The 67,884-nt window shown below is 38.3% G+C and overlaps 11 protein-coding genes and 1 long non-coding RNA gene across 21 annotated transcripts in view; 7 read left to right on the forward strand and 5 right to left on the reverse strand.

Annotated features, from left to right (window-relative positions):
• The first annotated feature begins 251 nt into the window (after positions 1-251).
• Positions 252-2,041, forward strand: LOC112181844 (bidirectional sugar transporter SWEET3). Its single transcript, XM_024320241.2, has 6 exons — positions 252-514; positions 643-679; positions 771-993; positions 1,118-1,279; positions 1,398-1,517; positions 1,609-2,041. The coding sequence occupies exons 1-6, from the start codon at positions 478-480 to the stop codon at positions 1,783-1,785; spliced, it is 756 nt and encodes a 251-aa protein (XP_024176009.1). The 5' UTR covers positions 252-477; the 3' UTR covers positions 1,786-2,041.
• Positions 2,042-2,480: 439 nt separating this feature from the next.
• Positions 2,481-4,785, reverse strand: LOC112172497 (pentatricopeptide repeat-containing protein At2g13600). The gene is made up of 2 exons (XM_040513186.1): positions 2,852-4,785; positions 2,481-2,773 (listed from the first exon to the last, which is right to left on the reverse strand). The coding sequence occupies exons 1-2, from the start codon at positions 4,193-4,195 to the stop codon at positions 2,516-2,518; spliced, it is 1,602 nt and encodes a 533-aa protein (XP_040369120.1). The 5' UTR covers positions 4,196-4,785; the 3' UTR covers positions 2,481-2,515.
• A 1,812-nt stretch (positions 4,786-6,597) lies between these two features.
• On the forward strand, positions 6,598-8,520 carry LOC112172507. The gene is made up of 3 exons (XM_024309879.2): positions 6,598-6,991; positions 7,613-7,864; positions 8,124-8,520. The coding sequence occupies exons 1-3, from the start codon at positions 6,635-6,637 to the stop codon at positions 8,424-8,426; spliced, it is 912 nt and encodes a 303-aa protein (XP_024165647.1). The 5' UTR covers positions 6,598-6,634; the 3' UTR covers positions 8,427-8,520.
• Positions 8,521-9,730: 1,210 nt separating this feature from the next.
• On the forward strand, positions 9,731-11,894 carry LOC112182719 (phosphoribosylamine--glycine ligase). Its single transcript, XM_024321254.2, has 2 exons — positions 9,731-9,865; positions 10,127-11,894. Exon 2 carries the CDS (start codon positions 10,183-10,185, stop codon positions 11,728-11,730), a length of 1,548 nt encoding a protein of 515 aa, XP_024177022.1. The 5' UTR covers positions 9,731-9,865; positions 10,127-10,182; the 3' UTR covers positions 11,731-11,894.
• LOC112182726 (polypyrimidine tract-binding protein homolog 2) lies at positions 9,731-16,197 on the forward strand. 2 transcript variants are annotated; one of them, XM_024321263.2, is made up of 11 exons: positions 9,731-9,865; positions 12,278-12,482; positions 12,578-12,787; positions 13,545-13,607; positions 13,695-13,768; positions 14,074-14,169; positions 14,402-14,459; positions 14,870-14,974; positions 15,069-15,150; positions 15,278-15,390; positions 15,558-16,197. In XM_024321263.2, exons 2-11 carry the CDS (start codon positions 12,297-12,299, stop codon positions 15,894-15,896), a joined length of 1,326 nt encoding a protein of 441 aa, XP_024177031.1. In that variant the 5' UTR covers positions 9,731-9,865; positions 12,278-12,296; the 3' UTR covers positions 15,897-16,197. The 2 variants fall into 2 exon arrangements, with proteins under 2 accessions (XP_024177031.1, XP_024177045.1); XM_024321277.2 differs by lacking the exons at positions 9,731-9,865; positions 12,278-12,482 and adding an exon at positions 12,929-12,989 and having other exon boundaries at positions 12,633-12,787.
• A 95-nt stretch (positions 16,198-16,292) lies between these two features.
• LOC112182758 (abscisic acid receptor PYL8) lies at positions 16,293-18,644 on the reverse strand. Of its 5 annotated transcripts, none has more exons than XM_024321301.2 (5): positions 18,538-18,644; positions 18,416-18,453; positions 18,137-18,298; positions 17,216-17,431; positions 16,293-16,882 (listed from the first exon to the last, which is right to left on the reverse strand). In XM_024321301.2, the coding sequence occupies exons 3-5, from the start codon at positions 18,269-18,271 to the stop codon at positions 16,664-16,666; spliced, it is 570 nt and encodes a 189-aa protein (XP_024177069.1). In that variant the 5' UTR covers positions 18,272-18,298; positions 18,416-18,453; positions 18,538-18,644; the 3' UTR covers positions 16,293-16,663. The 5 variants fall into 5 exon arrangements, with proteins under 5 accessions (XP_024177069.1, XP_040368418.1, XP_040368419.1 ...); XM_040512484.1 differs by having other exon boundaries at positions 18,385-18,453; positions 18,538-18,589; XM_040512485.1 differs by having other exon boundaries at positions 18,137-18,336; positions 18,416-18,581.
• A 10,877-nt stretch (positions 18,645-29,521) lies between these two features.
• On the reverse strand, positions 29,522-35,691 carry LOC112184228 (probable trehalose-phosphate phosphatase D). Of its 3 annotated transcripts, none has more exons than XM_040513012.1 (9): positions 32,255-32,473; positions 31,609-31,834; positions 31,217-31,357; positions 31,060-31,131; positions 30,809-30,943; positions 30,643-30,696; positions 30,384-30,485; positions 30,209-30,286; positions 29,522-30,124 (listed from the first exon to the last, which is right to left on the reverse strand). In XM_040513012.1, the coding sequence occupies exons 2-9, from the start codon at positions 31,822-31,824 to the stop codon at positions 29,783-29,785; spliced, it is 1,140 nt and encodes a 379-aa protein (XP_040368946.1). In that variant the 5' UTR covers positions 31,825-31,834; positions 32,255-32,473; the 3' UTR covers positions 29,522-29,782. The 3 variants fall into 3 exon arrangements, with proteins under 3 accessions (XP_040368946.1, XP_024178265.1, XP_024178262.1); XM_024322497.2 differs by lacking the exon at positions 32,255-32,473 and adding an exon at positions 31,946-32,239; XM_024322494.2 differs by lacking the exon at positions 32,255-32,473 and adding an exon at positions 35,540-35,691 and having other exon boundaries at positions 29,523-30,124.
• A 2,138-nt stretch (positions 35,692-37,829) lies between these two features.
• LOC112181921 lies at positions 37,830-41,387 on the reverse strand. Its single transcript, XM_024320334.2, has 2 exons — positions 41,267-41,387; positions 37,830-40,504 (listed from the first exon to the last, which is right to left on the reverse strand). The coding sequence occupies exon 2, from the start codon at positions 40,436-40,438 to the stop codon at positions 38,123-38,125; it is 2,316 nt and encodes a 771-aa protein (XP_024176102.1). The 5' UTR covers positions 40,439-40,504; positions 41,267-41,387; the 3' UTR covers positions 37,830-38,122.
• A 7,413-nt stretch (positions 41,388-48,800) lies between these two features.
• On the forward strand, positions 48,801-52,832 carry LOC112179519. Its single transcript, XM_024317969.2, has 8 exons — positions 48,801-49,038; positions 49,769-49,873; positions 49,977-50,082; positions 50,160-50,342; positions 51,037-51,142; positions 51,585-51,883; positions 52,224-52,313; positions 52,577-52,832. Exons 1-8 carry the CDS (start codon positions 49,036-49,038, stop codon positions 52,642-52,644), a joined length of 960 nt encoding a protein of 319 aa, XP_024173737.1. The 5' UTR covers positions 48,801-49,035; the 3' UTR covers positions 52,645-52,832.
• A 4,946-nt stretch (positions 52,833-57,778) lies between these two features.
• Positions 57,779-59,851, forward strand: LOC121050934. Of its 3 annotated transcripts, none has more exons than XR_005804419.1 (4): positions 57,779-58,244; positions 58,319-58,562; positions 59,230-59,344; positions 59,492-59,851. It is a non-coding gene; the product is annotated as an uncharacterized LOC121050934 (long non-coding RNA). The 3 variants fall into 3 exon arrangements; XR_005804421.1 differs by having other exon boundaries at positions 58,319-58,441; XR_005804420.1 differs by having other exon boundaries at positions 58,319-58,423.
• A 681-nt stretch (positions 59,852-60,532) lies between these two features.
• LOC112182846 (probable protein phosphatase 2C 76) lies at positions 60,533-64,869 on the reverse strand. The gene is made up of 9 exons (XM_024321402.2): positions 64,578-64,869; positions 63,811-64,099; positions 63,555-63,682; positions 63,113-63,211; positions 62,703-62,861; positions 62,156-62,242; positions 61,854-61,945; positions 61,142-61,216; positions 60,533-60,898 (listed from the first exon to the last, which is right to left on the reverse strand). The coding sequence occupies exons 2-9, from the start codon at positions 64,059-64,061 to the stop codon at positions 60,740-60,742; spliced, it is 1,050 nt and encodes a 349-aa protein (XP_024177170.1). The 5' UTR covers positions 64,062-64,099; positions 64,578-64,869; the 3' UTR covers positions 60,533-60,739.
• A 2,881-nt stretch (positions 64,870-67,750) lies between these two features.
• LOC121048775 (cyclic nucleotide-gated ion channel 1-like) overlaps positions 67,751-67,884 on the forward strand; it is a 4,513-nt gene continuing 4,379 nt past the window's right edge. Inside the window, exon 1 of the mRNA XM_024321367.2 lies at positions 67,751-67,884. This exon is cut by the window's right edge and continues 78 nt beyond it. The gene's annotated coding sequence lies outside the window, so the exon portion shown is untranslated.

Consider the following 67,884-nt stretch of genomic DNA (forward strand, 5'->3'; position numbering starts at 1 on the left):
GCACATCTATTGAAAAAATAGGTGCATGTTTTAGAACGAAAAAAAGCAGAAGCCACTTAACTTAGCTTTTACTTTATATTGCATATGACATGAATTACCAAATCACTCCAAAAAAGTTGATGAAATCTGATAACATATTCTGCCAGTCACTAGAGAAACCACAAGAAATTAGCAATCCAGCTCATGTGTTGTTCTCCAATTAATCTCAATGTCAAAAACTAGGACACAAGTCTACAAGGATCAACGTCTGCTTTAAATAATTATATTGAAGAAACAAAAAAAGCTCTAAACTTGATAGTGCCAGTTATTTTCATCCACAAGTTCATATAGACACATGCAGCATTTCTAGGACGTACTACTAGTCCTTGCAATTTTCTATATTCTCTTCTTATCTGCCTATATATACATATCTCTCAGTCTTAATTGTTTGTCTTCTATTTTTGTGTTAATATTAACCATTTTCGCAGGACAGAAAACATGGGAGAGAGGCTGCGATTGGCAACTGGGGTGATGGGTACTCATTAGTCATTCCTATGTTTAATTATTTCATTACAGATAGATTTATAAATGACTAGATGTAGCGCGCAATAGGCTACCAGTTAATATACCATGTTAATTTGCCTGTTGTTCCCTTTCATGCAGGAAATGCTGCTTCTTTGTTGCTTTACTCGACTCCCATGTAATTTTGTCTACACACTGCTAATTTGATTTGATTTAATCCAGAGAAAATTTCATGATTAGTATTAATTACTTTATGATGTGCTTTGCAGATTGACTATGTCAAGGATCACAAGAAAGAAAAGTACAGAGGAGTTTTCATGTGTACCTTACATCACTGCATTGCTCAACTGTCTCCTTTATACTTGGTATGGATTGCCTGTTGTAAGCTGTGGCTGGGAAAACTTTCCAGTGGTCACCATCAATGGTCTGGGAATTCTTCTTGAGTTCTCATTCATTCTCATATACTTCTGGTTTGCTTCACCTACAAGAAAGGCAAGTTTTATGTTTCAGTGTATGGAACTTTCTGGTCAAGTATGTACGGTGCATGAAATCACTAATCAAATATGTACACATATGTAATGTTATATGATCAGATCGTAGAATTCATTGATTGCAGATGAAGGTAATTGCAATTCTGATACCTGTTATGGTCATGTTCTGCATCACCGTTAGCATCTCAACCTTTGTTTTCCATGACCACCGTCATCGAAAGGAATTTGTTGGAAGTCTAGGGCTGGTGGCCTCTGTAACAATGTATGCCTCTCCACTGGTAGCTGTGGTAAGCTATTCTTGAACTCAATCACAGATAGATTTAACAAATTATGAGTAATCGGTTTGTTTTGAAATTCAATTTTGTCAAAATCCTGCCTCAATCTTGTTACTTTAAAAAATTGCAGAAGCAAGTGATTGTAACAAAGAGTGTAGAATTCATGCCATTCTACTTGTCTTTCTTCTCATTCCTCTCTAGTTCACTTTGGATGGCATACGGACTACTGGGCCATGATCTCTTTCTTGCGGTTTGTATAATATTAATCTAAACCAGCTTTCTTTATAGTAACAAATCGAAGTATGAAAAGGAACTAACACAATATGGTATCAACTTGGCAGTCGCCTAATCTGGTTGGAAGCCCATTAGGAATATTTCAACTACTGCTCTACTGCAAGTACAGGAAAAGGGAAATGAAAACTGTGGAATCACCAAACAACTGGGATGTTGAAGAGAATGATGAAAAATCTAAACAGCTGCAGATTGTGATTAGTGAAAGTGCAAATGGCAAAAGTTGAAGAAAGTGTACTAAGGTTCAAATAGATTAATCCTCCATCTCTTTTTGTGCGTGTTTTGTCCAACAATTTAGGTCTGTAAGAATAATAGTTATATCTGAACCATTAACTACATAATAGCGGAGGGTTAAAATACTAGTCTGTCACCTCACCGGTATCAATAACTATCAGAGGAAACAGTGAAAGCAGCTAAAATGTAACTAAAGAGCTCTTTGTTGTAAAATAAATTTCTTATATATAGTGTGCCAATTGTGTAGTATCTTCAAAATTTAGTGAGAGAATTTTATTTTCTTGTCTATCCCCAAAACAATCAAAATTACCTTTTTAAAAAAGAGTTGACGTTACCTCGAAAATTGATGAATGCCAAAGCAAAACCAGAAGAGCAGTCTCTATAGCAGCATCAGCATAAAGAGTTATAGAAGTCAAGAAGAATACCTCAAATCATTTCTCCTGTGCGTAAAGAGTTAACTTCGCTGAATATGTCCTGTGAACCTATTCAGCATTTACATATTCATTAGCAGGTTAGGTTCAGGTATATCACCAACTCTTCATGAATATGTCCTATGCAGGTTAGCTCATGTACACTAGCCAAGTAATGAGAACCATGGAACTTAAACAATCAAACGAATTCTATGCTCAGGTAGAAACTAAACAATGAGTAAAGAAACTTATGAATCAAAAACCATGTATATCACAAAGGAATGTATAGAATAAACAGCTGTTGTGAATGTGGTTATAGAATATATGTTGCATAGATAGAACTAGAGTTTACTGTTGGCATATAAACAGAACCAAATTCAACAATAGAGTTCATATTTGCTGTCAGATGCTCCAAAGTTTTGTAAATCATGGTACAATGAGGATGGTTAGTATCTTGTACAGAGAATTGATGAACTTGGAAATTCAGCCGAATCCAACTGCATCCAGGATCCTTTTTTGCTTTCAATTTTCTCAATCTGTTTCTAGCGTTGATCTTCTCCTCAAACTTCCCCTGTACAGCATATATGTTGGATAAAATTACATAAGCAGATACTGGCTTGGGATCCAAACTACACATTTTCTCAGCTACCTGCTCAGCGAGTTCTGTGTCCATCCACAACCAACACGCATTGAGCATTGCTCCCCAGATAACTCCATCTGGTTCAACGGTCATTTCTTCAATAAAATCCATAGCTTCTTGTAGACGGCCAGACCGACCAAGAAGATCTACTATGCATGCACAGTGTTCCAAACTTGGGTTTATCCCATAACTTTTTTCTATTAAGTCATATATTCTCCTGCCTTCATTGACTAGGCCAGAATGATTGCAGGCAGACAGAACCCCAAAAACAGTAGCAGCATTAGGGATGAATCCTTGCTTTAACATTCTCTCAAACAACAAAACTGCCTCAGAGCCAAGCCCATGTTGTGCACACCCATTAATGAGAGCTGTCCAAGCTGCCACATTGGGTGAAGTAATGCTGTTAAAGGATGTTTCTGCATCAGTGATGCACCCGCATTTCGAATACATATCAATTAGAGAAGTTCCAACATATACATTCGATTCAAATGGTGTCTTGATCAACTGGGCATGGAGCACTTGTCCCAACTCAAGAGAACCAAGGCATGAACAGGCATGAAATAGAGCAGCGAATGTTGATCTTGTACGGTCTATTGATAATCTGCACATTGTAACATATAGTTCCAGAGCCTCCTCATGTTGCTGATTATGAATATAACCCGACATCATGGCACTCCATGTCACATGGTCTCTTTCCCCTTTCGTTTCTTCAAAAAGCTGTAAAGCCTTATCAATCTCACCATTCCTGGAGTACACAGAAATCATTGTATTGGAAGAAACTATAGTTCTGTGCTTCATACACTCAAATAACCTCTTTGCCTCATTGACTTGATCCCTCATCGCATAACCTTTAATCATCAAATTGTATGAAACTGAATCCTTCTCTTTCACTCCATCAAAAACTCTCTCTGCATCTTCAATCCTACCCATCGATACAAGCCTCCCTATATATGCATTGGAAGCATTTAAACTCGGGTTCTCCATTCCTTCATAAACTCTCTTGGCAAAGTCCACAGCTTGGCAATCACTATAGAACTCTATCAACGCAACACTAACAAATACATCAAAATCAACACCACATTTCACTGAAAGGCCATGAATAACCATCCCTACCCACAGCACTCCCAGTTTCCCACAAGCCCTTACAACAGAGTCGAAAGTAAACTCATTCGGCACCACCTCACCACTCTCCCTCATCAACCCAAACAACTCCAACGCCCTCTCACACCCATCTTCCCTCTTCACATACCCCGAAATCAAACTACTCCACGCCGCAACATCCTTCTTCGGCATCCTCTCAAAAAACTCCACAGCACTCTCCATCAAGTTACATTGCACATAACCAACCAGCATCACCCCCACAACAACTCATTCCCCCCACGCAACTCCTCAAAAACCCGCTCAGCTTCCCCAATTTTCAAACAGCTAGCGTAAAAACACAACAACGAACTCCCCAGAATCTCGAACCTCTCCAACCCGGACTTCACCACCAAACAATGCACCTCCATTCCCTCCCTCAAACACCCGGAACGCGCGCACGCTCCAAGCGCTGATGTTACGGTGGAATCATTTGGTCCTACATTACCACCACCACCACGATGCATAGCCGAAACCAAAAACAGAGCGTCCCCGAATCTGCCCCACTTCGAGTACCCGGAAATCATGGCGTTCCATGAGACGACGGTTCGGTGGGGCATTTCGTCGAATAGTTTGCGAGCAATGTCGAGTTGGCCGGTTTTGCAGTGGCTAGTTATGGAAATGTTGGTGGAAACTATTGCGGGGAGGTCAGTTTTTGGTGGTTTGTAAAGGGTCGAGAAGCGTTTGAGGTTTTGTTTCCATTGGGTTTGCTTCAGTGTTTTGAGTACCAGCATTTTCAGAGAGGCGGGAACGATGGCTCGCGCTCGGTGATGGGGTTCCTACATGTTTGCCGCTTAAACGCAGCGTTTCATTCCTCCCTTTTGTTTTTGTAATTTGTATGTAAAATTAGAAGCAAAACCTTTTTTAAATTTTTTTTTTTATCAAAAGCAAAATTACGAGGCCCTCGGGTTAGCCGAAATGCCCAAGTAATAAAGAGTTGATAAAAAAATGGTCTTTCTAAATGTATCCAGCAAATTTCTATGTAGACCCAGCCAGCAAATTAATTTTTCATGAAAAAACAGTTATATCCTCGTACGAAATGACAGTAACAGTCATGGTGAGCTTGAGAGGCCCCGTCGATGTTGAGTTTCATCCTTCCTGAAGGTGGGCAACGCCACTTAGCACCAACTCGTTTTGTCTTCTTTGAATGAGTTGGTATCACTTTCTTATAATCCTCCAGAAATTTATAAGCTCCTTGAATCATGAACAAAGGGTTAAATAACCCTTGCCTCCATATTATATTGTTTCTGTCAGACCAAATAACCCAAAACATGACCAAGAATAATTCCAAAGACTGACCATGCAGCTTCTTGAACATCAACCTAACCCAATCACCAAGGGATAAATGCAAATTATCAGCCAGAATGAGTTCTTTAATTGATACCAAGTTAGCAACACACCTTAATTGCAGAGCACCCATGAACAAATGTTTCCCATCTTCGACCAAGTCAGAACAAAATACGCAAGCCAAATCTGGGAGCTGCACTCTTTTAGAAAGCGCCGCTCTTGTGGGTAATATTTCCTTCACTAGACGCCAAGCATGCATATGGATTTTTGGGGGAACTTTAACTTTCCAGAGTCTCTTCCAAAACACATCAGTTACACATCCTAACAGAGGGTTTCCAGTTTCTACTCCAAATGGAGATGTGGGTTTTGTTGGGTGCAATTAGTAAGGGTATTATTGGAAAAGATGTTGGGTGCAATTATAAATTCTATCATTTTGCTGGATGTAAAAAACTTGCTGGGTCTACATAGATATTTGCTGGGTACATTTAGAAAGACAAAAAAAAAACAATAAAAGTTATATATTTTTGTACCTCAACACATTTTCTATTTCGGTTTGGTTTATCAATTTCTTAACCAGTTTCTTTTCATTTCGATAGTGTATTGCCAAAAATTTTTAAATTGTTCTAATATAACTCATGAGAGATTCTCACAAAAAAATTATGAGAATAAATTTTTGGTCCAAAGAAAAAAGTACAGTCTAAGTGCATTCATATGGCACGAGAAGGAAATCAAATTTTGGTAAGATGGGATATGAATCGTAGTGTGGACAATCATAAGATAGGGGCTAAACTCTTTAAGTTTGGCTGTTTGAGCTTATAATGACTAATTTGCTAGTATTTATTATTTGAAACTGCAGAATAAAGTGGAAGTATTTACGATGATTTTAAAAATATTAAATTAATTTAAACGGTGAGAAAATATTGAGAATTGAGTTATAATTAAGTTCATTCTCACAATTTTATATGTAACTCGGCTCGACCGATTAGAACCAACGTCCCTTATAGGATCGGACCGAGCCGACCCATCCCATTGATTGAACCCTATCTTATATTTTAACAAAAAATGAAAAAATCCATTATAATTTGAATGTGACCAAAAATTGAGGACCAAAATGCATTAGAAAAATAAACTTGGAAACTCAGCCCCGAACCCCCGATACGCGTCCAGCGGTCTATTATTAAAACCCCTTATACAAGCGGCCTCCATGCACGAAGCCACGTACCCTTTCAGATTTGCACAGTTTTGTTCTTGACTGGTTCTAGTCAGAAAATCAAACAAGAAACAACAAGAAATTGGTACACACTTTCTTTACATTTCTGTACAAACTGAGGTCCAAGTTTCTCAGTCACTGAAAATCACGCAGCTAAAATGGTGAAGCTGGCATCGGCGCGAGAGGCCCGAATGTACGGGCCGCGGCTGAGCCGGAACCGCGCCGAGTACATAAACGCCGGGCTCTATGTCTTCGCCACCGCGGTGCTGCTCGGCGGATTTGTGGCTGAGCTGTCGAAGGAGCCAACTTCGGGTCTTGTTCTTTTGCTCATAGGGTTTGCGCTGGTTTTTATAGTGAATTTGCACGATCTGTTGGCCCATCTGGCCGGGTTCGATTACCGGGTGAGGTTGATGGAGCTGGACTTGCAGCTTGCGGTCGTTGAGTTTGCGGTTCCAGTGGTGCAGGCTTTGGGGTCGCTTCTGTGGTTCTTGGCCATTCTTTTCCTCTTCATTCAGGTACGAACATGTTCATATCTAGCTAATAATAAATATGTTGTGTGTGTTACATACAAGTAATTAAGTTCCATTACGGCATGTCGGCATTGAGCTAGTTTTGTATTCCCCTAAACTGATGGATCACTATGAAATGCTAATTACACAAGAATCTTAAAGAAATTGTAATGAAATACACATATATAAAGGATTTGAGAAACTTTGATTGAGTTCAATGTGTTCGAATAAAAAAAAAAGTGCAGACTTTTAGTAGGAGATATGAAGCTTCTAAGTGCATTTACTTTGCAACAAGATAAAGCTCAAATCTCTGCTCTGCTCCTCTTTGTTCATCCTTGTAACTAAAACAAAGAACATTGTGAGTTTTCTTCAATATTGATCATATTCTTAATGTTTGTACTTCGCGTACGTGGTCATATATATATATGTTTTAGAAAGTTTGACCTCTCTCGATCAGTTATCTTTGTTTTTCTGATCAAGTACCCAATAATGTCCGATCTTGTTTGTGGTCGGTTAAACTAGAAGATGACAGTTTGATGCTAATTGGACTACCGTATACTGCAATAATATTAGTTGTACTCGATCATCAGTGATGACTTTTGATATAGTGTGCACAATTAACTGCAGGCTGAGAAAGGATATGGCTACTACAAGCTTGAGAAACATGCCATGAATATGCTTGTTGCTGGCCCTGTTTTATGGTTGCTTGGTTCAATCCACAACTCGTGTCAAATTTATGAGAGATCAGATGGACACGTCCAGATCTTGCAACAGAGTGTACAGATTCCATTTCTCATTGCTAGTGTATTGTTCATAATAGGCGCGGTTTTGAATATCCTTGATCAAGGAGGAGTAGTATATCATGGCCTGGAGCTATTGGTAAGTTAATTGCCACAAGTAATAAGTTCTTATTACTTATTAGGGTCCGTTTGGTCATGTGTGCTTCTGGGGGCGTTAAAGCACTTTTGGTAGCATTTGATGGAATTAGCTAAAAGTGTTTTATGGGTTATAGAAGCACATTTTAGTACTTTCAATGTGCATTTCCACTATCACTTGGTTCTCTGCACCAAAACATACTCCCTGGCTACATGAGCACTGTTGAATGGACCCTTAGCTACTCTGGTTTTATGATTTGCAGGGTGGGACTTGGATATGGATGGGCATATTCGGTAGCGTATTGCTCCTTGTCGGAGGTTTGGCAAATGTGGTGAAGGTGTTCAAGATGCAACAAATGGATGACAGCGCCATCCTAAGGCTCGAGAAGTTGAGGGGAGGGGCACAGGAGCGACTCGGTCACGAAAGGGAAGGGCAGGTTCCTCTTATTCTAGAAGATCAAAGGAGGAGAAAAAGACAACTAGCCCAGCAGCAGCAAGAACCAAGTATCCATATTGCAGCACCACAGCCCACTCCTTATAAAGATGTTCTTGTTGGTCAAAGTTAATTTGATTAGTAGTTAATGGTACGTTATTCTTTTGATCCAAAAGAACTCAGTTTCAAACATGTCATTCAGTACATGCTGGTATTGATTAGCAACTGTTTCAGTCTTCAAGAAGATTTTGCAATACAGTACTCCTTATAGAACGAAACCCTTTGTTTTGAGGACCAGCGTGCCGATCAAACGTCGATCTTAAATCCAAATTTTTAGACTCTGAATGAAAGATTATTCGGTGTAATCCAAGTTAATGTGGTGTATATATTACTTCACTTGAATTTTGCCGGCCATGAAGTCTGCTATGAGGATAGAGGCATAGAGCTAAGAAAAGCTGCAATGAAGAATCTTCGATATTTGTGAAACTGTAGTCAAGTAACACTCGCATTATAAAATTCAAAGCCACTTATACCAACTATTTGATCATGATCATAACAAATTATTGGATGAAATTTCAAACGTATGATGTAATGCAAGAGAAGAGGGTTATAGATCTTGAAAATTCTATCCCACTTTTAAGATTCTGGAGATGTAATCACGTTAAGTACTGATTGTTTTTTGTGGTGTGTGCTCGATATATTGAACCGATTTAATGGCTCAATCTCCATAATTTTTAATATTTTGATGCACTTGCGCGCTGGCTGACCCAGCTATTTTGGTCCAATTGAAGTTTTGAGTACTTTTTGACATGGAAATTATTTACATGTCAGCGATGAAGTTTTCATATTAATAAGAGAATCGATCATATCAAATAAAAAGCCGATTGACGACTTTCTCATAAAATCCACCATTTGTAATATGTTCTATCCACTCAATCTAAAGGTCTGTTTTCATTTCTTCGAGCCATATTCAATTCAACTAACATGAACAAGGAAAATGATGTATGTGTGCAATTTCATTTGTATATAAGCAGAACACTCATTACATGCTGATGAAAGCTCGAGAAGTATTCTTTATTTCTGTCTCTTTATTTGATTTGATTTGGGTCTAAGTTGATTGAAATTTACATCATGTTCAAAGCTTAATTTAAGCTTTCTTTAAATCCAGAATCTAGATTTTACAAAGGAACTGAAGATTAATGAGATAAGATGAATTGACACTAGAACCTTCATTTTTTATTCTTCTCTCTCTTTTTGTCTGTGCTAACGGTATTAACTGTTGTTAATAGTCTGTTGTTAATAGTCTCTGATACGTGTCAAATTTTTATTCGTGCGACAGGGTCGGGACATAGAATTCGGGTTAAACCCGTTTTGTCTGACCCGACCCGCAAAAACACCCATCCCTACTAGTATCCCAGTCACACCTCCACTCTCTTCGTCCTTTTTCTCTCTAAGCTTTACCCTAATCCCTGTGCTGCTCGGTCTCAGCCTCTACGGCCCCGAACGGCGACGACTTTGGTTCGAAGAAGGAATCGCAAACACTCCAGAGCTCATCTCCTTCGGATTTCTCAGGTACCTAATTCTTCCCTAACCTTCAATCGCTTCCGATTCCGCAGTCAGTTTTCTCCGAATATCACTTTTAATCTTCAACATGCATGCTTCTGTTGCCTATTGGATCTTGATATGAAATAGCTTTTGGTATTTAGCTTAGGAAATACTTAGGGTTTAGGTTTCGGATGAGTATTTTGCCCTTAGTTTTATTTGAATACAGCAATATATGTGTGTGTAGAAGCATATAGAAGAGTATGAATGATTGAATGGTTAAAACGCCAGGGAGGGATTTTCCAGAAGAAAAAGAAGAGAGAAGGGGAAAATTCGGTGTCGTAGAAATGGGTTGTGCAACATTGAACCTGGTTGGAGGTGCTTCTGTGCTGAAACTCAATGGAAAAACTCGAGGAATTAGCTCCCCGAAGCCGTTCCTATCCTTTGTGCAACCCATCCGTCCTGGCCGTATCAACGGGGTAGGCACTTCCCCTCTCACCTGTGGTGCGTACAAACCGCGGCCGTGCATTTCCCTTTGTGCCCGAACTATTGCTGGTGCATGTGAAGAGGAGAGGGTGACGGTTTTGGTCATTGGTGGAGGGGGAAGGGAACATGCTCTTTGCTATGCGTTGAAGCGTTCCCCTACTTGTGATGCGGTTTTTTGTGCTCCTGGCAATGTTGGAATTTCTAACTCCGGGGTTGCTACTTGTATTTCGGACCTTGATATCTTTGATAGCTCGGCTGTAATTTCCTTCTGCCACAAATGGGGTGTGGGGCTTGTTGTTGTTGGACCCGAGGCCCCTCTTGTTGCAGGTCTTGTGAATGATCTACTTAAGGCTGGAATTTATGCTTTTGGCCCGTCATCTGAGGCTGCTGCTTTGGAAGGATCCAAGAACTTTATGAAAACTTTGTGTGACAAGTATGGAATACCTACTGCTAAGTATCAAACATTTACAGACCCATCTGCTGCAAAGGAATACATAAAAGAGCAAGGGGTACCTATTGTTGTTAAAGCAGATGGATTGGCTGCTGGAAAAGGAGTTATTGTTGCAATGACTTTGGATGAGGCTCTTGAAGCTGTTGATTCAATGCTTGTAAACGATGCTTTTGGTTCTGCAGGTTGTCGTGTAGTTATTGAGGAATATTTGGAGGGGGAAGAAGTGTCTTTCTTTGCGCTAGTCGATGGAGAGAATGCTATACCTCTGGAATCAGCTCAGGACCATAAACGGGTTGGGGATGGTGATACAGGACCTAATACTGGTGGAATGGGTGCATACTCACCTGCCCCCATCCTAACAAAAGAACTTCAAGATTTAGTCATGAAATCCATCATTTTCCCCACAGTGAAAGGAATGTCTGCAGAGGGCTGCAAGTTTGTTGGGGTTTTGTATGCTGGGCTCATGATTGAGAAGAAGTCTGGCCTACCTAAGCTAATTGAGTACAACGTGCGCTTTGGTGATCCAGAGTGTCAGGTTCTGATGGTTCGGTTGGAGTCTGATCTGGCACGAATTCTACTTGCTGCTTGTAAAGGGCAGCTAAGTGAAGTGTCTTTGAAGTGGTCGGCTGGGTCAGCGATGGTGGTTGTAATGGCGAGTAAAGGGTATCCGGGGCCATACGAGAAGGGAAGCGTGATTGCAAACCTTGATGAAGCAGAGAATGTTGCTCCATCTGTTGTTGTATTTCATGCTGGAACTGCATTGGATTCAGATGGAAATTTGATTGCTGTTGGGGGGCGTGTTCTTGGGGTGACTGCAAAGGGAAAAGATCTTAAAGAGGCACAGGAAAGGGCTTATCAAGGTGTTGAACAGATTAATTGGCCGGGAGGGTTTTACCGCCGTGATATTGGCTGGAGAGCCCTTGCTCTTCTGAAAAACAATTTTGTAACTAGTGGCTAGACTAAGTGAAAGTTTGTACTAGTGCCCATCATTAGAAGAGAAAATGAGAATTTCCATGTTCCTTATCAAATTTCGGATGTTTGACATTTAGCTTTTCTTCATAAGTAGTAACTAGTAACTAGTAACCTTGCTGTTTTAACTGTTGTCTCATCACTTAAAATACCTACCCAATTCTAGTTGTGTGGTGACAATACAATAATTACGCATTTCAAAAAGGAAAAAAAAATATTAAAAATTATGTAAGCATCAAATATTACCTATGCATATGTGGTTGAACAGATGTATACCATATATGTCAATATGTGTATATATGTTTGTATTGTTTGTGGAGGAGGAGATGAAAACTGGTAATCTGTATGTGGACCTTGTGTGTAGTATTGTGCAGTGTAAGCCTTACAGGGGTGTATGTCACTTATGCTTATGTTGTTTGGCTGGTGTATCTAATTAAGATGAAGCTGTATTCATTTTATGCTCCACGACAGAATCTAGTTTTGAAACGAATGTGATGGTCTGGGGAACTGAGTATTTATCAGGTGTTGTTTTGTAGGTGAAGGTTGGCTTCCATAATGGCTTCCGTGTCCAGTCAGCCACAGTTCCGCTACACTCAACCACCATCCAAGGTGCTCCATTTGAGGAACTTGCCGTGGGAGTGTACAGAGGAGGAATTGATTGAGCTGGGAAAGCCATTTGGTCAAGTTGTGAACACAAAGTGCAACGTCGGAGCAAACCGCAATCAGGCTTTTATTGAATTTGTGAGTGTAATAACTGTTTTTTGTAAATTTTGCCTTCTTATCATATGCAATTTTTTTGGTTCTCATTTTCCTTAATATATCTTCAATGTTCGTAGGCAGAGTTAAATCAAGCTATTACGATGATATCGTATTATGCCTCATCGTCAGAACCTGCTCAAGTAAGGGGGAAAACTGTCTACCTACAGTACTCCAATAGGCAAGAAATAGTGAACAACAAAACTGCTGCAGATGTTGCCGGAAATGTACTCTTGGTAACAATTGAAGGTGCAGATGCACGGCTTGTCAGTATAGATGTTTTACACCTGGTAAGCAATTTGTTGGATTTTGTGTTTAGTTAAGGAGGTAAACTTATCAGTATATTAATGTTGGGATTAAGCTACTGCGTTAGGGTTGTAATTTGTGTGGTTCTGGGATGCTTTTGTTTGACATGAATGTGAATGGATCAGCAGGCCGATTTCAAGGAAAAATGTTCAATGGCAGCTTAGTGCATCGGGAGAAAGAGCGCATGTGTGTTTGTCTTCTTTCTCCTTCTCTTACCACTGCCTCTTTCCTCCCTACTCTTCCTCCTCATAATCCTAATCCTACGAGTCTTAATACTTTAGAATGTTTTCATTTCTTCTCTTGTGCACCTTCCTCATCCCGTTTTTATTTCTGCTTAGCTATTTGCTAGCATTTTTCCTGTCACTTTGTTACAACAGGCATAATTGTCTCATACTTTTGGGTTATACTGTAATGTATCTCAAGTCTTCTTTACTCCCAAGTGTAAATATGACCAACATGGATAATTGGACTTTTTATGAAAAACTAGAATATATGCTTTAATAATATCAAATAAAAGATTAATGACATTTTTTTTATTTCTCGACTCAACTGTAATAGCTGCTTTTAAAGATAATACAACCTGTTTCTGCTATATGTTTTCACTGTACCTGGAAAATTAATATTTAGGTCTATAATTAGTTTCCATGTGATTTGTATAGGAATTACGTCTAAAGTTTGTTTGCAAGTTTGTGAGATATACAGTTTCTGGTTATCCTTCTGAAAGTTGGTCCAGTGATGCAGGTATTTTCAGCTTTTGGATTTGTGCACAAGATAACTACTTTTGAGAAGACAGCAGGATTCCAGGTCCCTATTCGTTGTTTACTTCTAAAAGTTCTTAACTAACTTCCATGTGCCTTTGAAGACAATCTCATTTTGGATTTCACTTTTCAGGCACTGATCCAATTTTCAGATGCACAAATTGCCACTGATGCAAAAAATTCACTGGATGGAAGAAACATCCCTAGGTGAGTTATATTCATATTTTCATCGTGATATTAATCTATGATTGTAATAGTCATTCATAGCATTGTGTAAATAAAGGCTAGACACCTGTAGGCTGTTAGATAACCTATAGGTCACAAATGTTTTGTCAGAATTTACCCTGTAGGCTATAAATACAGCGACAGTGTTGGCTATATTGATTAGGTAGTACTGCAGTAGTCTTAAGTTTGGCCATCAGGTGGTCACACATTTTCTGGAGTTGTATCTTTCTTAATTGGGGCAGATGTGCCTTGTAATGGTTTACTGACTTATGTTGCATTTGGTGTAGCTATCTGCTCCCTGATCATCTGGGACCTTGTAGTCTCAGGATAACATATTCTGGACACACAGATTTGAGTGTGAAATTTCAGAGTCACCGAAGCAGGTATTTACATGTTTGTATCACTTTGAAGTTTCTTGGGGAATAATACCTAATTTTAGTTTGCATCCTGCTGAACTTTTTTATGCTTATGCTACCTCTGTCTCTTTTATTTTATAATAACTTTACCACAAATTTAGAAAGCTGTTTTTGTTTTTTATTTTTATTTCTATTTCTTATGCCTTCATCTCTGGTGAGCACTGTTCTCACATGAGTCGAGACCTTTTTGTTGTTTCAGGGACTACACTAATCCTTACCTTCCTGTTGCTCCATCAGCCATAGATGGAAATGGTCAGGTAATGTAGTAAGAAAAACCAATTATTAGATCATACACTTCTGTACCATATGTGTAAGGCTGATGTATCACAGTTCAACTATTCTCTTTGTATTATAGTGTGCTGTCAAAGAAAAATATATATATATATATATATATATATATTCTCCTATGTATGCCATTTTTTTTTTCTTAGTTCGCCTGTAAAATTTCATTTAATATAAGTTTTCTTCACATAAACAACTTAGATTAGCCACTTCCGGTCACTGGCATGATAGGTATTTCTATTAGTTGTTTGGGTACTTATCGAGGAGGAAAAAAGAATCTGGTGCTTTTTCTAGGAAATACTCAAGACTAATGCACACTAGAACATTTTCTAGGAATTCCTTGAGCAGATCATTCTGTCTTCTAATTTGTAATTTATAATTGCAGATAAGTGTGGGCTTGGATGGTAAAAAGCAAGAACCTGAGAGTAACGTTCTTCTTGCATCCATCGAGAACATGCAGTATGCCGTCACCTTGGACGTTCTGCACATGGTATAGCTAATCATATTTAACAATGGGCTCTTTTCTTAATTGACTAGATTTACTTGTTGGGAACTCATCTTTGATTGTCTATTCCTGCTGCTAGGTCTTCTCTGCTTTTGGGCCTGTCCAAAAGATCGCCATGTTTGATAAGAACGGGGGAGTTCAGGCTTTGATTCAGTATCCCGGTACCTTCCTATTTGACTTTTTTTATGGTTTTAAAAAATCAGAGGCCTAGTTCATCACCGGCTATGAATATACAACTGGATGTAAATATAGTGATAGGTTAGGTACTAATTCTGTTATTGCCTGCAGATGTTCAGACAGCTGTTGTTGCGAAGGAAGCCTTGGAGGGGCATTGTATTTATGATGGAGGGTTTTGCAAGCTCCACATCTCATATTCACGTCATACTGATCTCAGCATAAAGGTTAACAAATTTTTAGTTTGAAGATCTCTGTTTTCTGGGAACTCCATTAGTCACTCGCACTTGCATTGAAGAAGATTAGATGCCACTTCTCTTTATTTTTGCTCATCACTTTTCCCATAATGTAGGTCTCCCTGTCTAATGTTCCTTGGTTAATATGCTAATTTCAGGTCAATAATGATAGGAGCAGAGACTATACAATTCCTAACATTCCAATGGTGAACTCACAACCCTCGATTCTGGGGCAACAGCCAGTTAACATGATGAGTCCGGCTGCTCCTCAATACGGTGGTGCTCAGTTTGCTCCTACAGGTCAGGGGATGATGCCTCAACCTTCAGCAGGGTGGGGACCTACAGTTCCCGCGGTTCCTCAGTCCATGCCAATGCAGATGCCTAATCAACCTTACATGCCATCTGGAACAGTACCCTCCCAAATGGGTCCTGGCATGATGCCGGGTGGTGCGCAGCAGCCGAATTTTCCCCCATATCACAATGGTCATGTGCAATAGCGTATCCTGTCATGAATTTCACTGTCAAAGTTATCAGGTTGGTGAGCAATGGAACAAGCCTCTGCATATATACAAGGAAGCATCTGAAGGGGAGGAAGTGTCCATCTGCAGAAGCAACCTACTTGGGGAATATGTCATAATCCCCATTTTCTCTTGAAATTTTGATAGTGAGATTAGTGACTCAAGTACTTAGTAGCCCCCTTCCTGTGTTGCTTAACCGTGGATATTCAATGCACTTTCAAATATTATCATTTGGTACATTTGATTATGCAGCCACAGAATTCGTTGTTGATAAATTGAATGCAGAGATCAATGCCGATGTCGATGGAAATGGGAAAGAATTGTCACAGAATCAATCTTACCATAAGAAAACCCAGCTTCCTTTTCATAAAAATGTAATATGCAATTAGAACTAAATATAAACACTCTCAGCAATCAGGTATACACAACCAAAAATCAGTTGGAACAAAACCCAGGAATACAAGAGAATAGAACCACGGACCTTTTTTCACTCTATTTTTTCATGCACGAAGAGTTACAGAAACCTTTATGACAGCTATGGTCCTTAAACTTCAACGGGAGTTTTGAAATATCATCTTGAACAGAAAACAAAGCAAACAAAAATGAGACATGAATGTGGTGCTGCATGTGTGTGAAATGGAAGCATACTACTGCCAGTCTGTCTCCAAAACCGCCGAGATACGAAAGCTCGGAAGCTTCATCCATGGCAGCTCCCTGCCTCCATCATATGTTCTCAGCTTCAATTTTCAGAGCCGATCTATTGGCTCAGTGTGGTCCTGCACCGCAAGTCTCTCTGAGACATCACAAAGTGATTTGAGATTGCACTGAATCAAAGCTTCTACAAAGTAGCAGGTTTCATCCTTGGTGTTCCCCTCGGGCACATCAACCACAAATGACTCGATCACCACAGTCCCTGGTCTTCCATCAATGATCTCTGGATGGAGGGAAATGATTGAAGAGTAGTTCTGGGGAAAAAAGAATAATAATAATGAGAACTTGAAAGCTGAGTTATGTAGATTAACAAAGCAATTTAACAGCTAGAAGCAAGCTCAAACTGTAACTCTTCTAACTAAGCGCAGCACTTAGTGCACATAGCGTGAGGTGGCATAGTTAGCCCGGAAGAGCCGGGGGGGTGTTTCCTGAGCAGCCTTAAAGAACTTACATTAAAACGAGGATACTCCAGTGAACAATGAAACTTCACTTTAAAATTTTGAGGAGATGATCTATTAAATTTAATCATATAAAATGAAGGAAAAGGGAAGAAATGGCTAGATCATAACAAGGAAGAGTGTCCATACCCTAAGTCTGTGATCTCCTCCGATTATTTTAATGCTAAGAAGATGCTCGTCATCATCAAGAAGCTCCAACCTCTCAGTACTAGTGGTGGCAGGAAGCCCAGACTTAACATCAACTTCTCTGAGACTTCCAATCTCAAGATTTCCCTGCACAACACACCTGCTCACGAATGGCTTGTACTTTTGGGGTTGATCAAACCGTCTTACCAATGACCAAACCTGAAAGAAACAGAACGTTCACATTAGCGAAAGACATAAGCAAACCACACCAAAAAAACAATAGTAGTACCAGTAATTTTACATGCCAAATCTTGACAAATGTAGCATTTGCATCCAATATTTATCAGTAAGACTTGTGTCAAATATTAGAATGAGGTGAGGATCTCTCTCTCAAAGCACCCTAATCCACCATTTTGCTCGGAAACAAAATTTTCAGAAAGCTAGTAACACCTTAATCTCTCTCTCCTAATAAACCAAAACTCAAGTTAATGAATCTTCCAATTAACTTAAAGCAGCAATCTTTTCCTCAAGTGGGATCACATAAAACAATCAAACTTCCCTTCTCGTCGTTTTTTCAACTAAACTCTCTCAGCAACCACCGATTGCCATGCTCTCCATTTCACACACCGACTCCCTAACCCCAAACTCCAACCCTGAATCTCTCTTTACCGATAAAAACCAATACATAAACACAAGCACACACATACCGACCAAACAATATGTTACATAATTCAATATTGCCGAAACACCAATCTCAGATCAGAACAAACACAATTAGACACACACCACCTAGCTTCTCGATTCCAAACAAATCACCTATAAATATTCAAATGCATATCCATACAATAACGAGATGTGAAATCGCCAGTAAATATTCAAATGCATATGCATAGAAAAAAAACCAGAGTCAGTCAAAGTAAGTACAAGGTGAACAGGGGCCTTGATGTGCCTGACGAGCGTAGAGCTACACTGATGATCCTTCAGCTCGTGCCTATGGTGCCTCCTAATGTACTCATTAGCACCTCCTCCTCCTCCTCCATTCTTATTACTCCCATTCATCTTCCTTCTTCTTTCTTCACTTCCTCTCTACACAACAACAACAACCAGAAATGAATGAGACCAATCTGCCAACCAGAAATAAATGAGACCAATCTCCAAACTAAAGCAGAGACCTTTAGCCAATCTCCAAACTAAAGCTTGTACCTTTAGCTTCAGCTCTGTTTCTGCGCTCTGGGATCACACTGCAACAAACAAGGAAAGTGGGTCAACTCAGTTCCAGTTGGTCAGAACTTGTGAGAGAGATAGAGAGAGAGAGAGAGAGAGACCGCCATAGAAGAAGCACCTCAGGCCTCCCTATCATCCTCAGGACCTCATCACCTATCTCACCTTTAATACATTAATAATCAAAACATGACAACTCTTTATTAATCTGCAACTTGCAATATTTTTTGTCTCTAATCTCAAATAAAATAAATCGATTCTGATTTTCATGCTTAAATGCCCCTTTTATTCTGCCGTAACTACGACCATGCCATTGCTTGTCTTTTTCTTACTAGTTTATCTTTTTGTCTCTGTTTTATGTACGCAATCTAATGGATTTATCGATCTTTTAGGGTTATTCGAGCGGAGTTTATGTCACACGATTAGTTTAGGTGTGAAGTACTGGCGATGATCATCATGACAATGATCTTACAACTTTTAATTGGTAATTCTACTAAAGTTTTCAGATTTCGTAATTATCTATGAGCAATAAGCATAAAAAGAAATTACCACAAAAATAAAACTACACAGAACTTAAAGCACTCGCTTTTACTTCTATCTTGTTATAGAGTAGTGGTAGGAAGCTTCACCGTGAAGACAGGAGATCTGGAATAGAGCCAATTAGATCCACAACTGAGATAGAGTCATTCCGAGAACCAAAAGCTTGAAGGATGTGTTATGTTTTTGAGATTTTTTTTTTTTTTTAAAAGGGTTTGGAACCCAGCCTAGCTGGGAGGCTCAGCCCCACACCCGGTTCCGTTTATTATATTAATAGTAGAATTTTGCAATGGGGGGGGACATAAAACGTGAACCCCATGCTACAGAAGAACAATTACAATAATCCTCGTAGAGTACATCCTGAATAATAGCAGGAGTCTCATCTAACCAAATATCATCTAAGCCAGAAATACTAGCAAGATGTGCAAGCCTATGTGCAACACCATTTGCTTCACGAAAAATATGTCGGATTCTAACTTATTGAAAAGCAGAAGTTTTTGAGATTTTATGTGAATTAATTTGCTGCGAAAATGCAGTTTTTGTTAATTTATTAAACGAAATACATTTCGTGCAATTGGTCAGGGGCTAATCTGTCTGTTGACATTGGAAGTCTTAATAATCAATGACCCCTCCTTTCCCCATTCAATTAATCTTTGATTGCTTAACTGTTCGGCTGGACGAGTGACATTAAGACTTTCCCTTTAGTTTTTTTCAGTGGCCTATGGTGCCTAAAGAGTTGAGGTCACATGGGGGCTTCAATGAATAATGGATAACACCCACGGTAGGTACATAAATATTATAGAATGCTTACCATTTTAGTGAAGCCTTTTATAATAAAAGTAAAACAAATATTTGTGGTTTCATTTTGTTCATGTTTGTGTTTGTCTGTCCTTATTTAAACAGAACAAAAACAAAATCTTTGACAAAAGCATGACATTAAAACAAGGAAAAATTAGTATGGATCATAAAAAAGTTCATTAGAGATTTTGGTATTTTGTTAATTAAAACATATTTTAAATCTCATGTGTGGCCAATAATGAGATTAAGAAACATGATAAATTGAATATAAATTGGGCCTTGCATGGTTTGGCATGTTTGAAGGTAACATAGAAGCACATGTAGAATGTAATGGGATAAATTGGAAAATCATTTAAAAAATTGAGTCTTAATTTTTGAGTTCAGTCGGTTTCAGAATTGTTTAAAGATTATTATTGGAGGGTGAGAAATTAAGAACATGCGGTTTTGGAAAAAAAATCGAGTGTGTTATAGCCAGGGACGGAACCAGGAATTTAAGTTGAGGGGGGCTAAATTTCTCTTATCTTGCAAGTTCTTCTCCAAGTTCATTCTTTTTTTTTGTTTTGCTGCACAAGTATAAGAAACAGAAGCCCAATTGCATTTATCTTCATGTAGAATGTGCAGCAATTATTAACAAAACTTGTTTGAGATTGTAATGGAGAAAATACTAATAGACTTGGATAATAAATTATGATGATGACTTGGGTAATTATTCATTATCTATTAGATTTTTTTTTCAAATAAAAATTAAGGGGTGCTGCAGCACATCCCAGCACCCCCTTAGTTCCGTGCCTGGTTATAGCCCCATAGTTTTGAGTAGAATTTATAGTTTGAGAGTTTTTTTTTTCTCATTTTTTTTATGAGAAAGTTACGATTACAGTTTTTACATAATCGAGACATGAACTATTATAGTTTATGATTTTTAATTTTGTTTGTTTCACATTGAGAATAAATAAACAATATTGTATCTAATATTATAAATTACTAATTAGAGCCTAAGCAACATGAAAAAAAATCGGAGTCCTAGGATGATACCAATGACTAAAATCATGTAACATGAAATATTAATACGTACATCTAGTGCCTTGTAGAATTTTTCTTTTGTCACTACCGAAAATTAATGTGCACATACATTAACGTATCATCATAAATAAAATGAAATCGATAATTAATTATTGTTACCTCCTCTTGCATAGATTTTGAATTTTTACATCAAATTATCACCTCAATGTACATAAATGGCCGAACTGTCAAATCGGAAGAGGGTAAAGTGCATAAAGGAGCATATGTTATTAAACAAAGGAGTAAAAACCACACACCACAAAGAAGAATGTGGCGAAATTTCTTCTAATGTTTTTTTTTTAATATAAGTTGATTGTTATTCAATAACCAACAGCCAAACGGCCATAGCTTACAAAACTTACATAAGAATTCTGGCAAGAAAATCCGGTAAAACCTTGTGAGGGCAAGTTTGTGCTTTGGATTTCTAGCAGCGATAGCCCTCTTGATAGAGCGAAGACCAGGCCCAAAATCGATCGAAGGCGTGACCCAGGAACAATTTTGTTGTGACTAGCTGGATGGTAACAGTAGCTATTTGGCTTGACGATAACGGCAGCTATTTAGCTTGATGATAACAGCAGCGATTTGGCTAGCAGCTACTTGGCCTGACGATAACAGCAGCTACTTGGCCTGATGATAACAGCAGCTACTTGGCAACGAATTAGACTTGAGTTCATAAGAGCAGGGCTTATATGCAGGAAAGGTGTGGGAGCTAGATGCATGAGAGTTTAGCAGAGAGAGAGAGTTCCGGCAACAACATGGTTCTGGGTTTTGGGTTAAGGTTGGTTGGGAAGAACATGGGTTTAGAGACAAAGCTTGGTCTCTTGCTTGTTGCTTCTGGGCTGTTGTGGCCTTTTTTTTCCTACGGCAATGAACTCGCCCTTTATAGACGGGGAGGATTTGTGCCAAGAACCAGAGGCTTTGAAAAGGCATCCTTAGTTTTGATGGGATCAATCTAAAACCTTCAGCTTTTGTTTTCCCCATGAAATCAAAAGAATGAAGGCTTGCTTTGGCCAGGTGGGTAAAGACTGGTGGCGCGGGTATGGGACGACGATGGGGATCCAGATTTCGTGCTGCTGTGATCTTTAGGAGATTCTAATCCCCCAATTTCTGGTATTGAAACTTGTGATTACAGACTTTTAGGGTTATTGAATGTTGAGATGATGAGATTGCTAAGGATATGGGTTAGGAGGCTTTTCCCTGAATTCTGGACTCTTGCCGAGAAAGGTGGAATACCAATTCCAGCAGCAATTCTGACAGACGGTTTATCTCGTTTGGATGAGAAGATGACTTTAATGGGCTTTGGGCAAGAGGTCATATGGACTTTGAATAATAGAATGGCTTTAATGGGCTTTAGGCTTTGCTGGGCTTGCTTTTCATCCCTCTCACACTAGCCCATATTAAGATTGTAGTCCGTCGAGCATGAATTTTGGTTCCCAAGTCCAAAATTATTGACGAACTTTATCTTAATGATAGGCCTCACAGGATCCGTTACCTTCCACACCACATCCCTCCATATAAGCCCCAAGTGTATAAACGTAGCTTGGGTCTACGTGTATTGCATGGTAATTTGGCATGGCAAATTCTTGAAGATGCATGTTAATTGCTTGAGCATTTGGGCTTGCACTATTTCTAGTTAACTAGACCTTCTTTTGGGCTACAATGGGCTTGTGGGCTTGCTTGAAGGCCCAACAAGATTGTCGGTTTAATGAGTCGTCTCTTCACGTGTCGCTCATAAAATTGACTTGTGGAATTTTGGGTGTCAACAAACCTATCTAAGCTATAGCAAACTAATTAAACATCATTGGGTAGCTCACATTTAAGCAAGCCTATCCAAGAATGATAGAGTTTCGCCTCCTACAGAAGAAATCATTCAACTAGCCCTCATTTGTCAATCACGCAATTGTGGTACAAGCAATAAACTAGAAACGTCATAGAAGGCTCATAGAAACTGAATCATACTCACACAGGCTTAATCCTTAATCATAACCATTAAACAATAACCAGGTCCTTCCCTGATGAGTTGGAGCTCTTATCCACACCTGCATGAATACCTTCATCTCTTATCTGAATACGTTTGCGTGGACGACCCTTATTCTTTGGAGCTTGCCCCATAGAAATCGGAACCTCAACCAACTCACCCAGCTGAAACTCCCGAGGTATAATCGCCAAACTAGGTTTGAATTGCCTCTCTCTCACACCCAAAATCTTAGAGTGTTTGTCACCAGAAAAAGGCCCAAGAGATCCCTCCGTATGTGTCCCATCATCATTAAAGCCCGGCCCAAACCTCTTCAACCTGCCCCAGTAACAGAGTCCTCCTTTGTCCCATCAGCATTGAGGCCCGGCACAGGCACCTGCAGCCCTGGCCCAGTCAACCCAGCGGTCAACCCTAATTCAAAGTTGGGGTTTCCCGCCAGATTTTCCTGAAGAATTAAAGCTGTACTCGCAGCAGCCACCGATCCCTCCGCCGTATGGTCTATATCCACCATCACTACATCCTTCGGCATCGACAACCCTGCCGACGTCGTATGGGTCATTCCCATCCCACTGACCGCCGCCACAGAAGCCGGTGAATTAGGCGCCGAAACCAACCCACGATCCACCTCCAGACTGTCTCGGCCCGACACAATTAGTGACCGTGCCTTCGTTGCCAGTCTCCGATCACAAATACCACCTCCATGCCCAAAGAAACCACATGCCATGCAAAGCCCATGGCACTTCTCGTATTGAAGTTCTACCAACACGGAGATCACCGGCGAAAAGTCGAACTGCCGCTGCGCCCAGATCCGCCGGCGAACATCATGGATGACACGGATCCTTTGAATCATGTCCTTTCGCTGCACCGCTCCCTGATCAACCCGAACAATAGTCCCCAGCGCACTGCCAATCAAGGACAGCGCCTCCTCATTGCGCATAGCTATGCGCAGCCCCTTCACCGCCACCCAAACTTCAAGAAGATGTAGCGGTGCCTCCTCAAGAGCTGAAACGCCGTCATAATCTGCCAGCAGCAACATAGAGTTGTTGTAAAACCATGGACCTCCTGAAAGAACCCGATTCTTCACCTCCCTATCCTTGAATTGAAAAACGAAGATATCATCCTCCTCCTGCAAGATCAGAACTCTCTCTCTCAATCCCCAAATGTTGGAGATCACCGTCGAGAACGACAGGATCACCATCATCTTCTTGGACAAGAGTCAGCCACTTAAGTAGAAAAACGAGTCGTGGATCGCATCCTCTCCTCCAACAGGGCTCACAATGGCCTCCCCAGAAAGTGCAGGAGGAGATCGTCTCCTCCTCCATCCTCTCGCAAACTCGATCAAATTGGACGACTATGGCAGAGAAACCCTAGCAGAGCAAAAAGCCGACTTTATTTTGATTTCTTGTCTTGATCTTGGTAATTCTTCTAATGCTTTGTTATTTATACATCTAAAGCGAAAAATGAGTCAGATGATCCTCACTTGTGAATTGTTATATTTAATTAACAAGTACTATAATCGCTTAACGGTTGGATTCAGATGAAGGAACATCAATACTCTAGAGTACACTAAAACATCCCGCACTTGGTAGAAATTAAGAAAAGCTAATGAACTTTTATTCCTATAATGTTTGGCCTGCTTGGGTTGGCTGCTAATAAACTTGGTTTTATATACTTCGATGTCGGTAGAAACTAGAATCTAAAGCGACTTCTTTTGACTTCCTGCAACTGATTGCGTCGTTAATCTTAATCAATCACTATTTTACATGAAAATGATACAAACCATAAAGTATCATTGTTCACCTGTGTTATATCCAGGGAAAAAAAAAAAAAAGAGGTTTAATAGTCTTAATTAGTTCATATTGTTCACAGTTCAGATCGATCGTCTTGTTTCATAATCGCATATATACAATTATTGAGAGAACATGCATGAAATGTTAGATTCTTTAATTTTGAATTTTCTTCTAGCTCCATAGCAGCTGCGCGCTACACTACATTTAATATAAAGTAGATAACTAATTATACGATTCTAGGAGAAATTAGCTGCAGCAGTTTAGGCCAATCCATGCATGCAGTGTGCAGGTGGGCTTCGTGAGTATCTGACACTTGTCATGATTCAAATTCCATGGAGTACTAGCTAGCTAGAACTTGTACTGGCAGAGAATCCATTTTTGCAAAAGTAGCTAATTGATGGAGACCATTTCATTTTTGCATTATCGAGTAATACAAGCGAGGAATAATCTGTTATTGTTAATAGTGGAGATTTTTTTTCTTTTCCTTACATCAAAAGATGGAAAATTCCATTGTAAGCAAAGTCAGTTAGCTTTGGTGTCAAGTGATTCACTATAATATATTCACTAAATTTGGTCTACTTAAGAGGATGGAATTTTAATGGAAGAAAGCATGACTGGTAAAAAGTGTCATCGAATTATCATTATATCAAATATTATAAATGGGTAATAATATAGGGCCTCAATGAGGCCTAAGATATATGGCCTCAAATCCTAGGTGTCATACCATGTAAGCAAATACTAATTTTATTTTCAATTTCACATAATATATCTTGCCACATTATACTATTGCAACACCAACTTTACCCTTTTATATTTCTTTTTAGATGTTAGGGGTGAATGAATTACATTAATGAATTTAATTAGGTGACAAAAAAAATCAGCTATTAATTATGCATTAATTTAAGAGATATGTCTACAAATTCTTTAACCAATATTTTTCTTCATTTATTTAAATTCTTTCCTATAATTTTTCTCTCCAAATAGCATAAATATATCGAATTAGGTGTCAAGAAATAGGTAATAACTTTATTGATTAATTTCATCCAAAAAATTAGCATGAATAAATTGAATTTGGAAAATACATATGTCTAAATTAAGAGGTAAGAAAAAAATATTCATGTCAGTAGCATTCATTAATTATCATCTACAATCTAAATATAAGGAAAATAAACAAACAGAAAATAATAAACTAAAATATAACGTTTAAACCCTAACTACATAAAGAGAAAAGAATGAACATAAGAACATATATAATGATATAACTATGTATTTTTCACATTATATTTTCAAAATTTACAGAAACTCAACAAAGGTTGAACTCATATACATGTATTATGCAAATCTATTGATCAAATGTATGTGCAAATCTACGGATTGAATTACATGAAATTTTTTCTATTCTTGACATTGTTATTTAAATCTAAGCATGAATGTAATGAAAAGAAGAAGAAAAAAGACAAAGTAATTTTTTCTTTTAGAAAAAAAAAATCAAAATAACTTGGAGTCATTAGATTTTGGAAGGCTAATTAAAATTGTATTTTTCTCAATAATTACATGGCATGATTTGACAAATAGGTGATGTGTGTAGGTGACATGACATGACACCTAATATTGAGACCATAAATCTTAGGCCTCATTGAGGCCACAAATCATTTTCCTATTATAAATTTACATATTAGTTATTACAAGTCGTGATGAAATTTCTGGTAACCTCAAAATATAAATATCAAAATTATATCTATAATATATATAAAAAGCTGGAATCACGGAAGTGAGAGATGATCGAAATGTATATCTATATCGTCATTTTATGCTCAATTTTAAAAACCATAAAACTTTAGTGACAATGCATGTGGAATAAAACTCTGTTAGATACATCCAGCAATATATATCTTTACTTAATTCAGAGCACACGATTGTACCTGCAGCTAATGAAGATGGAGATTTACGCATATTCATGTTCTTGTTTTCTTCGATCATTTATTTAAAATTACTGTTCAGTACGTGTTTAAACCAAAAATTGAAGAAAAAAAATCTGAAAAGGCTACACACAAAGCAGACGACGTAGTCTGCAGTCCTGGATTCTAGGAATTATACATAAACTAAACTAAAACACCAGTGGCTGAATGTGATCCGTACTTTCACAAAATTTTAGAGTGTCAATTCTATAATTTATTCTAATTATTATTAACGAGGAATTATTGGTATGAATCTGAATTATTTTAAGAAAAATTCAGCCTATAAGAACCTCAGCTTCAGTGGTTATCAGTAGTGCACGAAGGCTCCACTGAAAGCCGCATTAAGCCATAAAATATGCAGATCATCTGGTTATTGGTGCAAAGTGCATAGCTAGGTTTTGTTTCTTTAATCTGCACTTATGACGGATTGGTGGAGATTTAATTTTCCTCTGTACGATTTGTGTCAATCTTTATATCTAATCAGCTTTACAAGAAAAGTTTCAAATGCGCTTTATTAAATTCATCAAATGAATGTTATTATATTGAAGATATTTTCAGTTGAATAAGTTCTGTGTGACCTGTCAAACATTAAGAATATCGACCGATTCTACCGACAAGCATGGCAACGATCCACCATACAAATTGTCAAACGAGCTCAAATCATAAGTCATAACACTGTACAAAGGAGTTGAACTGCATCGAATTATCTTATATGCTTTCAGTACTAAGCTAAGTACGTACTAAATCTGTTTTATTTCGTTTAGTGTGCTTTATTAATCTATTTCTTACTTTTGAAAACATGCTCTAGATTCTCATGAGACAGATTTTGAGTGTCGATAATTCAAATATTGAGTTGTGCATGGAACACAAAAACGCACAAAAAAAAATCATTTCTTATAGATCGATCAATTACTTTGATATAAATCACAATTGATTTGTTATTATTTCAAAAGATTATACAGGATACTAAAAAACAATCTAGTTAATTTATCGAAACGTATTGCCAGCAAAAAATTGAAATTACTTATTATTGGAGTTTATATGTCCCGAGAGCTAGGGGTAAAGTTAATTAAACTAGTGCGACTCATCATAAAAAGGGCTTTACTCAGTACTTATAATTAGTACCCAAATTGGAAAAAGTCAAGCAACCAAAAGTGGTAGTAAAACAAAACTGAATCGACATATGCACGGCACTCGAGTCTCTTCAACATCATGCTTTGATTTTTGGGTCAGAAGTCTATGACATTAATCATCTTCAACATCATGCTCGACCAAACTGGGACTAATAAAAAACTATCATCCCTCATCGATCATATATACTTGGAATGGAAGCTATTGTTCTTTGCTACCTGGCTAAGCCTCCACATCCTAATATAGTAATATCCGATGACGTGCTTTCACAAATAGCTTGATAGCTTTACTACTCCAAAGTATCAATTCATTTAACAAAAAAGTTGTCTTCCTAGCACCAGTGAAAAGAGCCTTTGAAGTTCTTCAAAATCTGTGCGCTACAACACCTTATTTCATTGGTTTCTGATTTTATGCATCCACGTCCAAATGTCCAATATGGTTCCTACAGTTCATTTAGCAGCCTAAGAAGGATCTGGCAAATTGTCGGGAATGGAATACAGTTTCTATTTTTCTATAATTTTAAAATGTATTGAAATGGGAAAAAGAGTTTTGCCGATAAAACATGTTCGCTGGCCCTTGTTGTTTTCTAGTAGATCCCGCAACATTCTCCTTTGCACGAGTGGAAAGAACCTCCAAAATTCTTCAAAATTTGTGTGCCACCTATTTCATCGAAAGCTAGTAGCACGTTAAACGTAGTGATTCACTTTAACCATAACCGACCTTTAACATGTTGCTTCTATAGTTGGCAAGACAATTTTTATAGATCCTCATGTAAAATTTTTTCATAGTAATCCGGCCCAACCACTTCAAAGACCAGACAGATATAGTCCATCACATATTCACATTTCCCTCCCACTTTTTGTTATCACGTGCAATTTCAATTTCACTTTCCTTTCAATCTGAGTCGTTCCCTATCACCGGTTTTGTTAAGTTGGTAGTGGATCGTAGCAAAGGGAATGCTACTTTGCTCGAGCTGCCTAGTTTTGTACAGAAGAAATGTTGAGATACGTCTCAGATGCTTGCCCTCTCCTTAGGGTTTTGGTTTTAAGGGATGATTTAGTGCTTTTCAAGCATTCTCAAATTCTCCTGGAAGTGACAGGAAAGTGGAAATTTTTGGAGTGGTTGGCTTTGGTGAGCAACTTGGAAACTATCAAGGGGCAGTGGAGACGAGGAAATGGCATGACTAAGCATTTTGAGGTGTTGTTGACATCCAAAAGTCCCAGCTTCTATAACTGCAAGCATTCGAGTCTTTTTCAAGTCGATCTCGGTGAAGTTGAGGCATTGGCCATTGTGAACGCGCTGCCAAACATTAGTGCATATCGGCGACACAGTGTTGTATAGAACAGGGTAGCGTTTTTACAATCATGTGGGGATGTAAAGAGCTTGAGCGTTTTAGTGCCACGGATTGCGAAGGTTTTGATGACGATGATGAAGAAATGTCCAAGCTTGCTTCCCACAGAGGTAATTTTGTATGGGAGGGTTGTGGATGCAATGACGAAAAACGTCATACTGTAGAAATTCCGGCCTCTTCCTCTGTTTCTGGCGTAGCAAATTGCTAAGTTTATTTTGGAGACGAAGAGGCCCAAGGCGTTATCTGTAGAATCAATTTTTATTCCATCTTTACGGGCCTAGATGCTAGGCTTAAAACAACGATCAGAATATTCATCCCATTCTGCACAAACTCATCGGTTATAAAGGGTCACGAATTGTTTATTCAAAAAAAAAAAAAAAAGAGTCACGAATTGTTTCTTTGTTTCAGCGTGGAATTTTAAAATGCTCACCAAGAAAGACAAGAAGCAGAATCAGTTAAAAACTCAAAAACTTTTGAATATATCTTACAATGCCAAAAGGTGAATTAACGAAGTACAAAACACACATGTTCAAACCTCTTACGCATCTATAAGCTGAAACCCATGAAACTAAAAGCATGCATGGGCGCACAGCAATTTCACTGACCACAAAAACAACAGTGAAACTGTTTGCCTTTTTCCTCTTTTCGTTCCTTCCTCTATAACTCTACTTAACTATAAGGCTAGCTATAAAAAATAAACCAAGCTAGCCTCTTAATCTTCCTAATTCTTGAAAATTTATGTACCAAAACCTAGCAATTGGCCTTATGTGAATTCCCAGGACCCCAAATTTGAGCGAGTGACCTGCTCGAAGACGAGGTTTTTCTCCACCTTGCAAGGCGTAACAAGAAAGTCAACACTTCTGATGGATCGTGCAGAGAAAAAGCAGCTTTGGTGTCCTTTGGGATGGAAGACACGATTATTGGAAATCCCTGTCCTCTGGCTTCAATCACCTTGAAAGCATCTTCATCCGTTCGATCATCCCCGATGTACAATGGGAATACATCACCCGAATTACTGAATCCAAGAGTGTCAAGTAAATATTCAAGCGCATGACCTTTGTTCCATTCTATAGATGGACGTATCTCCAGGACCTAAAATGATCACATGTAATTAATGTAAGAATGTAATATGTTTTCCTTACAAGGATGAAATAACTTATGGATTATTTATGCTACCTTTTTACCCCGAGTTAGGTGAAAATCAGGATAGTTTTCAATCACAGACTTCACCTTTTCTTCTAATATGCCATAATCCTGCAGAGGGATATGAATATTAGCCAATTCTTATGTATAAGTGTGTAACATCCACAAAGATAACCGTGAGATGAGACACTAGGCTAAATATTTCTACCTCTTCCCGGACCTTCCGGTAATGCACAGAGATGCAGAATCTATTGTCCTCTACTCTTGCACCTTCTATCTTTCTTGCTATTTCCTCCAACGCTATGCTTATCTGTCATGTCACAAACACTTGCATTAAGTTTGGTTGTTGAGTGAAGACTACTGCATTTGCAAGGAAATGATGGTTCCTTATATATGAGGTTAAGGCATATGTACTTAGTGAATCACTCTACAAATTTGTGGAGTATTTGACTTCAAGGCATATTTACCTCTTGGATTGCAGGCAGGAATCTTTTGGCAGGTTGAAAGAGCATGTCACCCTCCTGCAAGATTAACATTATTGCATATGTCATTGTTGGTAAACAAAAAAAAACTAAAGGTTGTTTAGGAAAGAGGCCAAAGAAGATATTTAAACTTGGCATGTAGAGCACTGACCTTATCCAAGGCTGAGGCTGTGGCTGTGACGTGGTTCGTGGCATCACAGGGCTTTAGTGGCTTTGGAGGGACCATAATGTCCATCCCATGGCTGCCGGCATAATATACATTACTTAACTGTACAAATCCTTTTACCTGATCACAGCCAATTCAGAAAACGGTAATTTAGAGGGTGCTAAGTGAAAACCAAAACAGAGTCGACATGATTTTCTAAGAGCTAGAGTATTTTGTATTAGTCATGGACTCATTACCTTGTCTCTACTCCTCCCACTGATTACTGCTGTTGGAAAATATTTGGCAACTTCGCGTACTGCTGCACGCATCTGCCATGTAAATGGATAGTCAAATGGAGAATTCTGGGAGAGTACTAATCACTCTGTTAAGAAAATAATTAATACATATATCTACCTCATTGGACATGAAAGCACGATCCGGATCATCAACAATCGGTGAAAGGGTGCCGTCATAGTCTAAAAAGACAACAATCCTCTTCCCTTTTGCAGCTTTCATCATCCTGTCAAATGAGCCTAGTGCAGAAGGGTGCTCCACCTAATTAAGTTCATTTCCAGAAAAGGATAATTAAATACCAAGAATTGAACAGGTTAGTATGGAATTATGGAGAGAGAGAGAGAGAGAGAGAGAGAGAGAGAGAGCTTAGTCAAAATTAATGCGGGGCAATTTCTCAAACAAGATAGCTTGATTGATATCAACCAAGTAGACTAGTAGAGTAACCAACTAAAGTAGTGCATATTTTTGTTTTTCATTTTATAAAGACAGGGAAGCAAGAAAATTGGACGTACCACCCATGAACTATAAGCTATATCTGATGAGGGGATAGGTGTATTAACAATGGTAGAAATATCATGCAGGTTTGAGGCTATTGATGCCAAGGAAAGATCACCACTGTTCTCGTCGTTCTTTACTACTTTTGTACTGATAGGTTGCACCTTTTGCTTATCATATGTTGATGATCTCTGAAACCCCGTTGCCTGGTTCAGCTTAGCAAAGTTCGTCATGGTCGTCTATCTAGTATCACAGAAACCAAAACAACAAATATAAGTGTAGTCAGTAACAAACAAATCGATAAAGATAGTGTCGATGATCAAGCTAAGATGTCAATGGATGTCGGCAGTTCACCATTCTGCATATAGTTTTCTTTAAAATAAAAATCATCCTCGTCTGTATAGTTCAATAAGTTTAAGTTTGAACCAAATCAAAATAATTTGTTGGTTCAACAAGTTCATGTGATTGACTAAACAATAAGAAAGGTGTTTTCACTCAAGAAGCGACATAGGTACTTTGGATCTAAACTGTATTCTTAATTGATTAGCTAGACTATATATTCAACCACAAACAAAATGATAATGATAACTAGCCAGACTAAGACTACTTTGAGGAATTAATTATACAAAAAAAATGTAACAGGTGTTGCAATTTATTTCAGACCGATAGCTCAAGATGATGAGGATATCACAAACACATAAAAAAGATAAAGTCCTTTTCCAGATAGAACATCTTTTCACACGGGAAGGTTTGACACAAGAGCTAGCAATAACAAAACAAGAACAGCAACAAGGGGGACCAATTTGATTAGTGGCCCGGTTAGTTAATTGGATTTGGTGACTAGACATTACATGTAAAATCTAACAGCACTTTGGCTAGCAATGGATTCATCTATCAAAGCTGATTCAGAATGACAAAGACATATCACATACAGGAAAACAAACCCTACATCAAACTCAATATACAATGTATATATGGTTGGCTTTTTTTTGGCTCTTCCCTAACTACTGTCTAGCCTCCTTCCAACGGATCATCTACTACTTAACCAATTAACAATTTGCCTAATCAAAAATCAGTAGTCTATCTCTCATTTAATAATTAAGACACTGATTAGTGCAGAACTAAAATACATACAAGTCGCCACTGGGGTCTTATCATGAGAATAACAGTGTGAATACCACATACGTACAGACATAGTCTACAAGATCAATTATATATTCAATTGGGTAGCCATCATTCCGTTGAAAAATTAGGAAGATAATCAATTTTCTAGTGATTTAAACTAACCAATGATTCATGGTTTTCTACTATGACTGAAATAGTATATGTATTGCTGTCTTAATTAACCTATAAATCCACATGAAAGAACATGCATATGCGCATATGCATGCATGTATAATAGAATATGATGGGTGGCTAAATTATTAGGATGCTAAATGTGTGGCTCTCAATCTTGTGAATGAAAGAAATCTAATTAGTGAATGAATTAGGATTATGGATATAGCATGAAGTAGATGAATGTGTTAACACAGAAACAAGCTTCTTCATCACAACTCAAAACAGGACAAACTTTGCACCTACAGATGTAACAGATCACTCAGTGACTAAAGAAAACACAGATGCTTCTTACGCCAAAATTCTCTGTCACAGAAGCAACAGAGGTTATTGGATGATTGATTGAGCAGGTGAAACCACTGACAGAGTCTGTCGATTAAATCAATGGGAAACTAGCTCACAGATCCCACTGATACACACACACGTGTATCCTAAGAAGCCACTCATTGACCAGTCCTTTCTAAGACCAAAAAAAAAAAAAAGAAGACTTGACTCCCCGACTTTTCTTACCAAGAAAGTTGGCTGTGTAGAAAATTTAGTAAACGATGGAATTAGCGCACAAGGATTAACTAATAGGTTGATTTGATTAAAACTTGTACGAATAAAATATTATAGTTTATAGACAAAGTACAAGCAGACAAATTTAATGTCTCAGTTCCAGAAGTGCTGGATCAATATGCAGTGGACACGTCTAGACGTTTGGTTTTACAACTTTAGACCAAAAGCAAAAGGGTACCTAAAAAAGACAGTAGCAGACATGCTGGATAGGACGAAGTGTCAAATCCAACGAAAGTACAACGAAGTATAATCAAATGCTACCATTATATATATACCTGATTCAACAGTATCACTATTGGGGTAATTTCGGTGCATAAAGTGAGTTTATCTTATGAAGAAAAGTGTGTCCAAACAATTAAGCAATCAACGCATTCATAACACTTTTCAAGCCAGAGCGACACTACGACCCAATGAGGAAAACAGCGCTATTATTAATATATAAGAACATATGACCTCTCGAAAATGATAAACTAACTCAATACATTGATAGACTAACTTAAAAAGCAATAAACTTCATACATGGGGCTAAACCGAACAATTCTATCACAACGTTACGTGTTTTGGAGCATACTAATATTTTTTTTTTCTTTCTAAATTTCAAAACTTAAACAAAAGCAGAAATTAAATAGATATATAAAGGATTTTTTTTTCCATGAACAAATATAAAGGAAATTGAGATTATTGCATGCCAAAAGGCATAGTTAGTAAAAAATGGGATGTGTATAATTTGGCAAAAAAACGTACATGTATTATTCGGTTAACTATATCTAACGATATAGTCAAATATTGGGTAAAAAAAAAGACAATACTGCAAATTTTTAAGTTTGAATTATACTTATATAATTCGGCAAGTAGTAAAAAATACAGGTTTAAAAATACAGACATATAAAACACTATTTTGGTAAGAAATATACTCTCAACTTTTGGTTTTACTTTAAATCATTTCTAAAATATAACAAAACATGAAGAAAAGGATATGACACCAGAGTATAATGTAATCAGGCACTTGAATTAGAATACGCCATATTGAAGTTTTTTTTTCTTTTAATTATACGGGTATTGAAGTTTAATACACGTTTTAAACAACTATTGTTATCATTTTTTTTTTAACTTTCAAATATTTTTACCACGTATAAAACGGATACACGTATAAAACATATTTAAAAAGATTGAACTCAATAATACGTAAAAAAAAAAAAACAGAGTCTACAATTTCAATACGCCGTCCTGAATTTTTTTTAATTATACACGTATTATACACGTTTTAACTAACTATGTCAAAAAGTAAAGCATATCAACTGTAATCAACTGTTTTTCAGGTACCGGTCATTTTACGAAAGAGACCGCAGATGGGCCCTACACCTAACTGAACTGATGAGTCGGTGGACTTTAGAATCTCCATCGTCCACGTGGCACCCCGCACCGACATTCAAACTGGCGGTTGATGCCTTGATCTGCGAAACCGTGACCCAGTTTTCTACACGTTTACGGGTCAAGGTGGGCCTCCGGGCCCAGTCAACGAGTAGGCCCATCTATGGACACGTGTGGGTCTTGCTGAGGGGTCAAAGAGTCAAACCGCAGCACGGTTCGAGGACTAGGGAAAGCCAGCCAAGGCGGCGCGTGAGTGCACGCCCACCGCCTACAGTGGCGATTCCGCCTCACCTGCCTTGTGGGTCGCGTCGGGTGAGTTAAAACGACCAACAACCGCTTTTTGTTTCCCGAGCACAGTTTTCCACTAATATTAAACATTGAAAATAACCAACTCCCAAAAAAAAAAAATAATAATAATAATAAAATTCGTGAAAATAAAAATGAAAAAAACCGATATGCCAGAATACAATAAAAAAAATTCAGAAAAGAAAAATAAAACATGCGGAGAAGCGGTGATAGTAATGAAAATGATAATGAATTCATAGTTATTTTTTATTAAATTAAAAAGAAAAAGAAAAAAAAAAGACAGTTATATATCGTTTCGCACAATCAATATCATACAGTGGAACTGTTTCTCTGTATAGAATTTGAGAAAAGAGAAGAGAATAAGTGACGAAAACTCACCGAGTGATGAAAGGTAACGAAATCTGGGTTTCCCTAGAAAGCCAGAGGAGCTTCGATGGAGAAAGAGAGAGAGAGAGCTGAGAGAAAGCTTGTATATAATGTGAGGGGAGAGTTTCAGAGAGAAGGCTAGGGGGAGAAGATGAAGGAGAAGAAAGGGGTTTTATTTATAGAGGGAAAGGGAAGAGGGTTTAGCCTGGAGGATACTTAGATGGTTGCCACTTGCCATACTTGGTCTAATTTTTACAGAAAAAAAAATTGCTTTGGAAATTAATAATTTCCATTTTCAGACGTCTTATTACGAAACTACCCTCCCAGTACGAGTGTTGCAGTTGGTTAACTGCATGTCCCAAATTAGGCCCCCAAGTTAGTTGGTAGCATTATTCTCAACAAAAAAAAAAAAGTTAGTTGGTAGCATAATAGGAAATAGGAATCAGGATCTTTGAGAGTAGCAGTCTTGTCCGATCCAATTGTGTGTTTTACGAGTATAGTTTTAAAGGAATGTAAGGGTGTAATTCGATCATCTAATCTTGTGATACTACATGTAAACTTTTAGAGCTATACAAAACGTTTCGACTATTAATTTTAACGATTGAAGAGATTTGATCAATATGATATCTTACTAAGGTAATTTGATCCCATGCTAATGTTGACATATTTTTAATCGGAAACAATAGATCGCATGTTTTAAACAAATCTTTCTTTAACTACCATAATCTCGTATAATCATTTGTTTTATTTTATCACGTGGTGATAATTATTAACTGACGTAATGTATTGATTGCAATGCATAAAAACCGAAAGAGAATCTTTAGTCGGACCGCCTGACTGACTTGTCATACACTCATACTATCACTTGGATAAGTTTTAGGTGATGGTTAATTCTATACTTTCAAAGGATAGTTAGGTACATAATTATATCAAATGTCCAATTTAGTAATTCAACCACCTGATATAAAATTTTTCCTAAAAAAATACATTCCATAAAAGGTAGTAAAGGCATTGCGCATAGTCATAATTACACACAAACCATGATTGATACAAACGGTTATGAAAAACAGAAAAAGGGAGAGAAAAAAGAACTTTGTGTTAACCTTTTTTTTTTTTTTTGAGAGAAGTGTTAACCTAGACGTTTACAAGAGTAATATACAAAATCCATTGTGATTAATGTCACGCAAGGAAAGTGCCACTACTTACTCACCATCCACAATTGGCCTATCTAACCTAAACCAGTCTCAATGGAATCTCTAATCCCCATTTTCTACCTTAACCTAGCTCATCCGTGAATCCCCAGATTTATTAATAAAACCAAACCCAGAACCAAAAAACCAAAACCAATTTAGGTAGATCCTATTATATATATACCAAATATAGATTATTCCAAACCGAAAACAAGCGCCGATCCAAATGCGAAATATGCAATATTATTAATCTGGTGGCTTAGTAGGTGTCGACACCGAGCTTAACCCCGAAGAAAACACAGATTAATATACTAATATTATTCATATTCGGTGTGAAAATTACAGAAACACCACCATGCAGATTCTATGTTTCTACCTGAGTTGAAGTGTTATAGGGAGCGTGTTCTAGAAGGGAACTAACTGGAACCATGTATATAAAAATGTGTGTGTTTGGTCCTGGAATTTACGTAGGAAACTTCCTTCGACTTTTTGGAGGTAATTATATTGCATGGTCTTCGAGACACATGACATGAATCGTAAACTAATTGGAGGACTTTGTTCCATAAGATTCCCCGACGTTTCATGCAGGGAACCAAGTGTGTGTTTTCCACGAACGATCAAGCAGGTAATTAGAATTAGAATATTTGAATGTTTGGATTTTCCTTTTGGTCTCAAACCGTGTTTGGACGAAATGGAAAACGGGAGAGACACGGTGTAAATTTTCGCCTCGGTTTACACTCCTAGTCTAGACGAGAGAGTTTGTCAATGTAATTTCCATCGTAATAAAACTGTGTTCAGATGTTCTTTTTCTATTTTGTTTTTGAATCGATGGCCAGAGGTACCAATAATTTTGTTTTTCACGTTTGGCCCAAATCTAAGACGCGGCATGTTCATGGATCAAACAATTGGATGGTGCTGCAATATTTGAAACTGCAAGGTCTAGATCTGTACGCTTGTAGGGTTCCCTTTTGTAACATGATATGATTTACCTTCGCAATTGGTTGTAAATATATAAAGAAACAACAAATTGTGTTGAAGTAAAATTATAAACTCAAATTCGTTAAGTCGATCTTTGATAGATCTGTAACAAAATTCTTACGGCATCACAATTTTAATAACGCAGAAAGCTGCCAAAGACGGTGAATCTTCATTTTCCAAGCCACATGCTTACAAAAATGTTCATCTTCAGTTCTCAATTTCTCATACAAAAGTTGAGCATTCCCAAAACGACAAAATGGTATAATCCACCTGCCAGCTAACTGCTAAACAATTGCGGCGCAAAAGAAGCAGCATGTTCATTTGCAAAAGGATTGGCATAAGCATGAAGGCTTAGCATACCAAAACACCAAAATGGTATAACCCACCTGCCAGATAACTGCAAAAAACTTCTGTTGTGCATGTATCATCAGTTTCCTTGGCCAACTAGGTATGCACTATTGCCTACCCCCATTGGTTGTCCTCCGCTTTCTGAAATCTCCCTTTCTTCCATTCCTGCATCTACCTCTCTAGTCGAGGCACTTTGAAACACCTCTTCCTTTGTTTTGCCAACATTCTCTGCCATTGCTGCCTGATTATCTTCTGTTATCCCCTTGAGGAGGTGCAAAGGAATAGCTGCTGGATCCAATTCGAAGCAACCTTTTGGAGCATTATGAGCTTCTGCACCTGTAAGCAATTGACTGGGGACAATGTGCGAGAACCGAAACATCTCTTCTTTAGGAATTCTCCTAACTGCTTTAGGGTCCATGCACTTTTGGAACACTGTTCTGAAACCAGCAACCTTGATTAGTGGAAGAACAGACACACCGTGTTCCTCAGTAAAGTCTTCCAGCACTTCCACCATCTCATATTTGTTAATTACTTCACTGGGGGTATGCTGATTCCAATCAGGGGACCAATTTCTATATAGAGCCCAGACATCCATCTTTCCAGGAAATATGCGAATCATTCCATGTGCAACTTTTTTCCAACTAACCTTCTTGCAGAAAGAATTTAAAGTTTTGGATGTTTGACGTTTACCAGGCCTAAAATCTCCGCAGGTTTTAGCGAAACCAGATCCTATCCAGTCCAATGAACCCAATTCAGAGTTGCTTCTTGAATTAAGCCAGCTGATGCACAGTTTAAATGGCTTCCTGGAGATCACATTCTGAATACGAGCATAATAACGAGGCATCCCATCACCATCATATGTGGCCCAGACTTGTTCTGCTAGAAACGAACTTTCAGTTCGATCCAAATCAAAATTATGAAAATCAGGATCAGGAACATTAGTTAAGATTGACGACCTGGCATCGTCGCCATTATCACCGTTTTCCTCTGTCCCAGCATATACTACATTCTTCTGTTTCTTATCTACTTTCACCTCCTCTTGTTTCTTTGATGCAGTAGCTGAGCTCTGCTCCTTCAGAACCTTGGAAATATCAGTTCGTGCTTTCTTCATCAGCATATTTTGCATTTCATGATAGGATAACTCTCTCTTGCTGTTAGGTATATTATCTATGCTAGAGAAACCATAAATTCTTTTTGTGCCAACATTACCTGTACCTGATTCAGATACTCCTAAGTCAGCTCCAGCATTTCCTATGGCGATATTATTAGCCATGTATCCTTCACAACCATTAAGATGTTTATCTTCAATTCTTTTCTTTTTGAATGAAGAATTCCCCATTAACTTTTGATTCCTCTCCCATTCAGCGATTGACTGTCTCTCCTCTCGCTGTCTCTTCGCTTTCTCATTTGCCTGCTGAGCCACACTCACAGCTGCAGCACAACCTGATGCAACAGTGCTACCGCGACTAGTCATTTTGGAGAAAGAGCTCTGTTGGAAGGTTGCCTTATTCACCGATTTAGAAGCGAAAGACCCCTTATTTCCCAAATTTCGAGCTACAGCATTGTTTCTTCCAGAATTAAAAGGTCTACCACTAGCAGCACCGTGGCGTCTTGTAGTGTGATGTTCCTGGCAAGAAGAACTACTAGATGACTCGGAAACACCGGGAGGTGCAGCTGTTTCTATAGCACTGAACCCCTTCTGACATGTAGAGCACATGAGAATTTGATTTAGATACATCCTGAGATACTGGTAATATGTCCTGCACAGATTGCAAATCGTCCAGAAAGTAGTAGGTGTTCCATATGAGTGCATGGGACCATGCAGCGCCGTAGCATGTGTAGTAACACTACTTGTAACATTTTGAAAGGCATTTGCACCAGGTTGTTCTGAAAGACCCCCAGAATGGGATGGAGTTCCCCGACGAGATTCTTCCAAGTTCCTATTGTGGTAATATGTTAGTCTCTCGTATTCTTCTCTCTTAGCCTTATCCGATAACAAGTTCCACGCCTCAGACACCAGCTTAAATGCGCCTTCTGCACCAGGAGACTTGTTTTTATCAGGATGAAGCCTGAGAGCCAACTTTATATACTGTTTCCTAATGAGTGCATACTTGGCATAAGGAATCACACCAAGTATTCCATACCAATCCGCATCTCCAATAGTTTTGTTTTCTCCACAGATATAAATATCTATTATTGTCAACAGTTGAGAGAGACCCTCAAGCTCAGGATACAACTTTTGAGCCTTCAAAGCAATCTTCTTTGCACTAGCATAATTTCTTTCTAGGAGCTTCCTCTCGGCAAGTTCCTTAGCCCTGACTGCCTCACTTTTATTGCAATCCATAAATTCCTCAGGAATCCAACTATTCTTTGGCACCAGTAAGGCAGTAAGCATACCAGATTGCACAAACTAAAGCAAATTCCTTCACAGAAAGAGGTCGTACCTAGAGATGTAATATACCTGATTCAGAGAGAAGAAAGTCCAAATAAATCACTTTGAATCATGTTACATTTCTGTTAAAAGACTTTCAACAGAATACAAAAACGTGACATACATATTAAACGCAAAATCATTTGAAACTGAAATGTTAAACCCTCCCCCACACATAAAAAAACAAACTCAAGTCTTCGATATAGATCCTTAAAAGTCATTACCTCTCTGCTGCACTCCATCACATTGATTAGAAACCCACATCACTTCACCCGACAGAATAAAAAATTGGAATATATCAGGCATGCATATTCATCAAGACACTTCAATCTACTCCTACTTCCGATTATACACTCAAGTTCAAGCATCTACTGCACTACTTAAAGTTTTCAATCCTTGTGACATGCAATACATAACTGCAGTAAAACTTCATTACAAGAAATGATACATGTTTTGACCAGCTTCAATCACTGAAGCTTTCTATTGGTAATTCAAGTATGTTTTACCACACAATTGCGTTTGAAGTCAAATCCCAATTCAAAGATCCTATCTTTCTATTCCAGAACCACATGATCAGAATGCACCGACTGTAAAGATCCAAACTTTAAGACAATGGTTCACACTAAAATAACTTTTAAGGGTCAAATTTCAGTAACACAGCCTAAAGTTATGAAATTTAGTACTGCAACAAAGAACCCTAGAGCTATGTGGGATTGAAATTGAACAAGGAAAACCAGATAAAGCATGAAACTTTGCAAAAAAGAATGGGAATTGAAGGTAAATAATAGTTACCCAAGGAGTCAGAAATGGGGTTGAACAAGTTTGAATCTGAGAGGACCATCACAGTAAAACTATTTGGCAAATGCTTCCATGTGAATCGGAGCTTGAAAAGTCATACTCAGAAATTTACAATTTTTGGGGAAAAAGTGAAAAATGGGTTCCGGTTATTGTGAATTTATAGGGAAAATTGACCAGGTGTCAATGTGTTTGGGCCAGTTGGTAATACTTGTTTGAGGATTTGAGCTATGGGCAGACTGGCCCGACTAAAACACAAGGATTCCACACTGTGTCAGCCCAATCCACTTTCATATTCTTCTTCTTCTAAAAAACACATATGAAGCAATAGAAGTGGATTGGGCCGACACAGTGTGGACTCCTTGTGCTTTAGTCGGGCGAGTCTGCCCATAGCCCAAATCCTCAAACATCAGAGGAACCATGCCAAATAGCAATCTGCAAAGGTTTGGTACTCTCTAGGTGACTCGTATTTAACTGATGAGAAATTCTTACATAGGGGCTACCGCACCACTTGGCGGTGCGACTCTCCAATAAGAAGAAATAATTATAAAAAAAAAAAAACTGCCCCTGATTTTTAATGTGAAATACCCAAAATATCCCCCTGCTTGGGCAGCCCCACTGCTACGTGGTGCGGGTGCCGTACGTAAGTCTCTCTCCTAACTGATTTGGTACACTTGGCTATCTGGAACCGGATTTTTCCGCAAAATACCTAGTCCGAGGATAAATATTCCCATGGATGAATAGGGAGACAATGAGTACCTAGATTTTGTAATTTCAGGTCTTGGTTATTTGTCGTCCACTGATGACTACAAGCTTGTTTTAGTAGTCCCGGGCGATATATATGACACATTTTCATGTCTATATCTTCTCACTGAAGGCCAACTGTTGGAAAGTTATTAAAGCTCCTCACTTGTCATCACCAGACAGCAAACACGAGGACAGGACACTTTTAAATGGAGCAATCTATTGGATTAACCACCGCTGTGGAGTTTCAGACCCAGCGAGTATGTATGCTTTTGATTTGGCAGAGGAGGAGTTCCGGGAAATGCCATTGCCTGTTTGGTTCCCAAATAAGGACATATATATATATATATATATATATATATATATTCATGAGGGTTCTTTTAGGAAGATGCCTTTGTGTGTGTTTTAAGGCGGATTATTATAGGGGGTAGTAGCGAAATTTGGGGAATGACAAGAGTATTGTAAATACCAGATAGAACAAACAGGTTAAGATAACTGCTTTGAGAATCAAATATGCACCACAAAGACAACACAATAATTTGCTAACGTAGTGTAAACCTCTCCACTAAGGAAACTTCACTGCATGGCTTGTAACGTAGCCAACACGAGAAAATCAATCCACTATAAATCAAATGAGTTTACAGTATACAAGTAATGTTGTTCACAACAATCACTTTCTCATAGCAACAAATGCTAACTTGATTTATAACTGATCTAACTTCTTACTTAATCACCACACAATCAATATAAGCCTATCTTCCAATCTTCCTTGATCTCAACATCTCACTGATCTTGACAGTGAAATATGCAAGTGACAGAGTATGCAAGGAACCGATACATATAACATGCAAAGAGAGTTTTTCATAAAATGATTTGTGTAAACATTTGCAACACAAAGCCTTGATACCAAAAAACTTTGCCTTCATAAATCAGTTTGAAAACCTTATATAGAGGAGCAAGTCTCCCCCTTAATCAAATCTCTTCTTAATCACGGAATAAGATAAACATAGGAAACTCTTTTAAAACTGTTTTGAATATGCAATCAAATCTTTTCTAACTGTAATCAATATCTCTATCGGATATGCATTTTGAAAGCATTGTAAATCAGATGAGATTTTCAGATCAATTAAAAACTATGCATATCAATTTAGAATGATGCAAAATGATATAAATTAAAAGACATCTTCATCTCAAGATCAGTGAGCATGATTTCCTTGATTTCCTAGTGATGATCAGATTCTGCAATCTTCCTTTATAGCTTTGAGTCACCGAAAAGGCAGGAGAAATATTCTCCTAATCCTTTGTGACTTCTGATCTCCTAGCAACCTTGGGAGAGTATGTGTTGAATGGTAATAGCCCAATATACCTACAAGTAGTGGGGTCCCTGAATCTTGGGTTAAACTCATTTTGTTGAGAGAATACGAGTTAGCAGATTTGTTCGCTTCATTAGCCTATGAATGGGATCTATGTTTTGTTACAGGAGGCGGTGAAGTTGTGATCAAACTATTAGACAGTAATGAGTTGGTCAGGATCGATTGAATGCGGTAAAGAAGAGAAGCTGGTCCGCAGCGGCCGATATTTGCTTGGAGATGTGCCCGGGTGTAGCCTTTATTATAACAGGACTTATATATGTTGAAACTCTAGTTTCGACACCTGAATGATTATGGTGAGTCTTGGGGCACGAGGACTTGAGGCCTGGAACTACGAGGCAGAAAAAAAATGAAGAGTACGTGATTGCTGGGGACATTCATTCAAATGCTGGTTGGTTTTGATGTTTTAACTATTTTGTATAACTGAGTGCCAACTGCCAAGCCTTTATATTTCTCGATCTCAATTTGCTTACCGTGTTTCTTTTTGTACTTGATGAGCCAAAACTATTTTGCATGAAGCACTACTGTTTGTGTTAGTGCTGCTGCATGAAGCACTACTGTTTGTGTTAGTGCTGCCGCATGAAGACATTGTCTTATGGTTGTTCTAGAGTCATTCTAGCTTATTGCCCCACATATTATCCCGAATGATTTAGTAAATTAGACGCCAGAGTTCCATTTTGTAAATTGTAAATGAGTAGATTAATTGACTCAGAAGGCAAGCAAATGATGGGTTTGTTCTACTTTGCAATGAGCGACTTGTTTCTTGCCACAGCTCTCTGTTCAATGCTTTCCATAAGAGAACTACAATTCGTCAAAACCATGACTGAATTGTATGCAGCGCAGTTATATACAGTTGACATAACCTTTCTCTCGCAACATGCGCTATAGACAGTTATATACAGTCGCCATTACAATAACGGAATAACCGAAGATGAGCATGAAGCTCAAAAGCCGCTACAGAGCTAGACTTTGCTGCTTACAAGATTATTCGTTTTCCTTGTCACCGATGCAAAGAATCTCAAAAATTTAGAAATACACAAAATCACTCTCATTTTCAAGTAAAATTATCTACATTTTAGGTAAAACGCCATTCCTGGGAAAATGTTTTTCCCAAGAAATCTCCCCGTTGTGCTTGGCCTTGTCCAGAATTAATGGCTCCAAGTTGTAGAATTTTAAAATTTGGTCAATTTCGGGCCAAAAAAATAATATTTGAGCCGAGTTGAGCTCAGTTTTTACTTTTTAATATCCATCCGTCTTCACAAAAGCCTAATTGATTTATCATTTTCTCTTTCTCATAATTTTTTTTTACATCAATCTATGAAATAACTAACATCGTGAAATTCTAAAGCTTACGTAGCTATTTCATCTCAAATCTTCATAAACGATTTTAAGGATTAAAAGATTTGTTTACATTTAAAAGGGATGATGAAAATTAATGCAAAGACAATTTCGACAAAAGAAGATTTGTTCTAATCTAAACCTGTAAATAAAGTTTGGATTACGTTTTTCATAGACTTTTATATTTCCTTTTTAATTTTATATCGTGTTTTAAATCACCACCATTTTTTTTTTTGAAAAGGGCTGGTGCGCTGCCTTCAAACCTTGATTAATGAAATTGCAGAATACAGGGGGGGGGACATAAAACCTGAACCCAGATTATAATAAGCATAAAGAGAAAATCCTAAAATAATACCAAGACTCTCCACAAAATCTATGTATTTTAACAAGTACTAATTAGCAAAGAGTACGTACACGAATGACTACTTTATTTGTTTTGACATAACGGTGACATACTGGAAATATAACTCTATCATGAAGAAACATCATTACACATAATACAAATTTGTGTGCGGCATTTTATTTTTTTTAGAAATAAGGAAATTATTGTCATCCTTTAAAGGAAGTTGGATAGTTCTATTTGTCAACAAAGATGCTCCGGAATAATGTAATGCAGAATGACTTCAAATCTACCTTGGAAATTGGAATTGGCATTTTGGTTGCGTCCTCTATTCTGGCAGTTTTTTTTTTTGGGTTCTTGACCAAAAGCCCCAAAATGAGCAAAAATTATCCCACTTACCCCAGCAACAGATTTTAATTCCCACTAACCCAATTTGAACTAAAATAACAATTTTACCCTCCATCTAATTAATGAATTACATCCATATGCCATCAATTTTCTCTCCTCTCTCCCTATCCCTCTGCGATCTGCAGTCTCTCTCTCTCTCTCTCTCTCTCTCTCTCTCTCTCTCCGATCTGCTTTCTCTCACCTCCGTCGTCATTTTCAAATTCTGCCGCCGGTCTCACCAGGCTCGCAACGTCACCGGAATGGGTTGGGTCGTCGCGGAGGCCAGGAGATTTTGTTGGATCCAGTTTTGGAGATCGTCTCCGAGCGCCGGTTATGGACATCGTCTCCGAGCGCCTCCGCCTCTGCTTCACCACCTGCGACACCGTCAACTGCACCGACTCCCTCTTTGACAATCTCAACGCCGGCCATGGAGCCGAGGACCGCAAGAAGGACCACCACCACAAAATCATCACCAGCGACTCTTATGCTAGAGACGACGGTGCCGACCCGACCCGGTCAGGGCTTCGCCTTGTTGGAATTTGGATATTCATGGTTGGTTCCTTATATTTGAGTCCAGTTTGGCAGGTTTGGCACAGTTTCGACTGCAACAAAAATGGAGAAGATGACATGGGTGCCCAGAGCTTTTCTCTGGGTGCCCAGATCAATTTATCTGTTTTTTTTTTTTTTTTTTCATAAAATGGTGCAGAATTCATAGAAAGAAAGAAAAAATGAAGGAAAAAATGTTCTATTGGGGCAATAGAAGTATGTTAAAGCGTCTATTGGGGGGCAATAGACTTTTTGAATTGATGTAATGTTCTCATTTTTTTTCTTTAATCAAAGTTTTATTTATCTAAATCTAAGAAGATTAGTTCCTATTCTGGTGACTGAAAGTTCTATTGGGGGGCAATACATGGCTGATAGTCGTCTATTGGGGGGCAATAGACCTCTATTGGGGGGCAATAGATGTTTTGAATTGATGTAATCTCCTCATTTTTTTCTTTAATCAAAGTTTTATTTGTGTAGTTTTAGGAAGATTAATTACTATTTCGGTAATCTAAACGTCTATTGAGGGGCAATAGACGTCTACTGGGGGGCAATACATGGCTGATAGTCGTCTATTGGGGGCCAATAGACGGCTATTAAGGGGCAATAGACGTCTATTGGGGGGTAATAGACGTCTATTACCCCTCTTTTAGGGGGCAATAGATGTCTATTGGGGGCAAAAAAACTTTCCGGTGAGATTTTCAGCAAGTTCCAGTGGGCGGCAGCCGGTGACCGGAATCCGGCGGCCGGTGACCGGATTCCGGCGAAAGTTGGCCGGATTCCGGCGAAAGTTGGCCGGATTTCGGCGGCCGGTGACCGGATTCCGGCGGCCGGTGACGAGCTCTGGCGAAGTCTCCTATGGTTTCTCTCTCTTCCATTTTCTCTATCTCTCTCTCTAAGTAACAAAGGGGTGAGGGGTAAAATGGTATTAAAAAAAAATAAAAAAAAAAAAAAAAATCTTAATGGGGTATTAGGGAAGACTCTCTTAGAGTGTGTTGGGTAAGAGAGAATTAAAAAAACTTAATGGGGTAAGTGGGAAAAAAGTCCCTAGAAATGGGGTAAATGGACAAAACCCCTTTTTTTTTTGAAGGGTTCCCTATTCTGGCAGTTGCAACATTGAACCAGCGCTCTCCTTTACTTTTATTGTCTTCCAAAGCTGACGAACTCTAGGCTCTGGCCGGTGCAGTCGGACAATCATCTTCTTCTGGTTCAATATCCTCACAATCTGGTGTAAAGGCGAAGTTAACATACAAAAAACCACCCTTGATGTTGACTTGATAAACAGATGAATGAAAGGTCCTGACCTCCATTGCTCCTCCTTTGCGAATGATTTGAAATTCGGTGGCACACATATATTGATGCTCAAGAGAATATTCATTCTTGCCCGTCTGTATTAGGCAAAAGAATTGCCCCCCCCCCCCCCCAAATGAACCAAACAATTAGTTACCCCCCATATAACGGGTTTGGTGGATGTGGGGTGTTCGTTACTTGCAAAGACGTGGCGGCGCCAAGGAAACAATTACCATCTGAATCTCGGGAAAAAGAGAAGGCTATAACCTGGTCTTGACACCAAGAAACAGCATAGACCATACCACCTACAACCACGTACAGCCCTCCCTCGGAAAGGATATGCGTTTTTGGACTGGATGCCACTTTTGTGTATTAATTAATATGAAAAGCTAGCTATCGCTGAGGATTCCTGGCTGTTGTAAAATGAAATCAATATGTAGCCATAACAAACAGCAAAACCATTGTCTTATACGGACAAGGAGGCAAGCGTCGCCAAGAATTGGTGGTTGGATCATAACACTCAAACGACGGCTTTGGCATCTCTGGGGCACATGATGGACACGCAAGATAATACTGCAGCATCCCATATGCAGAAATAAAAGCACTGACTGACTTAGCTGCTTCAGGCGGAGAGATGCAGTGCTGGAGCTTTATTCAAGGCTGGGTTGAGTGTGTCAAAAACGAAGCACTTGGGGATGGTGAGGCGCTTATTGTAAGGCCAAGGATTCCCATTTGCGACTAGATAGAACTTGGAGCTATCAAGCCTCGCACCCCAAAAAAAAACAATGTTTGGGAAGTGCTAAACTCTTATAAAAAAAAACGTGAATACCGGATCAAGTACTGGCAAAGGGGGATTCAATTCCAGCTTGCTGAAGATTTACTAGCTTCATATAGTGCACCATCGTATGAGCAATCATGGCACTGCCCCAGAACAAACACAAATATACCCATCTTCGTAGCCAAGCTGGACAATGGGATCAGTACAATAGAGATACCTGAGGTGGCTGATCGGCTATGCAGATGAGTAAAAGATGCCGCCGCTGCGCCACAGAAGATGGAGAGGAGAGATTGGGGGGGAATTTTCTTCTACAGGCACGGGTATACAGGGGATGAAAGTTGTACTGAACCCAAACCCTTTAAATCACCACCATAGCTTTTATAAAAAATTGTGAAATTCTAAAGCTACGTAGCTCCTTATTTCGTCTCAAATCTTCGTACATTTGGAAAAGACTCTCTCTTTTAACGTAAAAAATCTAATTCTAATCTAAATTTTAAAAGAAAGTTTCGATTACGTATAATTTTTTCTTTCTCTTTTAATTTTAATTTATGGTTTTGATCGTGTTTTAAAACACAAGTACACAACCATATCTTTTATTAAATTTTATTGAATAAATCATAAAACAGAGAATTTTTGTCTCAATTTTTTTCCTTCTGTTTTTAGAGTTTAAACCGGTATTATTTTCACGGGAAAGTCTAAAAACACCCAGACTGTCACGCAGCCTAAAATCCAAAGACTATAAATACCAGACAGCCGAGAGGCTATTTATTACAAATTTCTCCCCCGCTTGGTTTTGAATTCTCCTGGGGACTTCTTCTTCTTCCTCTAAACCCTTACATCATCAACAACGTTTCTGTAAAACCCTACCCAGCTAGCTACTCTTATCTGTACCCTCAATTGTACTTAATGCAAAACAGCACTGACTGAGATTCAAGAAACCCTGTCAGAGCTTCAAAGTTCAAGTCTTTTTAACTTTATGGTAACACAGAAACCTTCTCTTTGTTTGTTTTCTTCTGATATTCTGCTTTCCTGTGATGTTTTTATGCTGGTTTTGGCTTAAAGCTTGTACCTTTGAGGCTTTTTGGTTGCTATGATTGTTGATGAGGAAGGAATTGAGTTGAAGATTGGGTTTTTATGTTGTTATTATGCTGGTTATGGCTTAAAGATTGTACCTTTGAGGCTTTTTGGTTCTCTTGATTCTTGATCAGGAAGGAATTGAGTTGAAGACTGGGTTTTTCTGTTGTTATTATGCTGGTTATGGCTTAAAGATTGTACCTTTGAGGCTTTTTGGTTGTCATGATTGTTGATGAGGAAGGAATTGAATTCAAGATTGGGTTTTTGGGTGTGAGATTGTATTTCGTTTTTGGGGTATGGGATTATGAAATTTCTGTTCTGTTTAGGTGACGAGTAACTGGGAATACAGAAGGAGTTCTGAGTTTTTTCTGGGCCTAATGTAATGGTTTTGTTCGATCTTTTATCTGATTATGTACTCTGTGGAATCTGTGAATCATAGGGTGATATAGCCCTAAATGTATATATGGTAATTAAGAGGATGATTAGAGATGGAGTTGAATTGGTTTCATTGTTATGTTGAAAGCCCAGTGCTCGATGTACCTGTTTGTTTTCTCTAGTCTTTTTTGTTGGCATAAGGGGAAATCTTGTTTCACTTTTTGGGGGTTCAAAGAACTGAATTCTGAGCACTTTCACAGGATCCACAGAATCCAGCAGAAAAGCGATTCTCACTGCGCAATGACAAACAAAGTAGCATTGCAAAGAACAAGAGCAGCAAAGTCACACTTCAAGATATTCAAGTTGTAAGACAGATTGATTTCGTAGTATATATGTTTGAGTTTCACTTATTGAAAGGATGATACTTACTTGCATCTCTCTGTTTTGGTACAATAATGAACATTGTAGGTCCAGAATTTGATTGAAAGGTGTCTGCAGTTGTATATGAACAGAGATGAAGTCATCAATACCCTCTTAGATCGTGCTAGGATTGAGCCTGAGTTTACAAAACTGGGTATAGCATATTGCATCAAAGATGTTCAACCAACAGTTTGCTTAAATTTCATCCTTTTTAATTTTCGTTTACTATAGTATGGCAGAAACTGGAAGAAGAAAATGGAGAATTTTTCAAGGCCTACCACCTAAGGCTAAAGCTCAAAGATCAAATTCATATGTATAACCAGTTGCTTGAGCAGCAATACCATCTGATGAAACAGCAAGAGCGTGCAGAGTTTGAGATAGCTCCTGTGCAGAATGGAATGCATCACATGCCTGGTATATTCTTCTCAGAGAACTTCTTGAACAATTAAAGAAGGGAAACATCAATATGCATGCTGTTTTGAATGAAGAAAAGAGTAGATATGCATGTCATTGCCTTCTCTTGCAATACCAACGACATCTATTGAGTTCCAACTTTTACTATAAAGAAAAAAGTACAGTGTATAATAAAATGACTAATTAAGGGGAATTCGCTCTGCACATACCATGTTTGCTTGGTTGATCAGGTATTTGATAGGTTACTCTTTGTTTGATTTCTTGGTTTTCTGGTTCTCAGCTTTGATGATTTTCCTTGAGTATAGCTAGGTACACTACTATGAACAAAACTAGCTAAAATGGATACATAACTTCGTCCAGAATTCTCTAACCTGTTGTATATTCATAAATATCAACCAAAAAGGACATTCATATATGAGAAGAAAAATTTAAAGAAGATATATTCTCTGTGCTTTTTACTATAGTTGATCTGAAGTACTTCATCACAGATGATGTTTGGGCATATCTTGTATATTTTCCTTTTTTTTTGTTGTCGTTAGTTTGGAAGTTTTTTGGCTATTTATAATTTAAGTCCATGTCATAAATATCATTTTAATTTGATGCCATATTTTTCTTTTCTTTTTGTCATTTTGTATAGTCAACAATTTATCTATGGAATGTGCCATCATGCAGCAGCATCTTATTCCATCTACAGGTTATTTCGGGATCAATTCCATGGCCACCATATCTGGTTGTCATGGAGTTAATGGAATACCTGCTCCAGGAAACTTCCACCGTATGCAACATAAGTGTGCGAAAGAGTGAGTATTGCATCTCCTATCCAATATTTTCTTCATACATACTCATATCTTTTATCTTTCACGGTGATAGCTGCATTTCTCATTGTGAGAGTACAGAACAGAATAACTGGCTCAACAGATTCTCATGCAAAATCTTATTCTCCTATTGTTTTTGTATATGTTTAAAATTTTGGATATGTTGTTATTTCGATTACCTGAATGATGGATTTTCATGTCCAATGGTAGCTGTTTTCCGTATAAGATAGAGATTAACAGACCAATCGATTTCAATTCCTTAAAGTGCTATGCCCCCATGATGAAGGTCCAGGTTACATGTACATGCATACAGACTACCATACACTTGTACACATACATGCACACATAACCCCCACGCACTCCTCTCTTTATGATGTGTGCTTTCTATGGGCCAATGGTTCTGCTCCTTGTTGATCATGATGTACAGAAGAAGTCCAGCTAATACAGTACCTTTCTTCCCTGCTGGTGATATGAAGTTAGATGGGGCTTCAAGTCCTGTAGCAGTGGCATTGAATGGACAATTTTCCTTCACTCCTGAAACATCAGGGCTAAATCTGGACACACCAGTGCTTGACTCTGCATTTACTTCTGATATAGCAAATCTAGAGAGGTTGCGTCTTGGAGCAGATGGTCAGAACACATGTCCTGAGGAGTCACTTCAATCATCGGATCAGATGACTTGGGATTTTGGCTTCTCTAATACCGCTGAATGGTCAAACTTTCAAGGTGATTGCAGCTTTCATTGATGCACAATCTTAATTAGAACATGGAATTCCAGAAAAGAGAAATGGTGGACTTACCCAAACATTGTTTTTATGGTTTTCATGTTCAGGAGACATTTAATACCACATCATCCTTAAAGTTTGTCACTGCATTTTTTCATAATGGATTCCTAATTCTTCTGTATATTTTTTTTGGATTGTCATGCCATGCTGGTATTCATCGATAGTTTAAGCTTAAAGGCTTAAAGATCATGCTGTCTTCTTTTACCTTTTTTTTTTTTTAAGAGGATTCTTCTCCTACTTATTGGAATATCTAATTCCTGACATTTTTCTATCATCATCAGAGTTTGGACCAGCGGGGAACTATTCAGGCTCAGAGTTTCAACCTTCTCAGTTGGATATTAATCTTGATTCTGCAGAGCAAAATGACATGGGTAAGATATAGTTAACTCCTTTTACAATGCTTCCTTGCTCAATTTTTTAATTGGTTCTATTTGAGTGTTGCATTCAAGAACCATTACATGTATTGTGTTAGAGATAGAGATAGATATTTTCCAAACATCTACTATCAACAAATCACAAACTATTAGTAAGATATATAGTGAAGTTGGTTCCATGGTTCTTCTGGATTTTCAGAAATGATTGTCATGATATTTGAGATTGCAAGATGCTAACTTCTTACGTGTTATTATCACAGTTGATGGGTTCCTTCTCGATGGTCCACCTGGTCAAGGCACTCAACCTGCAGAGGAAACTAAGCCATAGTGAGGTCTTGTGTATTTGAGCGCCTCTAGTGCTCAGGATCAGATAGGTTTACCATGCAGGTCAAAGTGCTGCTTAGCCATGAATATCAAGAATTAGATGCTTCTTTTGAGCAAGATATGAACATCTGGTTGATGAATCCATGTACATTTCCAATCTATAGATTTTTGGTTACAGTCATATGAAATGCATATCAGGGTTGTTTGTATTTTATTGTGACACAGAATTTTGTGACTGGAGCCACACGCACACATGTATGCATCTGTTACTTCCAACTTACCAGGGCTTACTGCAAGGTTGACACAGTCCAGAATATGGTCTCTATGTTTGTATGCAATAGATAATCATAGATATTACAACGACCACTTTAAACCAAGCAGATATGCACACAGTACCAATGTATGGAACCAGAATGAAACAGATCATCAATAAGTCCTCAGTACAAAAGCAAATCTGCCTTTATTTCTATATGCACATTCAGCCATTTGCACTGTAAATTTAATGATCAGATACTTAAAAGTGGTGAATATAAAGTTATGAACTACTTCTCTAATTTTTCAGAAAAACACGGTGAAATAAGGTTGGACTAACTGGAGGCTATAAATTTCAATCCTAAATAGATTCATGTGAAGTATATACATATATACCTGTCAATAATGATATTGTTCAATCTCAGTGATCAAGGTATGAAAATCCTAAATTCTATACCAATGCAATAAATCTTTTGTAGTATCTCACTTGAGTGAGTTGTGGGTGTAAACATGTTTTGGAGGGAGATTCAAAAACCCAATTGAGTTTTGCCAACCACCATCTGCACATAAGCCGTATGAAATTCAATATTATCTGTTCACTTCATTCACTTCTCTTCTTTAGTTTCATTAAACAGAGAAATGATGATGAACACCAACCAAAATTCATTAAGGTTTATGAACCTCAACCACTTGTAGATGAGAGAGAGAGGGCTTGGAGTAGTATATATACAGCCTTCCTCTCTTCTTCAGCCCTCAGCCCACTTCATATATTCCAACCCAGTTATCCAAACTTCATATATACAGATGTTACGTTTCACAGTCGGATTGTGCATCCGGATTCGACCTCAACCTCCGAGCGCCGCCGTCACCCGAACCATACTCTCTCTCTGCCATGGCTGCTCCGGCGCTCCACCTTCGGATTTGGGCCAACAACTCAATCGATCCGGCGGATTCTGGGCCATCTAGTCTCTGTTTCTCGATCCGGATCTTGGCTGGGTCTTAACTGGGGAACCCACGGCGACGAAGACGTACGGTGGTTGAGGTTGAGGTCGGTGGTCCGGTCCCATCAACCTTGTTTCGCCAACTCTTCCCATCTTGACGAAGATGATGACGATCCGACCAATCCTGCACCGGCCTCACACTCGGTGAACCCCGTGAATGAGGAAGGAATTGCAATGTAACTGTGGGGTTTGTTTGATGGTCTACTGGGGGCAGTAGACACATTATTGGCCCCCAGTAGACTTTGATATGAGGGACAGGGATCACTATAGTGTGGTGTTTTGATAAGTTACCTGTTGTTTTCTGTGTATTAAAGTCAAATTATCTGTGAATCCTACAAAAAGGTGCATTTTTGGTGGTCTATTGGGAGGCAGTAGAAACATTGGACTTTGTATTGGGGGGCAATAATATGATTACTTGGGGGCAGTAATATGATTACAAATTGATCTATTGTTCCTGTAGTGTATTCATTTTGGTTTTGGGAGTTCATACAATTCACTGGACGACAATAATATGATTTTTGGGAGGCAATAATATGATTACTGGGGGGGCAGTAATATGATTACTGGGGGGCAATAATAGCCGGATTCCGGATTCCAGTCATCTGTCGCCGGATTTCGGTTACCGGTTTCCTGAATCCGGTCACCGGTCGCCGGAATCTAGTCACCGTTCGCCGGAGTCCGGTCGCCGGAGACCCCGCCGGCCACTGGTCACTGGAGCACAGCAAGGTGGAAGATGACTTCTCTCTCTAAGTGAGAAAGAAGGAGAGGGCAAAAAAGTCTCAAAAAAAAAGAAAAAAGAATTAATTGGGTAAAGGGGAAATAATCCCTTAGATGTTTTGGGTAAATGAGGTTAAAAAACAGTTGGTGGAGCAAGTGGGCAATTTTTAGCCTAAAATCGGGTAAATGATCATTTTCCCTTTTTTTTATGATGAGTTGGTACTTAGCTTAACAGTACTACAAGTGCTAGCTACTAGCTCATCATCGAAAAAACTAACCCACCATATATCCGTTATATGGGGGGAAAGGGAACAACTGCAGTTTTGGCAGCCAGCGGCAGGTACAGCAGCACCAACAAATCAGGGCCGAGGGACAACAGCGCCTCACCAGCCGCCGGCGCACCACTCTTAGCAGATGATGCCCCGGAGCCCCACCCACAGCAAGTGATAATGACAGTGCGCCATCAAAACTGGTGGAAGAATTGCAGTAACTGTTCCCATAAATTTTAGGCTATGTCTATTATATTTGCTTTTTCATGTTGTTACTTGTTAGAGCTTTAGAATTTGCTTCAGCATAAGTCTTAATATTTTGTCTTAAAAAAAATAAAAATAAAAACAAGGAGAAAGAGATGAGAATCAAGGAGCCTGGTAACAATGAGGAAGAGTTTGATGTGGGACTTGGTTTTGTTCCATAGGTTTCCTTTATTTCCCATTCTTCAGAATTTTGTGGATTTTGGATTCCTTATTCATCAAATGTGTCTTTCCTGTTCATGTACTCTATTCCTCACTTCAATCTCAGAAAATACATAATTGCCTTTTTAATGTTCAAGCTGTCATTTTTGATTAATTGATGACAGTCATAACACCAATACCTCAAACAACTTTTGATTCTAAACACAATTACCACTGCAAAACCAAACAGAAAGGATCTAAAGAACAATGTATATAACTATATATAGACCAGAATGAAACAGATCAATAAGTCATCTCTCTTACAAAAGCAAGTTAATTGAATACAGAATTACATTCATTTTATTTATGCACATTCAGTCATTTGCATTGCAAATTTAATTGATCATTTACTTGAGAATGGTGATGCATCCACACATGAGATGTAATCTTCCAGAGAAACACGGTGAAATAATGGGGTGTGAGTGTGTGTAAGGTGGTCCAACATCCTAATTGGAGGCTATAATTTTCATTGCTACATTAATTCATATGAAGATATATATGTAAACCTGTCAACAATAACTTGCGGTAAGTCTAAAAATCATAAATTCTATACCAATACCATAAATCCATTACAGTACCTAACTTGATCTTGGGACAAGTGAATGAAGAAATAATTTGGAAGGAAATTCAAATACTGCATTATGTATGGTTCTAATATTAATTAACTAATTATAGAATCAATTGGTTAAAAATTTCCCCAAACCAATTAGCTTTCAGAATTCATATCATATACCAATGACCAATCCATCAAGGGTAATAAAACTGTTTAGTTTCTAATCTGTCACAGATTAGCTCTGACTCTTATAGCTTTTGGACGTCTAATTTGCAGACACAAGGCCCCACTTGAAGTTTCAGAGATGGTTTACCTTATGAGTACATCCATGTAGCCTAATGTATAGGTAAACAGAAGCATAAAACACAACAAAAGTAATACCCCTGTTTGTTTAAGTTGGTCCATCTGTTGATCAAGTTAACCGCTAATTAATTGAAGGCCCCTAGCTACCATTTCAATCTTGTTTCTAGCTAGCTAGTAATGAAGTTGAGATTATGCCCTTAAAAAATGAAGATAAAGAGCCATTGATTTCTCTGATTCTTTTGTGTAATTGAGTGGAATACTGGCACTGATCAAGTACATAACTCCATGGTAAATAAGGCTTCTCCCAACTACACACCAATGACACCACACTATAAATCATATGGTATTCCCAGTACGTTCTTACTTTGCTTGTGAAGATGAATATGTTACATCAATCGCAGAGAGACTCAGAGTTTTTGAGCAGGAAAGAGCATTATTTATTCTGAGCAATGCATGAGACAAGATGATCTCATCAATGTTATGCCTTTCTTATAAAGATATATGAAATTCAAAGATATAATTACTTGTTAATGACATAAACCCTAATCTTATCTAACCCATCTTTCTCCCTATATACCTCTCCTACCACAACTCCCTGCAAAATTCCACATGTTCAGGCTGTCATTTTCCTTTGTTTCCCATTCTTCAAGATTTTGTGAATTTTGGATTCCTTATACATCAAAGGTGTCTTTTCTGGTCCTATACTCCTATTCCTCAATTCAGTCTCAGAAAATACACTATCGCCTTTTTAATGTTCAGGCTGTCATTTTCAGTTAATTGATTCTCAACACAGTTACCACTGCAAAACCAAGCAGAAAGGCACTATAGAGCAATGCATATATAGTACCAGAAGGAAACAGATTTATTAGTCATCCTCTCTTATAAAAGCAAGGAAACCAAACCAAAATGAGTAAACAAATTACCTTCATTATTCTATATGCACATTCAGCAATTGGCATTGCAAATTTAATTGATCAGTTATCTTAAAATGGTGATGAATATACGCATAAGATATAATTAAGTTTTTCTAATATTCCAGAAAAACACAGGGTGAAATAATGATGTGTGTCTGTAAGCTGGTCCTAAACTGGAGGATATAATTTTCATTCATACATTAATTCATGTGAAATTATATACTTATATACCTATCATCAATAAGATTGTTCCGGGACAGGTGATTTTCTCAATCTCAATGACTTTTGGTAGGTCTTAAAATCATAAATACTATGCTGGCCAATACCATAATTCCATTGCAGTACTTGACTTAATCTTAGGACAAGTGAATGAAGTGTGTGGTTCTAAACTTCGAATAATAATTATGGAATTAAAAGGTTAAGATTTTCTCCAAAAGCAATTAGCTTTCAGAACTCATATCACATACCAATCAATCAAGGGTAATACAACTGTTTAGTTTCTAATCTGTCACACATTAATTCATGTACATACAAAGTGTTGTCTTGTAGCCTGGACTGTTCCTCTGCACCATACTGAGAAATATTGATGAAGGCCAACTATTTCCTTATACGTTAGGGTACGTTCAATAGGAGAAGATCCAGTACCAAAGTCAATTTGCTTTCGAAACTCAATTCATTTTGCCATCTACCATTTTCATCTTCTGGTACTTCCCTGCTTCTCTTCCTTTATTTCATCATCAGAGAAATAATGAAGAACACCAACCAAACTAGTTCACTTTATGAGAGCTAGATATATTGCTTGTAGTGGGCTTGGTTTCTTTTGATGATGAGCTAGTACTTAGTATATCAGTCTAGGCTACTACCTCATCATCCAAAGAAAAAAACAAGTACCACATAAATCCGGTTGACCTCCTAGAATTATATTGGCAGGCCAGATTACAAGCTGGGTGATCTGCATTTCTGGAAGGCAATTCTATATATATTTAAAGGAGGGAGTCTGAGGTTCACTGTAAATACTTCGGTATAGTAACAGTTGCGGCTTGATCCGAGACCATGATATAAAAGATGGCTTTGTTATCAGCAACTCAGCAAGGAAAAATCCATCTATTGACCTGGGGCTGGAGTTTAAGAAGGTAAATGTTTAAATACTGTGATCTCATGCCTGTTTGATGCTTGATAATGACGGTGTTCTTTTCTTTCCTTATAGATTGCCAATTTCTTGAGTCGATTCAAGTCAATCCTCAGCTTCATTGAGCTTGATAGCCTTAAGGTGTCTGCTGATGTGTGGTACATTGCTGGCGTTGTTCTCATGGTATGCATGTCACTGGAGGTGCACAACTGGGTTCTGAACCGTCTTGGCATATATCAGTCGAGTCATTTCTGGGTATTTATTGGTGTTTCAAAGCATTCAAACCTTTGCCCAAATTTGCTTATCCTGTCTTTGAAAATAGGTTGATCTCAAATTGGGTTTTTGCGGCTTGTACTTTTTCATTGATATTGATGTAAATGTTTGTACTTTCTTGCAGAAAGTTACAGACCTATGTTTAGATTTTGAGTTTGCTATTGGTTTGTATAGTATTTCCACTCTTTGAATATTATTATGACGGTCAATATTAACTGATAGCGGATTGTGATCATGGATTGCTTGCTTTTGTGGTAAAAAGTAAAAACTCTGTTTTTGGCAACTGATTTATGTAGAAGAATTGAAGTAGAGAAAGACGTGCAGTGCGTGAGTTTGGTGATTAGTCAATATTGGGAGGTCTAACAGATCCATGTTTTATTACTGATTTAGAGATCAATTTTCTATCTGATTTAGAGATCAATTTGCTGTCTTTGAATTCTTTTTGACAGTTAATCTTAATTCATAGCCAATTGAGAAACTGGACTGATTGCTTTGGGATAGAATCTTTACTTCGACAAATATTTAGTGTTTACTGGAAGAATCAACAGGAGAGAAGGAATAATTTGTTGGATTTTTATTTAGTTGTTAAAGATAAGTTTTTGATATGTGCTTCTTCCTCCAGGCACAGTATTATGTGCAACTTATCCTTGGATAATGTTATTAGATGTATTTTTTCACACGATAATGATTCTGCTTATCTTTGGGCTGTGGTGCAGACCAGATTGAGGTGGCAGCAAGTTGCTCACTATCTGATATTTCAGTGTCAAGAGAAGTAACATGTCTACAATTTCACAGGGTACCATCAGAGATAGAGAGTACTGAGTACAGTCAGTGAGTTCTATTATTTTTCCTTTAGTTGTAATACATTTCATCAGCAAAAATACAACAACACAGTTTAAACATGTACAGCTGTCGTATGGAATTATTGTTCAGGTATAAAGCTAACGTTGATATATAGCTAATGTTTATGCTGTTTAGGTTATTGGCTGATGATCATTCAAGCCTGCAAGTCCTTAAACCCTAGGCCCTATACCGGATTGATATTGTAACAGGTTTGGGACAACGGAGTAGGGTTACAGGAAATTCTATGGTGAGGCATGCGGTGCAGGAATTGCTGCACATGTTTAGCTTCCCGTGGGGAGTCTCTTAATAGATAGTTGTTCCAAATCTTATGTGCAGCGGATGCATTTGTTATAGGCAGTAATGCTTCCTTTCTGTCATCAACGCCGTTGGAAGAGGAGGATTAGCAGGCTTAGTCGATTAATTCTTCTATTGTGAGTATGACTATGGATTTAAGTTGTTCTTTTGTGCAGCTTTAAGTTGAGTAATAAATTTCAGTTTTCACCAGTTATTTAAACTCATTTTTGATTTTGTTCATGTGTTCAATCTTCGAGGATATTCTGAGCTAACTGGAAATGAACAAGTATATACCAAACATAATACTTTAAGGGAAAAAAATATAAACCCGCAGCATCACGCAGGCGAGTGGTCTGGTAATCTCAAACTGGGAGATGCTTGAGTCTTTGTTTACCAATGCCATAATACTGAACGACAGATGCTCTTTGCACTTCACCACAGGGGGAAGAGAAAGCATATTCAACTAAAGGAAGAAATTAAGACAGAAGTCCCATCTGAATCTTGGATATTGTCAAGAGTTTTAAAAAGTGGCTTCAGCATAGGTCTTTATATTTTGTCTTCTAAAAAGAAAAGAAAAACAAGGAGAGAGTTGAGAATCAAGGTGCCTGGTGTCTGACGTGGGACATGTTTTTGTTCTATAGGTTTTCGATTAATTGATAACACCAATTTCTCAAACACCTCTTGATTCTGAACACAATGACCCTGTAAACCAAGCAGAAACTCTATATCCATCGGTTCTATTCCGTTGGAGCTGTCATTTTCAATCCATTATCAACAACCAATACTTAGAAAACTTAATATCAATCTTGATTCTATTACCATTGAATAATGTCTATGCAATGGAAAATCATGGATATTACAATCACCACTATAAACCGAGCAGATAGGCAAACCAGTATATAGAACCAGAATGAAACAGATCAATAAGATATCTTCTCAGTACAAAAGCAAATTTGGAAACAAAACCAATGAATAAATTAATTGCCTTGATTTCTATATGCACATTCAGCCATTTGCACTGCATTGCAAATTTAATTTAATCAATTACTTCAAAATGGTAATGAATCCACACATGCGAAGTAGATTTCTCTAATCATGGTTAGCCCCAGCAGACTCTGCTTTGTCATGGTGGAACCTCACCACAATGGATGTTATATTGTCTGCACTACCACGGGCAAATGCTGTTCCCGTTAACTTCCGAGCTGCCGCCTCAGGTTCTTCTTCTGTTCGGGCAAGTGAAACAGCATCCTGACACACAACGCAGAGATATATAAGCAGGGAGATCTAGTTTGAGAAAACCCAGAAACTGGGTCTAAGAGAACAAGAGGTTGTCATTGCAACAGGCAATGACAAGGACCTGTGTGCCAACATAAAAGAGCCAATAAAGAGCTCTCTCATCTGCGTGAGAATAAAGGAGCACATACATTCCAGTACCTGTGTGTGTCTGGGTGTGTGTGTGTGTCAATTAGATTTAGGGCAGGTCAGTTATACCTCATTTGGCACCACATCCCACAGCCCATCACTAGCGAGCACCAGCAATTCAAATTCTTCATCTATCACTTGGTCCTGAGAGAGAGATCCAAATTTTCTCTTTAGCTTGAAATCTAATTATATGTATATCCAACAAATCCCTGACTACAAGTATAATCAACCCACTTTTAGATACCCACAATTAAAAAAAATAAAAAACTTATCTCCGGCACTTCAATTAATAATTGCTCAAAATATTACATCGGAGCAGTTGTACGTTCACAATCTAACAGATTCTTGAACAGTTAACAAAACACCTCCAATTTTCATGACTCATCAAATTAAAATTCAGTACTGAAATTATTAACCTAACTTTTTCATTGAATCATTTTTCTAATCATGAGGAATAACGAGGATTTACTTAAAAGGCAGCAACATCAAATTCATGTGCAAAAATAGCACCTTGTGAAATAAACATACTGAGACGTTACAAATGCATTACCAACTTGCCATATTGGATTACGCCCTTTATGATTTTTGGTATTAATATAGGACTCAACAGATGCAACAATTAATTACTAAATAACTTGCTGTTAATTACTGGGATTATACTCTGAATTCATGCCATATCACTAGAAAGATAGGTAGATTCACCCTCAAAATAGATTAAATCTTAAGAAGGCAAAGAATGAGATGAATTAACCCGGAATTCAAAAATAACATCCTGATTTACCTGGATCTCAGGTTCTGCGACAACAAATTGCTTCAACATGCGGTTTCCGAAAGCCCGAGACATAGCCAAAACACCTCCTACCCTCCAAGTTCCTGAGGACATTAACACAAAAATATGTGAGCTAGACCACTGACACAGTTAAAGAAAGAAATATGCAGCTCTACAGCTGTAGATACAATTTTGCACACTTGTAAGGAGAAACAAGTGATCCCCATGCAACATATTGTGTGCAACTATGTATTTATCATATCAGCCAACATGTATTTCAATGCATCAATTAAGAGGTTTTGTTCAAGCCTTACCTGCCCACATTACAATGCCCCCAGCATTTTCAATTCTCTTTCTCTCATCAGTTCGATTTGGTTTATGATCCTCAGATAGAGGAATTGCTGTCAAAAAAGAGAATATATACTTTTAGATCCACACTACAAGTCTACAACTCCAAAACTTGTAATACTCATTCAATACCCATACAAATTGAGAAAGAAAAAAAAACAGCTGGCAACAAATTATCATTCTAATTGTCAAGGATAAAACCCAGCTAATACAGGCTATTGGTTTATGGCTTTCAACATTCATTCAATTTCAAGATTTTTTTGTGTTATATTTTTATTTAAGAAAAACAATAATCAAAGCACAACTAAAAAGGACCCTGGTAATTACTAATTAGCAGGCATCAAATCTCTACAATCTCGCGGTTATAGATATGAAGTAAAACACTTGTATATATCCTTTAAAGTTTTCAGCATTGAAGTTTGAGGTACTTTACCATACATTCAGTTAAGAACTATTTACATTTAAACACTTTTATATTACTCGTGAAGCAGTTAATAAGTTAATACTTAATACCTTTGCCTTCCTTTGATATTACTGTACGAGAATCTCCAACATTGGCAACGTATAGATGGTTGCCCACTAAGACTGCTGTTGAAGCAGTAGAACCATCATCGCGGTATGTATCCCTTTCAGAATCCAAAAAGGCTGCATCAGTTTGTTGATATGATTCACCTGCAAGCTCACCCAAATTACCCAGCAGAAACAAAGAGACACGAGTCACAGGGTGACAAAGTGTTCGATACAGGATCCCACACTTCATGAAATGTAAGGATAAAACTATTTCCTCTTTCCACCTGTCCTAAAAAGACATGAATAATTTGCGCGTGTGAGATCCTGCATCAGAACAAAGGATACACTACAAGCATGTCACCCACATACTGAAAGTGCTTCATAAGATTGAGGCACAAATAAGTTGCACTCACTAATAGCTAACTTGGTGTCTGTGATAAAGTTTGGATGCTTCATAAGATTCTCAAATAGATGCTCCTTCAGATATTCAGCAGCACGAGAACCACCATGACCTGTAACACCATAGTAAAAGCTCATGTTCCTTTCTATTGGACAATAATCATGAATTGAATTTAAAGTGGAAACGGTTATCACACTTTGGTCAATCTCTAGTCACTGCAGTTTCCTACGGACGAGCCACAAATTGGCAACTACCATGTTTTTAAAGACCCAAGTTTTTCCACATGTTCAAACACTGAACCGGGAGAATCTATTCATTTAGTCTGTCATAACAATCAGTGTCATTTATTTTGTTTTTTGTTACAATTTCACAGGCCTGATAAGGAATGTTACGTGGCTTACATTTAAGTAATTAAAATTTCTATGTATAAGAAAAGAAGATAAAGACAATCTCACCATCAAAAATTCCAAAGAGGCAAACTGTTTGCCCATCAATCTTGGAAGTTTTTATATCATAAAAATCCTCCATGGTGGCTCTTTTCCCCCTAAAACTGCAATAGCCACAGCTAAGTTTTCCGCCTTCACTGTCAATCAGAAAACAAGGAGCGTGAAGTTCAGAATGGTTATAATTACAGCTCCAGAAGCATGTTAATTTTTCTAAGAATTTCACAAACCAAAAAACAAAAACAAACAAGGAGAATCCCATATAAACCTTTTCCAGCCTCCACTGAGAAATCCACCCTCGTCATCTTTCTGCAATAAGACATCAACAATGGAACCCTGTTTCTCGGTCGCACTAGAATCAACCATCATCCTTAAACTTGTTGTCTTAAATTCGCGGTTCCCCAAAGAGGTTTGCATGCAAACTCTCCCAATGTTGTTCAAATGCGCCACAGTTTTTGTGCGCGCTACTATATTCCCAGCTTGAACAATCAGATTCCTTATCCCACTCTTGCATATCATTTAAATCAACCAGCCTGGCCCCTCCCCGCACCTGAAAACTGCCCAACAAAACAAGAAAAATCATTAATTGACAACCAAAATTAAAGTCCAGATTCACATAATTAACAATGCGACTGTGATCAGATCAATAACTCCACAGATTTCCTACTCCTACCCGAAAACGCCACGCTTTTAACATAAAAAAAGAGAGAATCTAACAAGAAAACACTACCGAATGAGCAAGTTGTTATTAGAAATCAAACACGTAAACCGAAAACTAGTCATTTCCTCCATTGAAATCCATCAAACTTCACATCCTTCCATTCATATAAGATCCATACAAACAATCAATCATTCTTTTAGCCCTGGAAAAAACGTAATCTAGTATCATTGAGCCGGATTGATCTCAAAATCAAACCCGGTTTCAATCGACGACCATTCAAACACTTACCGACGACAATTCAAACACTCACAGGCAATCAAAAACAGATCAAAAAAAGCTGAAACTGGATCGAGATTTGATAGTAGGAAACTCACGCAGAAACGGCGAACGATTCTTCGAGTTTGAGCTGCGACGGATCGATATTGATGACCGTAAAGTATATACCGGCAACCGGATGAGGATCGGAATCTAGAGGTTCATATGAATATACTACGTCACCTTTTCTGGTGGCTTCACAAACAGATAGATAAGATAGAAGAATCTGAAACCCTAGAGAGAGAGAGAAAAGAAAGAAAGAGAGAGAGAGATTGAATCCCTGAGGTGGATAAATTTAGTGAGAGAGAGTGAGGAAGGAAGAAGAGAGATGATGATTGATTATGGAGCACCGAGAGAGAGAGAGAGGGAATGGGAATAATAATAGAGAGAGAGAGAGAGAGAGGAGGTGGCCACGTGGCGGCTTTCATGCAGTCCCACTTTAGGGAAATGATCTGGTCCATCAGTTTTTGAGGGATTGGTCATCGCCGCCTCACGCGTGTCCCGCCACCACCCTGCGTTTAGTGGCTTCCGTTGGTCGTTTTGCCCCCTCCTTCCATGCAATTTTGAAATCTCATTCATCTCGTTGGGCCTTTTTTTTTTTTTTTGGGTTAAGTGATTATAATTCAATTGGGCTATGGATCGAGCGCCTTACACCATTGGGCCTTTCTTTGAGTCAAGTGCTTACTATTGGGCTTTCTAGTATAATGCTTGTAACTAGTCCAAGTATCTCGTCTGTAAACGGAACGTTGAACGAGGTGATGACGAAACTCAGAAGTAGTGCCCTTATTGTTCGAACAGTGTAACAGCACCGTTAGACGAATGTATGATCCATGATCTCCCCACACTTGTGTTACTACAATGAGTACAAATGACTACTTAGCCACTCTTATAGTAAAGGGTTATTGACCCAAAGCACCAAAATATGCAAAAATTATCTCACTTACTCTAGCAACAGATTTTTATTCTCACTTACCCATTTTAACAGAAAATGGCAATTTTGCCCTCAATCCAATTAAAATATTACAATCATGCCACTGCGTCCTCTCCCTCTCTCTCCAATGCGACCCCGTCGCAGTTCCTTCTCCGATCACTCACTCTCTCTCTCTCTCTCTCTCTCTCTCCCTCCCTCCTTCCCTCCCTCCCTCCTTGTTCACACCGACGTCAGAGGTCTGGTAGGTTTGAGGCGGCCGAAGTCAAGGAGCGACGATGAAACTGCATGAATACGACCTGGTAAGCGATCTCGGAGTCACAAATCTGAGGCACCGGCGCCGGCTTTTGACTTGGGTCCCTCTGCAATTTTCTTTTTCCGTCTGAGATCGACCGCTTCTTCCTTTTTTTTTTTTGGACGACATCCTTTTTTTTTTTTGGACAACATTTTTTTTTTTAATAGATAACATGGGGCAGGAGGCCTATAATCAAAGAAAAAAGAAAAAAAATGTTTTATTTGGGGGCAATAGACGTCTATTGTAAAATATTTTTTCTTTTTCTTTTAATGGGGTAAGTGAGAAAAAAATCCCTAGAAATGCGGTAAATGAACAAAATCTCAATAGTAAAATATTTTAAATCAATGTAGCCTCTTCAAGACAACCATTATACGTAACTATTGTATCCCTCTCTATTTCTATCTTGCTTTACTTCTCGTGTCCCTCTCTATTTCTTTCTTTCCTCTTACTTACTTCTTATTGTGTCACTCTCTATCTCTATCTTGCCTACTTATTACTTAGTCTAGCTTCATGTTATGACATAAACGTTTAACGCCGTCTTTGAAAAAAGATACAACAAGTCTATGTTGCTGGGCAAGTACTCCTGGTCCCCTTGCCGTGACACGACTCACGAGGGCACCCTACTCATGATCTCTTGGTCGCAATCTCACGGTGACCTCACGGCGGCGTGGCCTCCTAAACCTGCTGGACTTATAGGTAGATAGACACCATACTCTACGTGTTTCACATTTACCTAGCCTTGTCAAGTCCACCATAGGAAGAACTCACGTAGGTGCATCAGTGCGTGGAAAAGTGGGGGACGATGGAGTCAAAGGTAAAAAGTCCACCGTACCCGGAGGAGCATAGAAAATTTAGCAGCCTTCAGTTTTCATAAAGTGAAGTGGGTTCTCCTTCCTACTACTTGCAGTAGTACTCACGGGTCAGCCACCACTACGGTTTCATTCAAGCCTCTACACTTTCCAAGTTTCCAATCATATATTGCCAGCTCTATTTGTTTATATATGGATTCCTAGGCTGCTATAATTCATTTTGGAATTTGCATTTTGCATATTGATTGATTGAAAACACCAATTATTTGAATAGTAATGATGTCGACCTAACAATATCCATGTCGACCTAACAATACGAGTGAGGCTAGCAATATCTATGACAAGTGAAATTAATAATTGTCACCCTTACGCTGATGCAAATGAGGCTAACAATGCCCATGACAAGTGAGACTCACAACAAATATATTCATGCTCATGCAAACGAGGCTATCGAGGCCTATTTAAGTAAGACCAAGGGCACACTAAAATATGTTATATGTTTTTCCAAATTAGAGGGGGCCGACCTTGGAGCTTTCTCCCAATTTTTCTCTTCTGTCCAAAATCATAGTTTTGCTCCCAAGCGGTAGATTATACAACTGAGGGAATAGTTTTTACAAGTTACAAATTTACAAAAATTAAGAACAATCAACTTGAATAATAATCAAATCACCGATTCAATTATCTAAGAGAACTAGATATACCAACTTACCTAACTAGTAAGCAAGTCAATGAATGAAACATATATTTCTGCTCTCTCTTCCCCTCTTTTTGAAAGCACACATCACTGTACTATATTTGACTCTTTCCACCCCAAAATTGTTTACAAACAACAATGCAAAATCAGCCAATAATAATAAGAACCCTAAATTCCCTTAAAATAGACCCTATCTCGATCACTAAGCAAGTTGGGACTACTAAAATCATTTCTCTAAACAAAATAAATAAATAAAACGTCTTGGGGTTAAAAAAAAAAAAAATAAATCCGCCGAACAGATATTCCCTATATCTCCGGGAAGTTCGCGGGGGCACGAGTTTAACTGCTCTCGGGCATATCGGTCACTTTATCCCACCGGACCTGAAAGTAACCGCAGCGAGAGAAGAAGGAGGAGGACTATATATTATATCTGAGTGGGTCCTAGACAAGGAGGACTTTGTTATCGCACTCGGGTTGGACTATATCCACCATTTTCTGTTCTGTCCTTGCATAAAACTAAAACTAAAACTAAAACTAAATCACGAGAAGGAGAGTGGGGGCTATCTTCTTAGACGGCCCTATACGCATTTTCCTCGAACTTTCTTCCTCTGTTTTTCTCTCACTCGCTGATCTTCATATA

The sequence above is a fragment of the Rosa chinensis genome, chromosome 1 (assembly GCF_002994745.2).
Source record: "Rosa chinensis cultivar Old Blush chromosome 1, RchiOBHm-V2, whole genome shotgun sequence".
Classification (NCBI taxonomy): Eukaryota; Viridiplantae; Streptophyta; class Magnoliopsida; order Rosales; family Rosaceae; genus Rosa; species Rosa chinensis.

Excerpts from the sequence above, each read along its gene's own strand:
- LOC112181844 (XM_024320241.2), top strand. The coding sequence starts at position 478 with ATGGGAGAGAGGCTGCGATTGGCAACTGGGGTGATGG. Across the intron at positions 994-1,117 it reads TTGCTTCACCTACAAGAAAG|ATGAAGGTAATTGCAATTCT; the intron begins GCAAGTTTTATG and ends CATTGATTGCAG. Across the intron at positions 1,280-1,397 it reads CCTCTCCACTGGTAGCTGTG|AAGCAAGTGATTGTAACAAA; the intron begins GTAAGCTATTCT and ends AAAAAATTGCAG.
- LOC112172497 (XM_040513186.1), bottom strand. The coding sequence starts at position 4,195 with ATGCTGGTTGGTTATGTGCAATGTAACTTGATGGAGAGTGCTGTGGAG. Across the intron at positions 2,774-2,851 it reads ACACAGAACTCGCTGAGCAG|GGGAAGTTTGAGGAGAAGAT; the intron begins GTAGCTGAGAAA and ends TATGCTGTACAG.
- LOC112172507 (XM_024309879.2), top strand. The coding sequence starts at position 6,635 with ATGGTGAAGCTGGCATCGGCGCGAGAGGCCCGAATGTACGGGCCGCGG. Across the intron at positions 6,992-7,612 it reads TTCTTTTCCTCTTCATTCAG|GCTGAGAAAGGATATGGCTA; the intron begins GTACGAACATGT and ends AATTAACTGCAG. Across the intron at positions 7,865-8,123 it reads ATCATGGCCTGGAGCTATTG|GGTGGGACTTGGATATGGAT; the intron begins GTAAGTTAATTG and ends TATGATTTGCAG.
- LOC112182719 (XM_024321254.2), top strand. The coding sequence starts at position 10,183 with ATGGGTTGTGCAACATTGAACCTGGTTGGAGGTGCTTCTGTGCTGAAA.
- LOC112182726 (XM_024321263.2), top strand. The coding sequence starts at position 12,297 with ATGGCTTCCGTGTCCAGTCAGCCACAGTTCCGCTACACTCAACCACCA. Across the intron at positions 13,608-13,694 it reads AGAAGACAGCAGGATTCCAG|GCACTGATCCAATTTTCAGA; the intron begins GTCCCTATTCGT and ends TTCACTTTTCAG. Across the intron at positions 15,151-15,277 it reads GGCTTTGATTCAGTATCCCG|ATGTTCAGACAGCTGTTGTT; the intron begins GTACCTTCCTAT and ends TATTGCCTGCAG.
- LOC112182758 (XM_024321301.2), bottom strand. The coding sequence starts at position 18,271 with ATGAATGGGAGTAATAAGAATGGAGGAGGAGGAGGAGGTGCTAATGAG. Across the intron at positions 17,432-18,136 it reads TCAAGGCCCCTGTTCACCTT|GTTTGGTCATTGGTAAGACG; the intron begins GTACTTACTTTG and ends TGTTTCTTTCAG. Across the intron at positions 16,883-17,215 it reads GAGGAGATCACAGACTTAGG|AACTACTCTTCAATCATTTC; the intron begins GTATGGACACTC and ends TTTTTTCCCCAG.
- LOC112184228 (XM_040513012.1), bottom strand. The coding sequence starts at position 31,824 with ATGACGAACTTTGCTAAGCTGAACCAGGCAACGGGGTTTCAGAGATCA. Across the intron at positions 31,358-31,608 it reads TAGCTTATAGTTCATGGGTG|GTGGAGCACCCTTCTGCACT; the intron begins GTACGTCCAATT and ends GAACTTAATTAG. Across the intron at positions 30,287-30,383 it reads ACCGGAAGGTCCGGGAAGAG|GATTATGGCATATTAGAAGA; the intron begins GTAGAAATATTT and ends ATCCCTCTGCAG.
- LOC112181921 (XM_024320334.2), bottom strand. The coding sequence starts at position 40,438 with ATGCTTACTGCCTTACTGGTGCCAAAGAATAGTTGGATTCCTGAGGAA.
- LOC112179519 (XM_024317969.2), top strand. Across the intron at positions 50,083-50,159 it reads GCCTGAGTTTACAAAACTGG|TATGGCAGAAACTGGAAGAA; the intron begins GTATAGCATATT and ends CGTTTACTATAG. Across the intron at positions 51,884-52,223 it reads TGAATGGTCAAACTTTCAAG|AGTTTGGACCAGCGGGGAAC; the intron begins GTGATTGCAGCT and ends TATCATCATCAG.
- LOC112182846 (XM_024321402.2), bottom strand. The coding sequence starts at position 64,061 with ATGATATGCAAGAGTGGGATAAGGAATCTGATTGTTCAAGCTGGGAAT. Across the intron at positions 63,212-63,554 it reads CCTCTTTGGAATTTTTGATG|GTCATGGTGGTTCTCGTGCT; the intron begins GTGAGATTGTCT and ends ATGGTGTTACAG. Across the intron at positions 62,862-63,112 it reads AGACACCAAGTTAGCTATTA|GTGAATCATATCAACAAACT; the intron begins GTGAGTGCAACT and ends GTGAGCTTGCAG.